General features: G+C 38.8%; 1 protein-coding gene and 2 long non-coding RNA genes across 4 annotated transcripts in view; all 3 read right to left on the bottom strand.

Moving 5' to 3' along the window:
• Positions 1-17,158: 17,158 nt before the first annotated feature.
• LOC127105251 (uncharacterized) lies at positions 17,159-17,949 on the bottom strand. Its single transcript, XR_007794974.1, has 2 exons — positions 17,736-17,949; positions 17,159-17,591 (listed from the first exon to the last, which is right to left on the bottom strand). It is a non-coding gene; the product is annotated as an uncharacterized LOC127105251 (long non-coding RNA).
• A 5,526-nt stretch (positions 17,950-23,475) lies between these two features.
• On the bottom strand, positions 23,476-25,246 carry LOC127106443 (uncharacterized). The gene is made up of 4 exons (XR_007795393.1): positions 24,488-25,246; positions 24,219-24,345; positions 23,945-24,031; positions 23,476-23,851 (listed from the first exon to the last, which is right to left on the bottom strand). It is a non-coding gene; the product is annotated as an uncharacterized LOC127106443 (long non-coding RNA).
• A 42,466-nt stretch (positions 25,247-67,712) lies between these two features.
• The window catches only part of LOC127108062 (calcium-dependent protein kinase SK5), a 4,419-nt gene continuing 42 nt past the window's right edge, over positions 67,713-72,089 (bottom strand). Inside the window, exons 1-7 of one of the 2 annotated variants that reach the window (XM_051045425.1) lie at positions 71,366-72,089; positions 69,856-69,999; positions 69,589-69,741; positions 69,348-69,463; positions 68,659-68,826; positions 68,112-68,336; positions 67,713-67,945 (exon numbers count right to left, since the gene is read on the bottom strand). The exon at positions 71,366-72,089 is cut by the window's right edge and continues 42 nt beyond it. In XM_051045425.1, the coding sequence (XP_050901382.1) occupies positions 67,793-67,945; positions 68,112-68,336; positions 68,659-68,826; positions 69,348-69,463; positions 69,589-69,741; positions 69,856-69,999; positions 71,366-71,912 (1,506 nt within the window). In that variant the 5' untranslated portion in view covers positions 71,913-72,089 and the 3' untranslated portion in view covers positions 67,713-67,792. Of the gene's footprint in view, positions 67,946-68,111; positions 68,337-68,658; positions 68,827-69,347; positions 69,464-69,588; positions 69,742-69,855; positions 70,000-70,542; positions 70,686-71,365 lie in introns of those variants that run through there. The other variant, XM_051045426.1, reaches the window with a different exon arrangement.

Consider the following 72,089-nt stretch of genomic DNA (forward strand, 5'->3'; position numbering starts at 1 on the left):
TTGCACTGAATCCTGATCTCTGAACCGATCACAACCATCTGAGGTACCGGTTAATCATAAATCCAACTCAAGGATTCCGAAATAAACGGAACTGAAAGGTACATCATCATCATCACCAGACAAACTCTGAGCAGATAACCACAACAAACTCTGAATCGGCCCGGGGAATCCTGAAATAAACGGATCCCCACTGATAAATAACACGGACAACACTCCGGCGTCTCAGAAATAAATGCCCATAAATCCGACTTATAAATAGGACTCTGATCAACGGAGCCAATAGTCACCATCAAAGTCACCATCTGAACATGCATCTGTAGGAATTACCCTTCCCTCACAGGTAAATTCTAGTCAGGTTATCCTAAGGCGGATAACGGTCTCGACAATCGGGCAAAGATACTCAACGGGTTTGCCCTTTCGGGTGTGCCATTGTAGCTCTCTTAAGATCGTCTAAACCAAATATCCGGGAAAGAACGGTCACCGAAGTCAATAGCTCAAAAGAGGTAACCCAACCAAAGTGGAAACCCCACTGAGGGAGAGCTCTCAGATGAACCTCGTCCGGCTTGTGGTATGTCACGTTGCAACAATATGCTGATAAAGCAAATGAGGAACGTGAGACCACACTAATCCTAGGTGTATACTCGGGCCTGGGTTTTAGCCCCACTCAGAACACCCTCCCCAAAACAGAGGAATCACCTGTACAGAGGACATCAACATGATAGTATGATGCATGCAAATATTTATGCAAATATATACACAACAGAATAATAATAAATGCAATAAATGAAGCGGCACAAGCAACCTAAACTATCCTAGAACGCTAGGAGAGACTCGCTTAGGGAAGATGGACCAGCAAGAGGTCAACTTCTTTATTTCCCCAGCAGAGTCGCCAGCTGTCGCATCTGCGAAAAACAACCGGCGAGCTAAAACAAAAACAAACAGAGCCGCCACCGTGCGTTATTTATCCCAAAGAGGGAAAGGAAACGCTCGAAGTAAACCTGGAAAAGACATGGTCTCGCGACCAAAGAGAACGGGATCGGGAGTCGGTTATGCGAAGGGAAGGTATTAGCACCCCTACGCATCCGTCGTACTCGACGGGATCCACGCTCAAAAGATAGAAAAAAGGTTGCTAAAACTGCTCACAAACATCACACACACACACTGGAAACAACACAGGTGGAAAAGAGGGGAGAGGGCTCGCTAGGATATCGCATCCTATGCCTACGTATCTCATCTGGAATGAGAATCAGAGCTACCGTAGTTCGGCTCACGCACGCCGAAACAAACACACGCACAGACGCTGAGACGTCCAAACAAACATACAAACATGCAAACATGGAAACCGAATGCCAATCGCTGGACTTACATCAGCTTCCGAACCAAACAAACCCACACTGGAAACCAGATGCCACTTGATGGACTTATACCGGACTCCAAGCACACAACAATAGGATATGGAATGCCAATGGCTGGGCTTACATCCGTCTCATAACACACAGAAGAAGAAACAAGCAACAAGTAACTAAGGAGTCGGGAACTCGAGCCTAGCAACTGTCAAGCAAACGCACACAAAAGAAAAAAGGGTGCCCGGAGAGATCTCGTACGACCTCCTGCCTACGTACCTCATCTGGTATGAGGATCAGGGCAACGTAGTTCCCCTTAACAGGGGAGAAACTTTCTCCTAACCAGATACAGAGGGAGACACAACTAGAGAGACTATGACTCGAGCCTAGATGTTATCATGCATATCATCCCTAAGTTAAGGTTGCTATCTAACTTGCACAGGCAGCAAGCTAATCCTAACCAGGAAAAGCAAAGCATGCAAGCATAATCAAAACAAAGCAAACATACACATTTAGCACACACTATATCCAGACAAAGTGGGCTCACACAAGGGTTAGGCTGCAAAAGCAAGCCAACTGTATCAGGTGATGTTAGCTCTTAACCCTAACATTGAGAGTTAGGGTGAAGCAGATAAAATAGGAAGTGAGCGGTGTGCCTCACAGCTCTTATCCCTGGCCAGGGAGAGCTTTAGACAAAAGAAGTGTGGGTTCAGAAAGTGGGAACCCTTCTACACTTATGATACTGACTCAACTGTACAACTGTACAAGGATCTCGGGTTACTATCCACAGTGCATCAACACCAGTTGTGTGAGCAAAGGGATGACTCAACTGAATAGCAGGAGATGGATTGCACATCTCTTGTATCTGCCAATTGCCTTAACAAAGGTCTTTTCCTGCTTGGGGACAAAGATAAACAATCACAAGCATTGCCTCTTAAGGAGGACTTCAGACAGGTGCCTGGCCAAGTAACAGGCCAGGTCTTCCAGACTACATGAAGTTAGTGATGCTATACCTCAATTGGTTAAGCAACCAAGCAACAGCACAAGCAAGTTCACAATGAACTATAGCAACTAAGGTACCTGAAAACAATCCAACATAATCAGTACTCAACTCACACAAAAAGCAAACAGACAATTACAAGCCCACAACACAAACAGATAACAAGCATCAATGCACAAAGGTGCAAGCCACAAGGCCTAAGCATAAGTCTCAATGCCTACAAAACAAACTCAAGGTTAGTCATAAACAAGCAATGGACCAACTCCAATTGAGTGCACATCATCAAGTATAAGCAATTGTGCTTTTTGACCTGAAACAAAGCTCAAACATTAAGCACTAACCACTAGGACAAGGCCTAGGGCCAAAATGGGAGCAATAAACCAAAACAGAACATGAAACTTATCAAAAATCAAAATTAATCAAATAAGAATCAAATCCAAGTGGTCTCACATTCATATCATCAACCAATTTCATTTCATGAAGCACTTAGTGCAAAGCATGCAATTTCAAAGCTCATTGGACCAAACAGAATGAATAAATCCAAACTCAATCAAAAACAAATCAATAAATCCCCAGAAAAATCATGGTCAAACATAATTCATAACATGATCTACACACCAAATTTCAAGCCATTTGGACAATTGTAAGTAAGTAAAATAAAATCCATAAGTCAAGGTATGCATATACAAGCTCACATAACGCACAAAATCATGCATCCACTTCAAGCAAGCATAAAACAGAATTGGCACAAGATAAATGCATCAAACCAAAGCCATGGCAAACTTCAATGTGTCTAGAATCACTCCACAAAATTTCAAGTTCATGTGATACATATCAAGAATTTCACAAAACATTTAAGATCATGACTTACAAAAGGTCCACATTTGGTCAAACATAAAGGAAATTCTCAAAAAAATTGGAAATGCATCCAAAAATTCCACAAAAATTCACAAGTGAACCTAACATCCAGAAGAATCAACATGCAAAAATTCACATCAATTCAAGTTCATATGGCATGGTAATGAAAATCCACAAGTTGGACAAGAAATGGTGTGACACAAATTGTCACACCTAGATTCAACAGCTCATATCTCATCAATCAGGAAAGCAAAAATCACAAACTCTATTCCAAAATGTTCATTGAGATGTCTATTTTACACATGCAAAATTTCAAGAATTTTGGATCAAGCATCATCATTTCATGATCAAAATATCAAGCAAGGTGCAAGTAACCACATGTATGAGCAAACCCTAACCAAAACAAAAATCCACACGTGCACAATTTTTGCAAAAATCACCATAAAATAGTAGAGATTACAAGGATCATGGCACAAAAAAACTCACATCAATTGGATTAATATTCAAGAAGTTATGGATTTTTTAATGAAGGAGAAAAATAAAAAAATGTGAAATGACATGGTGAAACAAGGCATGGCATAACATGAAAAATGCAAAAGTTCCTTAAGAATATGTGCACGCCAGGATTCGAAGGGAGTATGGATTTGAATAGAGGCGCGCGCTCACTCTAGTGGAATTACACGTGGCCCAATCGCGTGGCCAGAAACACCAAAAGCATGCATGCAAGCGAAGAAGTGGATCAAAACGCGTTTTCTGGAAAATTTCTAGGGTTCTTCACATTGTTCATCCACATTCATAGCTCAAGAACAAATCCTCACCAAAATTAACAAAACGCATATCATTGGAATCCTCTTTCCACGTACATTAACAAACTAACACTAATTTAACCTAATTCATCCTGGATAAAGAGATTCGAAGAGAAACATAATCATGCATGAAACTTCTAATTCACATAACTTGCTCATTTCAGCATGAAAATCAATGATTCCAATTGCAGTTCACTCTACTAAGAAAGATCTATCAAACACATATGTCAATTTCAAGAATCATCATGCTCGAAAACTAACCTCCAAGAATCTGCAGAAGTGAAAACGCTTGTTTCAGGCCATGGAAGATCCAAACAGATGCTCAATGATGATAAGGGAGATGAATGAATGCAAGGCTTTAGCTCAACAGTGCTTGAACACGATGAAAACTCGAACTGCCATGGATGAGTTCACTTGCAACAGTCCACGATTCTTCAAGATTTCTCCAAGATTTTGCTTCAATCCACTTCAAGTATGCATGTAGATGATGAATAGATCGAAGGCAAGGCAAAAAGAATGAAGAAAATTGATGAAGAAAGTTGAGAAAAAAATGAAAAAGTTTTGGATCTAGATCTCAATTTCCAAATTCTGTTATGATTAGCAATGAAACAGTTATGATTTAGCTTTTATATGTGATGTTAAACATGTTGCTAATCATGATTAGTGTAATTGCAAAGGTTTAAGTGAAAATCAAGTTTTATGCTAAATGGCAAATTGGCCAATTCACCCTCACTTGTGAAAATCAATGTAACAGTGAAATTTTCTGGTTTGGACCAATTGCAAATGATGTTTAGAGGCCAAGGCAATTGGAAAAACATGAAAACAATGCATATTTCTCAAATCCACTTTTTCCCTCCACTTTTCAAATTAAGTTCACATGAAAAATGCACTTTTTGTGTGATGAGTTTTAATGAAATGTGATGCATGAATTGAATAGAGGAGATCAAAAGAAATTTGCTCCAAAAATTCCCACTCCATTTGGCCATTTGGTGTGAAAGTTATCCAAGCTTGAAGTTCAAAATATCTTGACAATGATTTGATCATAACTTGCCAACCACAAATGAGAAATTCATGTTCCGTGACTTTTTGGAAAGGTGAGAGCAAGATCTACAACTTTCATGTTGGACAAAATTTCATTTGAAGCATTTTTGTACATGTAATTTTAAGGAGAAAACCTTTCCATTTTTGGCAATTTTGAATTACAAGTCACTTTCTATTTTTGGAAAGTTTTCATCTGACTTTATTTTCTTCATTCTTGATGTTTGAAATGTCAAATGAAACTTGTTTGGACATGAATGAAGTGTCTCTAACCCTCTCCCACCTCCAAATCCATCAGTTGACTTGTGGTTGACTGATAGATGAATTGGCTATGCATAGATGAACTTGAGCCTCAAACTCCTGGTGAAATGGCTCAAACATGAAACCCTAGCTTCCATAAGCTCAACATAATCATATAATGATCCCTCATCTCAATGAAGACCTCATCTCCTTGACAAGCCCTGATTGGCACAATGCAGATGATTAGGATTGACCAGAGGTCAAAACCCTAATCTCAAGGAATCTGATCAAGCACAATGAATCTCTTGGTGATGACAAGACCATGATGATGATGATGTACCATTCCAACCAAGATGATGATCAATCTCCTTAAGGAACCATGAAACCCTAACTTGAATCACAAACCCTCAGATGGCTAGTGATCAATTCAATGAGACCCCTAACTTGAATCTTAACCTCTTTATCTTCTGATCAAGACCTAGGAGGATGACTTGCTTGTTATGGCCATATGATGTGCAAATATGCAATGCCTAATGACCTAAAAATGAAATGCAACATGCTAAAGCTAGTCCCAAAAGAGGAGGGCAAATTTTGAGGTGTTACAGCGACGATTGTAGTTTTGCTAGAAAAGCGCATGTAGTTCTTTGGCAGTTATGTAAACCACCACTTGAACTGTCGTTATTATTTGCGATGGGTAGTGAACTGCTTTAAATAGTTATTTGCGACGGTTTCAAACGATCATAAATTTTATCTGGAATTCCGTTTTCAATGCTGATTGTGACGGTTTCTAATTGTCGTGAGTGTGAAATTGTGATAGTTAAAACCCTTGTAATTTATTTTACAAATATTTAATATAATTTATTTGATAACAGTTTAAAGTGATACTAATTATTTAATTTTTTATTTTAGCAACATTTTAAACTATAATTAATTAACATCTCAATTTTTTTTATTGTAGTAATATTTGTTTTCCTTAACTTTTTATTTTTATTTTTGGTAATAATTTTTTTCTTTTAAATTATAATTTTTGTTTTGGTAATATTTTTTAAAACTTTTTTTCTTTAAATTATTATTTTTGTTTTTGGTAATTCTAACTTTTTATTTTATTTTCTATAATTTTTTAACATAATATATTTTCAATTACAAAATTCTAATATCAAATAAACATCATAATACCAAAAAAAAGTGTGAGTTCCATTATCATAATGTCATAAAAATACAATAAATCTAAAAAACATATCAAATCTTAATCTTATAATAATAAGCATCATAATGAAAAAAAAATGTAAGATACATAGTCATAATCTCATTTAATACACATGAAAGTTCATAATCTAATTAATTCGTAGCAAATTCTAATTAGTCATTCTTGATGATTTATTATCTTCTATTCAATAGCTAGACTAGAAGAATGATCTTTGAAAAAAAAAGTATTAAAATTAATATACTCTTTAAAATAATACTCACTTTCTTTAAATTTTTAAGCATGATTTATACTATTTAAAAATTCACATGAAATTATATGCATAAAAAATAATATATTTGTCTTCCACTAAAATTTTGTATTTGTATCAAGAGTGTAATTTCCTCTTTCCTAGAATTGTCCCTTAGCTTTAAGAGTGTGATTTCGTGAATCAATTCATTAATTTTTAAATTCTTTTCTTTAAGTGCAACAATTTCTTCTTGAATTTCCTTCATTCTTTCATTTGTTTTAGAAGAAGACATCGATCTCGTCGATCTATTAATCTAAGACGGCGTTACTCCAAGTCCCATACAACAAACATATTTAGAATAATCTTTTCAAAAAACTTTCTCAAAATGGTTTTGAATTCTACTTATTTTTGTAATAGTTTATCGTGTGACTCTTTGAAAGATTCTCACTCCTATGCAAAAGTCATTTCACAACGATTAGAAAAAGGGATACCGTCATGCCTGACCAATCGTTATGAGGTAAGAGATGGTTGTATGTATGATACTTTCAACCACGATTGTGCGATCATGATTATAAACTATCTAGCGCACTACCTATCAAAACAATTACTTCAACTTCTTATAGATGCTGTTGTTGGAAGTGACAACAAGGGAACACTTTTGCTGCTACATGAATAGATGCTGTTTGAACTTATTCTTAACAGACATTCCATTTTCTTAGCAGTCAGTCATATTGTTGTTCTTTCTTTATCTATATTGTGTTTTATATTAAACTTTGTTTTCTACGTATTCTTAGCAGCCATTTCATCTTTTGATTTGGCTTACTTTCATGTCACTCTTGGTACATCACTCATTTTTGTTTTTACAAATTAAACATTTCATCTCTCTTACTACAGAAGCAGTAGGGGTAGGAGTTTCTCCATACCCACAATATTCAAGTAGCATATACAGTCTAAAATGGCCATTATGGCTTTAAAATGAAATGATAAAATATAAGACGATCATCAAGAGAAAATCTTCGTGGGTAAGTAATGCCTAAGGAAGACAATATCATCTACTTCCTATCTAAAATACCACCTAAGGTTGAAATTGCACATGTTGTTTTTTGTTTGGAATTAACTCCTACACCATGACACATAACTTATAGGAAACAACATTCATTTATTTTCTTAATAAACTACCTGCTATATATTTAGTGTGTAGTAAAGGGGTATTGTGTCGTGTAGCCTGATTTTCAACATAGGTCGTCTAATAATTAGTTCAGTTCCTTAAAATATTTGGTTATCAAGCACTAATAGAATTTAGATGGGACTCCAATTTCATGTATGGTATTGTATAGCATGTAGGCTAACCTTCAACTTAAAGTATAAGAGTATAAAGGGCCTTAAAGTTTAAAACCAAACACAACACAACAACCTCACACACATCAACTATACAATTTATTAGTATTTGAGGTACTTTTAGTGATGAGAGAAAGAGAGAATAAGAAGTGTTTGGAGAATTTTTTACAAGGGAGCATTGAATATTGTTGAACTTCTTTTTTTAGAGCAACACCTTTGTGAGAGATACACCACATATTCACCCAAAGTCTTAAGGTGATAGGTGGATGAATTCTCTCACTTATAAATGCTCAAGTATCCATATTTCCAACCAATATGAGACTATTACTCGCACTTGCTACATTCTCAACACTCCCCCTCAAGTGTGAGTCCACAATTCTCCCCCTCAAGTGGAAACTCTTCTTACTTTCACAAACTCTTGTACCTCACGAAACTTTTCTTACTCTTCAACTAAATGTTTCTTACTCACCATATTTGTGGCACCGTTGACTTTCGATACAAGTAAGCTGATCCTTTTCTCGAACCAAAGGCACATGATACCATGTGTTATGGGAGTTTGGTAAATTTCCGTTACCATTCATCTTTGCAACGATTGATCAACAACAACCCATGATCCCGAAAATACGATCTCTGACGTGTGATTCTTGAAAGCACGATCAAGAATCTAACCAGAACTATAAATACCAATTTGTTAGTGCTTGAGGCACTTTTAGTGAGGAGAGAAAGAAAGAATAAGAAAATAAGGATTGTATTATTGAATTGAATAATAATACTGAATTACAAATTGTCTATTTATATACACCTAAGTGACTTGAATACTAAGTAAAATAACAAACTAAGTAACAAACCCTAAATCCTAATTAGCTTTGGGCATGAGTCACACATCTTAACTTGAATTATATCTAATATCTCAAAAAAATTAAACAAAAATAATTAGATAAAGTGACAACAAGTGAGGCAAGACGAAACCGTGTAACTCGACTCAAGAAGCAGTGTTTCCCCTACATGACGCCAAACTATAGTGAACTAACTTCATGATGATGAAGTCTTGTCAAAACAAACACAGAAATAGAACCAGCGAGTGAAGTAAAGGACCTCTACATCGCACAAGTTCCCAACCCACTACACTACATAGACATCACCATTAACACTACCAACCAAAATCACTCAGTCCTAGGGTAATATCCACCCATAATATACATTTAGAAAATATATTACATATAGTAGAAATTGGTATCTATACACATAAGTGCCCAGCAACATCGTTATATATTCATGTCCAAAAAGAATAATATACAATATGGAACATGATATGCAAAGGTGCCTAAATAAAACAAAGATCTATGTACAATATCTACATATGTAAAATATCCACAACGGAAGATCATGCTATCAAAAGTCTCTAAAACATCATCAGGAAAGCTTATCCTTGTCCTTCACCTGCAAAGAACCACCTAAAAACAATAATAATAGTGGGGTGAGATAATAATCTCAGTGGGTTTCCTATGTTATGGGTCCATTTGAATCTAAATGAGATATTATCTAAACCTCAATTTAAGCTTCTCGATAAAATAATACATGTGTGCACTTACACACTAGAGAAATAATTAAGCATATAAGGGATATTCACATTATGTGGAAACATGTAACCTGAGTTCACATAATTCAATAAATCACTATTCGGAAAGCAACAAAGCATATTTCACTGGCCGAACCTACAACTAGGGAAAGGACTCGAGTCACGGATGTTTGTATGATTCAATTTTCTTGTGGGTTCGAGTTCTATACGGGACTCGAACCTACTTCAAGAATCGTCACTCGTATGAGACTTGAACCCACTTAGAGTATTTTTCCTCGTACGTGACTCTATGGGATTTAAAACCATTTATGAGGCACAAATCATTGGTGCCTACATCCCAATTCTACTTTACATAAGCATTTCAATTGGAATATGCACGATCAAGGGTTATTTTCGAATACATGATTAGCTTTCAACATTCAATGTGATTGCACTTACCAATCACTAGATGATCACATTCACCAATTCTCATATCATCATAACCTGTTCCTACAAAGCCTATTGATTCCTAATTCAAGCGACTACTCGTCCATGATACACACTGAGGTACCTTCGCGTCCAAGCATCAAACCTAAGTCATATTCATTACCTAACTTGTTATTACTAGTTCATTCACCAAGCTATTAACCTAGTTTCACTTCAATCATCATCATAAGTTAATTCAATTATTATGCATTCAATACAAACAATAATTCATAATATAGCCCACAACATAAACATAATAATATATAAAAAACTTATGAGATACATGCATGATTTACTTCTCAACAGATAAGATATTGCACTATCTTTCCAACATATTCAACCTAACGACAATCGGAGTTACGGTTCCCGTTTTATGGTGGAAACATGAACACAAAACATGTTTCCCAATATCAGAACCCTCGCTTATCGAGCTCAGGGAAAGCTCTAAGCGAGGCAAGGTAGAATGCTCAAGCCTATGGATTTTCCCCTGTCTATCTTAGTGATACCCAACGAGGCCTCCAAGCGAGCTCCCAACGAGGCCTTCAAGCGAGCTCCCAACGAGGCTTTGGTGAGACAAGTCAGAATGTCACATTTTCTGAAACATACCCTGCTTGCTCAGCGAGCCCAACCCTCGCTTAGAGAGGCTAGTAGAAAATCTGCTACTTCCAGCTACTGATATGCTCGCTCAACAAGTTGTTCACTTGCCTAGAGAGGATGACAAAACTCAGTCGGTGGAAAAACGTGACATGATGAAGGAAAAGCATCAACAACCTCATAAAACACTGTATTATACCAAAACAACATATAAGGGTCTTGGAGTAACACATAGGAACATGTAAAACAACAAGATCACCATGTATTAGCAACAATTTCATGATTAAGCAGCCACACATAAACCTCAACCCCATTCCCATGAAATTTTCCCAATTGCTAATACTAACTAGAACCCACGTTAGAAGATGAAGATGAATAAAGATTTGAGATGAAAATATGATGATCCAAGTTGTTGATTTCCTCCTCTAATATTTTCCTCTTCCTTTCTCCTTTCTCTTCTCTTCTCTTCTTTCTCTTTTTCTTCTTTTAGTTACTAATAAATGGCAAGGTTGAAACAAAAGAGAGATGTAAGAAAATATTTTAAGAGAGATATCTCTCTTAGAGAGTAATTGACCTTTCATTATGTTATCAAAATGTCATTTTCTTTTAGTAATTAATAAATGTCAATTAAATTGAATATGAATTAAGCTCATTTGAGATTACTAATTACTCTATTTGTCCCAACAGACAAGAATTAGAGATATAGGAACTCAGTTGATCTCAACTGCCTATGAATGGAGTATTTAAGAGGATATGAGATATTACACCTAGTTTTACTCAATGAACATTTCAATTAAAAGTAATCATGAATTTTAAATATAACATACAATCAACCAAAATTAAGGATGAAATCATATCATAAAGACACACTCAAAGTTAAGGATGAAATCATACCTCAAATACACACTAGCGTTTGTAGAGAAGTTGAAGAACGCAAACAAGGAGTAACGAAGCAACTATAGAGAAAAAGTTGTCTGAACAGAAACCAAAGTAGCATATCAACAATTGATAGAAATCATGAGATGCATAATGTGAAAATATTTAAATTTGTAGCAGTATGAATTATGACAATGGAAAACACTTGTTGCCTTATGATTCAATCACGATGCAAATGGTCAATCTAATAACTAAGTTATAACAATAGTGTAGCAAATTTGTTATCCGTGAAAGAATGTACAATAACATATTTATAATATTGGTATGAGACCGAAGATTCAGGTATTCTGGTGATGGACGACTGTTGTAGCGGTAAATTCATGATCATCAAGCTATGGATAAGCCAGAGATCAAATAACAAGAGTCGTCACCATGATTTTATTGTTTCCAAGGGAAAAGGGAAAAAGTACGAACAAAACCCAAAAGTAAGAAGTTTTCAAATCAAAACTAATAAAATGTCAGAGATTACAGGTAAGGGGGTTGGTTACACAAAGGGAAGGTGTTAGCACCCAAAGTGTCCTAGGTACTCCTAGGGAGCCCTTTTTTGTGTGCATATGTATTTGGTACAAAAATGATGTTTTCAAACAAATAGAATGGGGGGATGAAAAAAGAATTCATTAATTATATTTTTGTGTTTGACAAGCCCTTCGGACTTGTGCCTACGTACCAATATAAAAATGAGGGATCAAAACCTCGTAGTTCGTGATACAAATTTCAAAGTGGATACATTGCTTTTAACAAAAATTAAGTTTGAAAGGCACAAAGGCCTAAAAATGGTTTGAATGAGTTAGTTATTTTTGGCTTTTTGAAAGTTTAAGTCAAGTATAGTTAAGTTTATTTACAAATTTGATTTAAGAAAAGAAGTTTGAAAATGCAATGGCATAAGGCCAAAGTTTCTATCTTTTGCAAAGTGGTCAAGGTTTAGAATAAAATAAGTTCAATCAAATAAGATTTTAAAAAGGGAGGAAGAGATTTTGAAATTAAAGAAATGTGGAGAAGATGAAGAGACTAATCCTATGCACAAAATTAAAAGTTGAGAGTTGAAAAGATTTGACCAAATGGGAAGCAATCCAATAGACAAAAATGTCAATAGAAATCCAGAATTCCCTTGGACATTTAGAATCAAGCAACACACAAATGCACAATTATATTATCTTGAAGAGCAAAGGCATCAAATAAAGATAGCCACATCCAAGCTTTAGCCACTCCATGATCTTCTTCAAAATTATCCCATGTGACAGATGAATTCCACAAGTCACAGGTTCAAAATAACAGCTTCACAATGATCATGTTGCAGATGAACTCAGAGGGATCTTGAATGATGTATCAGGTGAAGTTCCAAATTGCAAGCACTTGGTTTCTTAATAAGTTGGCATTGGCCAAGTCCTTTAGCATAGGAATGTTGCCTAAGTTCTAAGTCTATTTGTTCAAGATCAAGCCAACAATCCACACAAAAGTTTTTTAGGGTTTTTTGTTGTTATTATGTACATTAATGGTCAAAGACTACACAAACAAGCAAAGTATATACAAACAAGATATATTACACAATATGGTCCAAGTGGACAAAGTGAAAATTGCATTAACATAAACAATTAAAATGATATGAACAATGGCAAATGAATAAAGGCTAGAATTAAATGACATTAAAGTAAATGGCTTGAAATTAAAAGTTAGTTGTTAATGAATTAGAAGTTAGTATTGTTTTGCTTTTGCTTTTCATTTTAAGACATTCTTTGGAGAACACTCAACCCGCTTATCACAAGCATGGATCCTTGAGCCAAGACATCTTCCAAAGGAAGGAAAAAAGGCCAAGTTTCCACACAATACCATGAAAGAGGGGAGACTTACAGTCTCACTAACTAGAATGCTATGCCTTTTATGTCACAAATTTAACGTTATGTTAAGCAATTGTAATTGGACTTATGTAGAAGTCACAACTATTTGAGGTCGGGCAATAGAACTTTGGTGTTAATGCATGTTTGAGACATAGTATAATGGACTATGCTGATGAAACATACCACACACAAAAAGAATATGCAAAAGAGGTGGCATAATCTCATCCATACTTATGTTGATTTTTCAATCAACTAGCCTTAAGACTTTGAGATATCATAGACCAAATGAGATGGATGCATAAAGAAGGGGAATAAGATGAAGAGGGGGGAGAATGGATCAAAACTCAAATTGGTCAAAGGAGGACTTTTACCAAATTAATATCATCCATTCATTTTGGGAGATGGAATGTACATTCCATCAATCCCCTAAATCCAATGATATTAATTTGGCAAAGTCAAATCTACCTTGACCAAGGCCCAACAACAAGAGTCAAACTCAAACAAGTCATCACAATTGGTCAACAAAATTATTTGGCATTTATTCAAATTAAAAATACTAAAATAAGGCATTTAAATTAAATATAGTTTGTCAAATTCCTAAAACCTTATCAAAACATCAAATAAATGACCATGAGATTTATCAGAGGTCAAACAAGGTCAAAGAACCTTGGAGAAAAAATTTCGGAATTTTTAAAGACTTAAAAGTATTTTTAAACAATTAAAAATAAATACAAAATCAATTAAATCATGAAAAATATTAATAATGATCCAAAAAATAATTTTAATTCAGAATATGAAAGAGGAAATTATTTGAAATTTTTTGGTGAAACTCTCATATTTTTTGGATCAATATTAAAATTAATATGAATTAATGAAAATAAAAGGAATAAAAGAAAACAAGAAAATAACAAAAAAAACGTGGACCACTTGATCTCCCTCATTAATTGAGGTGGCAGATCAAGTGGTCCTCAACGCGCTTTCCACCGTGGACTTAAGTCAATGCGCCACAGGGATGATAATCAGAACCAACGCGTGAGATTAAAACAATTTGAACCAGATCAATGGCTCTGAACACTTCCAGCGCATCGTCAAAGTCCAAAGGCCGATCATCTTCTCCGGTGACCCTGGTCGGACTGGTTCACTCATCACCATCAAGAAAATGAAAAAGGAGGACATGATCTGAAAGAAAAAATGGCGTAGAGCACGAATCTGACCTCAATTGTAACTAACTCCACATATATAGAAAGATATGAGGAGTTGAATTTTGAGGTGTGTCAACTGAGTTGCTTCGATTTGACCTCTAAGTAACTCAATCTTCTTGCCTACATTGGTAGGACTTCCGACAACCAAAGATCCAAGAGAATTGAATGGAATTGAGAGAGAATCGAAGAGATGAAATTTTCTGGAAAATACCTTCAATACAGGTCTGGATTCACTCGTTCTTGCTTTGGCTCGTGCTTGATCTTGCTTAGGATGCTTGCAGAAGTAGATTAGAATGCACAAAAGGTCTTGGATCCCTGGAGTTTTGAATCTAAAAACAGTGAGATTCAAACTCAATTTCCAAAGGAAATTCTCAGGATTATCCTCTCAAATGGAAGGGTTTGGTGTTTGGGATCAAAGCTGGCGCGAAGGAGTCCTCAATTCTGAGCATATGGTGCTCTATTTATAGCTGAATCACATGATATCTGTACCTTACAATTGAGTTTCCAAAATTGGCAATAAGTGATGCATGTGTGCATGAGCGTGTACAGGCCCATGAGATTATTCCATTTGATCCATAATTGAGTGTGAACAAGTCTGAAATCAAATTGGAGTGCTAGGCAATTGTACATGGAAGCTTGAAGTTTGATTTTTGCCAAATGATGATGCAATGTTCAAGCTATGTGCAGCCCATTCAAATCTTGTCAAAAATGGATGAAATTGGACTTTTTGGAAAGGTTAGATCAAGAGGAACAACTTTGATGTTTAACACTTTTTTGTTTGGAGCTTGGAACATGAAGAATTTTGAGGTGGAAGTTTGGAAATTTCAACATGTTGAAATTTTTTCTAAGTGTCAAGCCATATATCTCAATATTCCACCTTGCTTAAATTTTTATGTGAGCTTCAAATGAGAAAAGTGTCTTCATCAAAGTTATATCTATTTCAAAGAACTTAAAAATGGTCACCAATTTCATGTCATTTAGATTTAGAATGATAGAGTTATGCATTTTTGAAGTTTGGAAAAACCACTTGTTCAATGGTATAGGTCACAAATGACCTATAATGTAACCTCATATCACATGCTCATAAAAGTTGAATTTGCTCTCACTCCAAACTCCAAAGTTGAAGTAGACACCTTGAATTTGATTGTGCAACTTGGAAATATTTCATCTCATAAAAATTGAGCAAGTTATGGCCTTGGGAAGTTGACTTTCAAATTAGGGTTTAGACAAAATGACCTATAATGTTTCAACATAGAAAATGATTTTCCAAGAACAACTAGCTCTAGGTCTCAACATGAAAGTTGTTTGGAATGTCATTTAGAGTAACTTTTCTCTTGGAATAATTTTCATATGGTTAAAATTGTAGGAGATAGGGTCTAGGGGAACCCAATTTTGATTAGATGAATTCATTTGGCCAACCACCATCAACCAACTTGCTAACCTTCAATTATTTTGTCTTTCTTGGCTCATGGTAGATCATATATGCATAAGATGATGAATTTTGAAGTGTCCCTTGAGAAATTTGATCAATTGGTGAGATATCTTGATGGAGAAGTTACTCAAGATACCCAGTCAAACTAGGGTTTCCAAGGCAAATCACCTTCAAACTCTTGAAGAAAAATTGATCAATATAATATGTAGGAATAAATGGAACTCATATATGATGCTCATAACCATTCTTAGATTAATTCATGGTTGTGCTCTTTGTCATGAGGGTCTCAAACCCTAGATATGAACTTGATGACTCAATGATGATCATGCCCTTCCTACAAAAGAGTTAGGCAAATGCAAAAACATATTTTTGGTATTTTGGTTAGTAAAATGATAATATACAAGTATGATACAATCACATAGTGCTTGGTGATCTCTCCCAAAACAAACCCAATGAAAGATGGGTAAGGAGGATGCCAAGGTATGATCCCAATGCTAATGCTTATGATGAAATTGCATGAGGGATCTTAGGGTCAAAATTAGGGTCTTACAACTGTCACTGACTGAATGTTCTGTGTTAACATTAAATTGGTTCAACGATCATGATGGCTGAATCCCTAAAACAAAACAGATGGAGCAAACTAGAGAGCTCTGGTACCAACTTAAATTTGATACTTTTTACAAGAGAATTACAAATAATCTACCAAGGAATATTGAATCCTACATAATAGTCAAATAATAAATACAAAATGTAGTTACAATCAACAATAAAATGCTCATCTCTTTTTTTAAAGTATGTATTCGTTGAGATAAAAAACCGACATAAAATATAGTATGGACCTCTTGGTTCGCTACTTACATGCCCATTTAGATCCCTTCCATGATTATTTTTTTCCTTGAAGTATTTCCTAAATTAAGTCTTATAAATACTCCCAAAACTTTACTTTTACATATGTTATACTGTAATTTGAAATCCATAACTTGTATAATAGTTAGTATCATGTATTCAATATTTTTTTTGAATCTCTTCATCAAAATAAATGCATTTGATGAACTGAACTCAAGGGACAAATTGCACTTTGATAATCATGTTGATCCTGTAACTCTTTGACAAACTTTTTTTCTAGAACAATCAGTTATTTTCATACTGAAATTTTACATTAACAAGCTTTGTCTGTCTTATTGGTGTAACCTTAAATTTTTTAGAAAACTGGAACTAAATCTCCCTATGGTAGAGTAAAGAACCTATAACATGACAACATGTAACACAATAAGCATTCCTCTTTTGATGCTCACTCTACTCATATGCAAAGCAAGTGCGTCCTTTATCCTCAGCGCACTCCCATAGAAACAATAAAATCCCCTTCTTTTTCCATATAACTCACCCCTTTATCTCTCAACAAAGGATCATGACATTTCAGAATCGTAAACCAACAGAGCTCAAAACAACAGAGCTCAAAACCCTAAATAACAGAGCTCAAAATCCTAAAATACTAAACCAAAAAAATGAAAAAAAATCAGAATCATTCATAGTAAAAAAGAATGAATGAAAACCCTAATTGCAGCAACTAGGAAATTCAACTATGGAGATAAAAGCATCAATAGAAAGGGAAATGGAAAAGGAATTGAACACTTACAAATTAATTGTTCAATTGATGCGAGTTAGGGTACAAACTAATCGTTTATTATGACATTTGTGGGTGGGTGAAGAAAGAACGAGAGAGATAACCGAAAAAGAAGAGAAAGAAGAATAACATAAAAAGTGAAATAACTTAATATTTCACTATGTTTTCGCACGGGTGAGGGATTTAGGGGGGACGGCGGGTGAAGTCATTGTCGCGACTTTTAATATTTTTCAATTATTTATGTGCGTGAGTGATTAGGGGGAGGCGGTTGATGTAACCTCCTTAGCGTAAGATTTAGAGCGGTGTGGGGACCAACCGTCACCACCTTTTACTATCTTTTTAAAAATAAAATGGTTGTTGCCCAAAATCGTCGTGGCAACCATCACAGTTGGAGAAAGAGGGCGATTACCAACTAACCGTCGCGACCTATGTGTCGTAAAACTCTAATTTTTTTGTAGTGTAACAAGAAGTAAGCCGAGGAATCTTAACTCCGGTGATCGGAAAATGCCTCGCCAAAGCATCAAACAAAGCAATTTGACGAGCCCAGAATCAGAGGTTGCCCTCAAGCTATACTCCATAGAGCAGCCGGCCTCCCAAACATGTGTCAATAAACAAATTGTTTGCTTATTTGTCTCTTTCTTCTAGAATGCCTGGAGCAAGGGAACAACGATAAAATGCATGAGTGTGTATCCAATACAGACTTAACGCATCTATGTTATTTTGATGTTCGTCAAGTCTATATCGGATACACAATTGTACATGGAATGTGCTTAAGCTCTTTCAAAATCAATATAAGGGCGTCTAATGACCCGGAAGAAGAAGTTTCTTCCTCAAAGAAAGTCTCAGATAGAACTTCTGACTTTGGAGCGTCAAATATGGATATAATTTCTGGTCATACATGATTGCTATTAAGGGAAGGATGAGGAGAATTATAGGACGGTCCAGATGAAGTTTTCACTAAAGAATCACTCACCAAATTAATATTATTATCGCTCATGTTGACTAAAAAGTAGGAAATGCTGAAGGAAAAACTCGAGTTAGAAGAGTACTTGATTATGAGAGATTGATGAAGTAAGAGGAGTGGAAAGGGAAAACGCTTTAAGTGAAGCTCTGAATCACTCTAGTGATATTCTTAGGGAAGAAGGAACACAAGCGTCTCTTTTGAAAGTAATTGTAAGCTTGAAAGGTAAAAGGTTGCTAAAAACTTCAAAATATTCAACTCACTTTATTTGTAAGCAGCGACAACTGAAAGATTCAAACCAACTATGAACACGGATCACAAGATCACGACTAGATTTCCATTCATGGACACATACAAACTTGAGTGCACTCGAGTACTCTGTAAAATATGCCATACCCTAGATGGTCACGTCATTGCATGTATCAGGAATGGGTAATGAAGCATTTCAATGATGGAACCACATTAAATGCGTCTGTTCCCCGTTATTTTTCAAAAAATTATCCCAAGCGATTCAATTCTATCTCATCTCGGATCACGGCGTGGAGGCCGACCAATGAAATTTAAGACTTCCCCCGACTCCTCCAGTGCCCGACAAAGCCTTGAAAGCAATTGTTCTGGACCGGCCAAAGGCCTAAATTGTTGGTGCAAAGGTAGAATGAATGGAAATATTCTATTAAGAATGACGGCTACAAAACATGATAAAAGTTACAATGATTGTCACCCTATTTATAAGCTAAAACTAGGGTTACTAGAATAGGATAAAATACTAAAATACCCTCTAACAAACTTAGGGGCTAAGAAAATAGTACAACTAATAAATATGAATTACTTCTAATACCATCCCTTAATTCATATTTCATCAAAACTTGTAACACCAATTCCATCCCTTAATCTGAGAAATTGATCAGTCTTGATAGCTTTCGTCAGAACATCTGCCAACTGTTTCTGAGTGCTGCAGTGTACAACTTCTAACACTCCCCTCTGAACTTGATGTCTCAGAAAATGATACTTGGTCTCAATGTGCTTGCTTCTCCCATGCAACACTGGGTTTCTGGCAAGATTGATTGCAGACTTGTTGTCAATCATCAGCTTCAGAGGTTTGTTTACTTTAATCTTCAGATCCTGCAGTATATTCAGAATCCACACAACTTGGCATGCAGTAACAGCACCTGCAATGTATTCAGCTTCACAAGTTGACAACGCCACAACAGGTTGCTTCTTGGAACACCAAGAAATAGGACCTCCCAGAAATTTGAATAAGTACCCATACGTACTTCTTCTGTCTACTCTGTCTCCACACCAATCAGAATCTGAATAACTCAGAAGTTCTGACTCATCCTTTCTTCCAGAAGGAAATAATACTCCATACTTCAGAGTTCCCTTGATATACCTCAGAATCCTGACAGCAGCTTGGTAATGGGACCACTTAGGTTTACTCATGAACCTACTAACCATCCCAACTGAATAGAAAATATCAGGTCTGGTATTGCACAAATACCTCAGAGAACCAACCAACTGTTTGAAGGTTGTAGCGTCCACATCCTTTCCATCAGAGTCAGAATCTAGTTTCTGATTTGTATCAGAAGGTGTGACAACAATCTTACAATTCTTCAGATTAAATCTCTTCAGAAGTTCTAATTCATACTTGAGCTGATGCAAAATAATACCTTTCTCAGAGTATCTGAACTCCATCCCTAGAAAGTATGTCATTTTGCCTAGATCAGTCATTTCGAATTCATTCATCAGAACTTTCTTGAACTTGGCTATCTCCTATTCAGAACTTCCAGTCAGCAGTATATCATTAACATATAAACATACCAGAGTCATATTTCCTTCAGAAGTATGCTGAACATAGACACCGTACTCCATCTCACATTTCTGAAAGCCTTGCTTCTTGAAAAATGAATCAATCTTCTGATTCCAAGCTCTGGGCGCTTGTTTCAATCCATATAGAGCTTTGTATAATCTGTACACCATCCCTTCCTGATTCTTTTTCACAAATCCAGGAGGTTGTGACATGTAAACTTCTTCTTCTAATGGACCGTTCAGAAATGCAGATTTTACATCTAAATGCATCAGAGGCCAATTCCTGTTAGCAGCTATTGCAATCACCATTCTGATTGTTTCATGTCTTGCTACAGGTGCAAACACTTCAGAGTAATCCAGCCCAGGTTTCTGTAGAAATCCTCTGGCTACCAACCTTGCTTTATGTTTGTCAATTGAACCATCTAGCTTTAACTTCTGCTTGAAAACCCATCTGACGCTGATGGCTTTCTTGTCTTTTGGAAGTTCTGTCAGCTTCTAAGTCTTGTTTCTCTCTATAGCATCAAGTTCTTCTTTCATGGCCTTCAGCCAGAGCTTCTGCTTAAGAGCCTCTTCTGTACTTATGGGTTCAGAGTCTACTAACATGGCACATTGAATAACTTTTCCTTCAGAGTCTACTTCAGTGTCTTGCAGCATGTCAAATTATGCATATCTTCTGGGGATGTTTCTGATTCTTTGTGGTCTCTGAACTTGTTCAGAGTCTTGAGCTTCAGAGTTTCTAGCTTCAGATGGTTAACTTCCTCCAGAGCTTTGACCATCTTCAGGGGCTGGCATATTTCCAGAGTCTGAATTGCCACCAGAATCTGGATTACCATCAGAGTCTGGGTCATCCGAGTCTGGATCATCAGAGTCACCTTCATCTTCTGAGTCTTCTCCAGAGTCAGAATCACTATCAGAATCAGAATCAACGTCAGAGTTTACTCCAACTTCAGAAATTCTTAACTCTGACCTTTCTTCAGAAGTTCTAACATCAGAATCAGATTGAGACTTATTCCAATTCCAAGATTCTGATTCCTTCACAATCACATCTCTGCTGAATTCAATTTTGTTGGTTTCTAGACAATAGAGCTTGTATGCACTTGTACTATGGTACCCTATCAGAATCATCACTTTGCTTCTATCATCCAGCTTCTGTCTTCTGGCTTCTGGAACATGTTTATAGCAAACAGAACCAAACACCTTCAGATGACTAACACTTTGCTTATCTCCAGTCCACTTCTGTATTGGAACTATTTCCTTTAACTTCTTCGTAGGACATCGGTTGAGTACATACGTTGCAGTGGCAACAGCTTCTCCCCAGAGCTTCTGAGGAAGTTTCTTCTCCTTTAACATGCTTCTCACCATATCAAGCAAAGTGCGGTTTCTTCTTTCAGCAAGACCATTGTGTTGAGGGGTATAAGTGTCATACCCCAATTTTATCCGGGCATATTTAAAATTTCATACAATTGATTTCATTTTGATTTGCATCGTATGTTCAACATGACATGCATATCATTCGGCCGTACAAGTTTTAAAACCTAGTGTGATTAAATTCAAGTATTGATTGTGCTTGTTTGATTCAGAATTGGTGATTCATTCAAAAAATATGGCATGGTTCATTAGCCATGATCATGTGGTCAGTCAAGTCATGTTCAATCATACAGTTATGCTTAAGACACAGTCTAACAAAATCCAAATCCAATTATTTTTGCTTCCATTTTTTTTAAAATACATTTTTTTATCAATCCATCCTACATCCATAACAATCATACCTCTTAACAAAGAAAAAAAACATTCCATTTAAACATACTTCAAAGTCCACATTTAATGGCCCAAATCCATAACATTGGCTTTAAGCAAGGCAAAAACAAAAAGTTACAGCGTGATCATAATAAGCATGATGACGGATGGACGATCTAAACAAGTGACAAAATGGTACTTATCCATTTAGCATAGCCTAGTATGCCTAAGCTGAGTTTCTACAAATGACAGAAATCACAATGTGACGAAGCAGCTGCCATATTACAAAAGCATGGTACTCCAAACCGCCAATTCGAAAATGGATACCAATGACATCAAACTTGCGGTCCGGCCATTTTCCAAGTGTGTGAATCACCTTGTAATCATCTTCTCATTTGCGCAATATCACGAACGTTTGACCGGCAACCTGACAAAGTTCACACAGGCAAAGCAATGAGCAAGGTAAGAGCAAATATGGAACGGTTATGTCGAGATACATGAAGATAAGATCCTAACTGCAATGCATTCTAATCCATAAGCTACACAAATCACTACTGCCACAATAAGTATAACAACTTACACATAAGCTAAATGTCCAAGCAGAACCTGAGCAATGGATCTAGCTGCAGCCTCATACAATTTCTATTTTATTCCATCAAGAAAGACCGACAAATGGAAGCGTTGGCGGGAAAGATACGCAACAGGTCGAAACAGGTGGTAACCGCTGATGTAAACTAGCAGGACACTCATTCTTTGGAAACTCCAAAGGATACATTTCTGGCCAAGACTGGAACTGGATCTTTCCACGGTTAATCCTCTGATTTTGGTCTCCTGGTATTAAAACAGGGAAGCCAACATATGCATGCCACAGCGTGAACCTGCATCAGGATATGTACATCCCGTAATACCTGCAACAAGAACAGCTTTTGACAAGTCCAATTACCGCAGACCAAATACCAAGTACAGATGGAGCATGTCCAAAATTAAACCAAACAGCCGACAAAAATTCACGGTCAAAACAACCTGTTGATCAATCACAAGAGTCCCATGCTTTCTCTTGGTTTAAGACATTCCAGGGAACACTGAGGTTTGGTCTGTTGAGAAGAAGCTTGCCGGACCTGAAATAAACAGAAGTCATACTAAAGAGAATATAGTCAAACTCTGCAAGAAAGCCGAAGGTGATACAACAAATAATATGAAGAAGAAAGGGTTGAAGCCTCGTGATTACCCAGTCAAGATTTGGTCTTTAGGAAATTTTCCAACGCTTTCTGTTCCACTTCAAAATCACTTGGTGCCGAAAAAACTGGAGACGATAAGAACTCGCAGGTTGAAGGATGATGATAAGACTTGTACCCAAGGCCCCTACCAAACAACAGAAAATAACCCAGTCACGTTACAAAGAATTTAAAAGTTCAACAAAATCGACTGTGATAAGAAGAATGGTCTTAAAACAGAACCTGGTGTCCAAGTTTTGATCATTGTGGCGGATGTTGAGGTTTTAGTAAACTGAAAAAAAAGAACATTTCGTGCCTTCAAAAGGAATTGGTCTAAAGATGATAACAGGTATGAAGGTTACGTGCCCTGCGTCAAGACAATGATCCTAATAGCATTAACTGCAAGTTACCTACAACCGGAAGAAAACACAACATGACATGGCTAAATGAATACATCCGCAATCCAGAATAAACCAGTCCGTTGCAAGTGTAATATAACCTACCATGTTGTCAGTCTACAAGCCACCTTTACCATGCCGTGAGACCTGTAGTTCTGTGGAATACATAACCTCGCAAGCATCATCCATGTCCTGCAGTGCAATAGCATCACGTCACAAACATAACCAAAGGAAATACCTCACAAGACCAAGCATAGCATCACGTTACCAGTGCAATTCAGATCAGTAATAATTTCACATTGTGTTAAGCCAAGTAAACTGCTATAAATTAGTGCCATAAACGCATTTTGAGATTTAGCCTAAAGTACAAGATAGTTACCCAACAATCTGTAACGTTTGAAAGGGAAGCTTTAAGGTTGGCTCAACCTACTTTCTCGCCTTCTTATGAAATCATGACAGAGCTGTCCATAAGTTCTATCAACCACCCTGTACCAAAAGGAGCAAAACTGCAAAATTCATAACAGTAAAGGAGGTCAATCACAAAGAGTCAATAAGCCAGTAAAATAGGACAATTACTGCAGTGAAAAGTGAAAATAGGTGGTTACTGTAAGATTCGCTACAGACAAAACGGGGAAGTGACTCACATACCTTTGGTCCCCACAAAATCCAGCGAAAAATTCCTCTCTAACGGAATGATTTTGGATAGATTTGACAGCTCATGATTTAAGGATCCTAGGAGAAGGCTCTATAAATAGATGGTGAGAGTCATCGGAAAGGGAACCTAATCCTTGCACCGTTACTCTGCTGAGATTTCCCTCACACCCATTCACCAAAGCTCAATACTCCCAAAGTTCGCTGAAAGTTCATCATTAGAACTTTGAGAAAACTGAGCTGAAGCCACTACAAAGCCAAGATACCCCGAAGTCAGTGAAGGAAAACGAAGAAAGGCGAGAAAAGAAACAGAACGGAGCTTACCGGGGACTTGGAGAGATTTTCGCTCGAAGAGTCAGCGGAGTTCAAGAAGTCGAAAGCTTCAGATTTCCTTCCGTCGGTATTTCTTCTTCCACATTTACTCATTTCATGCTGAAATCTCTGACATGTTTGTTATTCACTCAGTATTGAATCGGTGTTTCGACTTTTACCGTAATGCATAAATAACTTGATATTTGTTGAATGAGTAAGCTTGTTGCGATTCCTGCTTTGAATATACCATCAGATTGAATGTTAGGTTTCAATTTGGGAATTTGGGATTTAGGTTAGGATCGGTGTTCATGTGTGTTAGTGTTAGATTTGTGATGCTCATCAAGTTCGGTTTAGATTCTTTGCGAAATTTGACGCAGAAATGCGTTTTGTTTATTTTGATAAATGAAAACAGGGAGATAAGATGAGAGGCTCGTTTGTTTCTGATATGAGTATTGATTCTAGGTTCAAAAGGAATTTTTTTTTTAACAAGGACTTATAATGTAATTAATAAATTGGGTTTATTTGGTTTTAATATATATGAATAGTCATTAGTTAGCTAGCTGGCGAATTCAATTGGTTTTCTACCGTTGGGAAGGCCAAGAGGCTTTAACTACTACACGTCTCAAGCGGCTGTACAGCTGCCTTCCATTTGGCATTAAGCGAATAATTTCCGGATTTAAAGTCTATTCATATTCCACCTTCTAGATTGCTATAACTTATTTATTTTTATTTTTAGAAAGTAAAAGAATTTCTATTGGGCCTTAGGGCCCATTGCAAAACTACTTGCTGTTGAGGTCTCCTGTTGGGCTCTTATGGTCCACTATTTTTAGAATTTCACCTCCTTCTCATTTCCCGCACATTAATATTTATTTTACTAAATATGTGCATCATTTCCCAAATATCTCAACTAAAATAATTATGACTAAATAAGGATATTCATTCGTTTGCTTTCGTTTTATTTTTATTTTTATTAATTTCATTAGGATATTATAACTAATCGAATGGTGGATTAAAGGTTAATATCAACAAATAATTTACTTTATTTTCTAAAATAAATTTGATTTTGGTCCAATACCAAATGATCTTTCTCAAAACATATTACTCCTAATTCAACATATTCAATTAATATACTCTCCCAAATTATTTAAATTAATTTTGAATGAAAAGGAGAATAGTAAGCTTCCGCTTTACTATCTCTCGACTATTCGAATAATTGGCGTACGCCATATTGCTCGGATTTTCGTCATTAAATTAAAACCCTAAAAAACTCTATAAAATTAATATATTCCCCAAATTGATTAATTAAATTCTAAAAGTTTTTTAATAATTAATATTTAAATGAAAAGGAGATTAATAAGCTTCCGCTTTATTATCTCTCGATTATTCGAATAATTGGCGTACGCCATATTGCTCGAATGTTTGTCATTTAATTAACACCTTAAAAACTCTATAAAATTAAAATTACTTTCTCAAATTAATTACAAATCCTAAAAGCATTATTTAAATTAATTTTGAATGAAAAGAAGAATAGTAAGCTTCCGCTTTATTATCTCTTGATTATTCGAATAATTGGCGTACGCCATATTGCTCGAATTTTCGTCATTTAATTAAAAAACCTTTAAAAAAAACTTTTAAAATTAAAGTCATTTCCCCAATTTAATTATTCTAAAAGTCCCTATTTTAAATAATTAATCTTTAAATGAAAAGAAGATTAATGAGCATCCGCTCCATTATCTCTCGATTATTCGAATAATTGGCGTACGCCACATTGCTCGAATCTTCGTCATCAAATTAAAATATGATCGAATAAACTCGAATCACTTCTTATATCAAATCCAATTTTATAAAATAAACTATATAACTTAAACCTCAATTAGAGAATGAGAGGCGTACGCCTCACCATTCCTTGATTATTTGAATAATTGGCGTACGCCACATTGCTCAAATCATCGACTCTTCAAAACATCTCAAAACAAATCAAACTAATTTCTCGCCCCCGCGCGATCGAAACCAAACAAAACACCCAACACACATCAATTCAACTTGTCACCCCCGTGTGACCGAAACCCTTTTCAAAAAGAACACTGTCAATCCTTTCTAATGCGTATAACAAACTAATGCTTAAGCCTCCGCCGAGAGTAGACAAGCCAACGTTTAGCCTTTAGAACGCGATCTACACAGTCGTTCATAAAAGACACCAACAAAAACCGTAGTTGCCTGAACTACGATTGCTCTGATTTCCTTATTACACCATAAGGATACGTAGGCAGGAGATTGCTGTATCTTCGCGAGCACACTAATAAAAAACCTCCCTTTTCCCCTCTTGAGGTCTTCATCCATATTTATCATCAACTCTAATTACTCGAAGAAAGCGAATAACATTCAATTAACATTCAAGTATCAAATTGGACTAAAAGGTTCCCGTTGAGTACAACGGACGTGAGGGGTGCTAATACCTTCCCCTTACGTAATCGACTCCCGAACCCGAATATGGTTGCGACGACCATTATTCTATTTTTCAAAGGTTTTATCGATATTTTCCTATTTCTTCATTGGGATAAATAAAGTTTGGTGGCGACTCTGTTCGAACAACAATTTTTCCGCGACCATCGCGAGGAATCGTATTTTTCGAGATGCGACAGATGATGACTCTGCTGGGGACAAGCTCCAAGCAAGAGAGAGTCAAGCCTAACTTAGTCAATTTGCTATGAATGTTAAAATACCGCTTTTTATTTGCTTATGTATATCTTGATGTATTATTTATGCTATGTGATTTATTCTGCTATTATGTTGGGTGATCTATGGTGTTTGATACATGTTGTGAGATAAGCTCCGTACCCGAGCTTTGAGAAGAACTTAGAACCCAGAGTTGTGTAGTATTGAATCCGGGGGTGTACACCTCATTGGGACAATACGAGAACTCCACCTAGAGTAGATCTGTTCAGAGTTTCCATCATAATATGGCTAGCCCATCATTGCGAGGAAACGTTGAACATGGTCCATGACTCTGGGAACCTCATCTTAAACTGAAGTCCGTCTTCATGATTGGCGATCGTGTAGTATTGAACCGAAGGGTGTACACCCTGTTCGAACAATACGAGGATCCCACAGAGAGTAGACCGATTCAGAACTTCCATTTCAATGTGGCTAGCCCATTATTGTGATGGAAGACTGAACTTGGTCCATGACTCTAAGTTCTTATCATGAAAATGGATAACCTTAGGAGCAATCCTTGATGTGTGGGGTAAAAGACATAGAACCGCCGTTAAGTTGAACCTTGTGATATGTGTGAAACCTGGATCCCTGTCGTTGCATAAACATCATGTTGCATTCATTATGAGCATAGCAAAATCATTTACACACTTTTTATTTTCAGGGAATTTCAAAAAATTCAGTTAATTAAGCATTCAAGAACAAATGGAGTCCGGAAAGAAAAAAACATTCCAAATCAAAGCTAAGGTACCGTGTGTGAAGAAGTTCATTGCATTCAGAGATGGGTTGACTAATATCCGTCGAGACGCATTCACACTCAAATATGGGAAGATTCTACACTTGTTGTCTGTACCAGTACAAAAGGATGTTATTACCGCACTAGCCCAGTTTTATGATCCACCACTCAGAAGTTTCCTCTTTAGAGATTTCCAGTTGGCCCCGACTTTGGAAGAATTCGGAAGAATATTGGACTCTCCTAAGCAGAAGAAGGGACCATACAGGGGGCTAGGTCAAATCCCTAAACCCGAAGAGTTGGCAGAAGTACTAGACATCCCAGTCAAAGATCTAACCCCTAACATCAAAATTTGGGGGAAGGTGTAAGGAATTCCACAAGAGTACCTGGAGAAAACTGCTCAAAGCTTTGCCAAAGCCCAGAAGTGGGAAGCCCATGATACTATTATGGCTTTACTTATTTTTGGATTGGTGTTATTTCCTAACATGGAGAAGTTAATTGATGTAGCAGCTATTAGCGTGTTTTGGGCCGTCAAGGTTAAGAATGAAGATCCAGTGCCCGCACTCCTAGCAGATGTTTATCACACCTTGCACTTACGCTTTGAGAAGGAGGGAGGACTGATGTTATGTTGCATACCACTCCTTTACCAATGGCTTGTCTCTCATGTGTTCAAAGAGGTTGATACAATTGAAAGTATGGATGGATATGAGTGGTCTCAAAAGCTAGTAGGACTCACTGAAAATACCATTATTTGGTATCCTCATGGCTTGAATGTGGGAGATACAATTACTAGTTGTGGAGAATTTCCGAATGTACCATTGATAGGGTCAAAAGGATGCATTAACTACAATTCTATTTTAGCGATGAGGCAGTTGGGTTATCCTATCACCTATAAGCCGGACGACCAGTTGTTAGAAGGTTTTGTGTTCCATGATATGGACGATCCCGTTATGCTGAGAAGGGTTATCCGAGCCTGGGAGAAAGTTCGCTTCAGAGGACAAGACAAAGGAAAGGGTGTCATAGGGGATAGAGAACCATATCATCAATGGGTTACCAGAAGAAGTCTAGAGATCAAGCTGCCATTCATCCTCGATCCTCCAACTGAACCTTCACCACCAGAACCCATCCCTGTCTCCATGGAAGAAGTGGAAGCGTTGAGAGCTACTATAGCAAGACTTGGACGAGAAAATGAAGAGCTACAAACCAGTTTCCAGCAAGTTTCAAATGAAAGAAATGAAATAAAGTGGGAACTAGAGAGGAAGAAGGCCCAGCTTGAAGCGACTGAGGAAAAGGTCAACAAGGAAGAACATAAGAGAAAGAAAGTGAAGGTAGGCATGGAACAAGCTGATCACTGCCTAGAAACCATTAAAGAGCAGTTGAGACAAGTTGAGAAAGAATGCCAGAAGAATAGGCGATGGTGGCTACGAGCTACAGAAGAGAAAAAAGAAGTTAGAGAGATATTGGAGGCTAAAATACAAGATCTCACTATCTCTCTCCATAATGCTGAGACCCAAGCCGAGCACAAGCGCCGACTTAAGGAAAGAGCCCTTGAAGCTTCTCGAGTCACACCTACAACTTGGGCCGAGAAATGTCAAGAAGCAAAAGATGCTAGAGAAGTTGCTCAACGTTGGAAAGATAGATTCGAGGCATTCCATCAAGACAGTGTGATATGGCTAAGGGAAAGAGAGCAAGTCATTGAGGATTACGATACCTTTAGGAGAACTATCAATTTCTTGCAAGCGGACAAAGATGGGTACCGTGCAAAGCTCAACGGTTTGGTACAATTCTGCAACTGGACGACCCAAGAAATGCCTTGGAGGTTGAGAGAGGCAGTGGAAGGATTGGACCAACATGGCACACATCCCACTGTAATCCATTTTGTTATGATGTGTCAGGGGATGGTGAAGAGGTTCAAGCTTGAATTAGAAGAACTCGTAACTCGAAAGACTGCTGTGTGATTCTGTTGTTTTTCTTATATTCAGTTTAGTATTTGAGCTGTATCGATTTGGGCGGTTATGCCTTTGTACTCCGTACTTTAAACAGTTGAATGGAGGAGGATGATCCTCATTTTTATTTCCTGACTTTATGTTTTCTTCGAATGCTTAATATAACTACAACTGTGATGAAAATTCCCTGAAAATAAAATATGCATAACATTCGCATCCTCATGCATCACGCTTCATAAAAACAAAAAACCAAAAAAACTTACCCAACCTTTTGCCCTCTATCCAGCAACTCTGACTAATCAACACCGGTACGAGACGCGAAGCAACTACAAGACGACGTTAGAGCAAGTGGAGGCTAACCAAGCTACCATGAGGTCAGACATCAATACGATCCAAGAGAAGATGGATCAACTGCTGGAAACAATGCTCGCCATCGCCCAGAGAGAGAGGGTTGCTGATGCAGAAGATGAGGCTAGAAGGAATGATAACCCATCAAGTTTGGTCCACCTAGATGAGAGCTTCGTCCACGCCAAGAAGAGTCTGGTTCATATACCAGTAGGAAGCAAAGGAGAGGGGGATCGTGTAGAGCCTTCTGAGGCGCCTGCTCATTATGGGTCCGAAATGGGAGATGACCCATACGAAGCTTTCTATGTGCCTGATCATCCGAAGCCAAAGATACTTCCTGACCCTGCTGCAGATAGGCTTCGCGCCTTGGAAAAGAAGATCAAAGCTATCGAAGGGAATAATATCTTCGGTGCCTCTGCCATGAACATGCGCTTGGTATCAAATTTGGTCATTCCGGCTAAATTTAAAACTCCTGATTTCGAGAAATGCAAAGGCCAGACTTGCCCAAGAAGTCACCTAGTGATGTATTTCAGGAAAATGGCTGCTCATACCGAAAACGACAAACTGCTCATACACTGTTTCCAAGATAGTTTGAGTGGAGCGTCTCTAAGATGGTACATGAGCTTAGAGCAAGGGCGGATTCAAAGCTGGGAAGATTTGGCTGACGCATTTCTCCGTCAGTACAAATATAATTTGGATATGGCACCCGACCGAATGCAGTTGCAAGGGATGGCAATGAAAGAAAAGGAGTCCTTTAAAGAATACGCCCAGCGATGGAGAGAGTTGGCTGCTCAGGTAGAGCCACCATTGTCTGAAAAGGAAATGACTGGATTATTTGTGGACACGTTGAAGGACCCATTTTTTGATAGATTAGTGAGTAGCGCAGCATCCGATTTTGCACATCTGGTCACAATCGGAGACCGCATAGAAAAGGGTCTGAGGGATGGAAAGATTTCAGGAGCCGTGGCAACCTCTAGCGCACCGAAAAAGTATTCTGGAGGCTTTCAGAAGAAAAGAGAGGGTGAAACGAACGCTGTATCTAGAGGCTACAAGGGGAAGCAACATGCTTCATATGGCCAAGTCGCTGTCGTGGTACCCATACCCTATCAACAACCCATACAACAAGAACCAATGTATCAACCACATCATCAACAACCTCGTCAACAACAAAATACAGCACCACCAAGACAATTCAAGCCAAGGCCTCCAAGAAGGAAACTTGACCCTCTACCAGTACCTTATAGCCAAATATTCCCATATTTGCAAAAGGAGGGCCTTCTGACATTGAGGGAGCTGAAACCGGCGGTTTTTCCATATCCACCAGGATATGATGCTAACGCCCATTGTGAATTTCACATGGGAGCGCCCGGCCATACTCTGGAGAATTGTTTTGCATTCCAAAATAGGGTACAAGACCTGATTGAAGCAAAAGTTGTTACTTTCACTCCAAGACGCCCAAACGTGAACACTAATCCCATGCCAACACATGGAGATGCTTCCGTCAGTGCCATTGAGGAGAGTGATCAGGGAGAACTGATTCTTAAGGTTGAAGAGATTCAAACCCCTATCACCATGATAGGGGCATAACTGCTAAAAAGTGGTCTAGTCCTAGAGGAGCTAGTCAATGATGAGAATGATAAAGGGTTGAGGAATTTTATACAACAAATGCTGGATCGAGGCGAATTACAGATAAATCGCCGTGTTAAGAACAAGGGAGAGGAGGAGATATCCGTCGTGGTGGACATCCTCTATGATGAGGTTAACGTGGACATCCCTTTTGATGAGGTTAACGTGGACATCCCTTTTGATGAGGTTAATGTGGCCATCCCTTATGATGAGGTTAATGTGGAAATCCCCATAAACCCATTGGTGATAGAGTTTCCAGCACCGTTCGCGTATAAGGATGAGAAGGCGGTACCGTGGATATATCAGCCCAGAGCTTTTAAGCAAGGGCAGGAAGACCGACCCGTAGTAATCAATGAACCAAACGTTACCTTAATTGTGGGGCCAGCCGGAATGACGCGCAGTCGCCGAGTGTTCGCGCCAAGGGCTTTTGATGCTTCTACAAAAGCCAAAGGGAAAGAAGTTGCTACTCTTGTCCAAATCCCTGTCCCTAGTCGAGAAATGCAAGAAATGCATCTGTCGCCTAAAGTTGCGGTCACTCGTGAGGAGGCTGAGGAATTTCTAAGGATAATCAAGAAAAGTGATTATAAAGTGGTGGACCAACTGAATCAAACACCTTCAAAAATCTCCATGTTATCTCTGTTGCTCAACTCAGAAGCACACAGGAATTCGTTATTGAAAGTGTTAAGCGCAGCACATATCACGAAAGACATAACGATAGAACAGTTTGATGATGTGATAGCGTGTGTAACCACTGGAAAATTTTTGGGGTTTAACGATGATGAACTGCCAGTTGAGGGAAAGAACCATAACAAGGCCCTACATATCTCCTTGAAATGCATAGAGACTATACTATCAAGGGTATTAGTAGACACGGGTTCCTCACTGAATGTCATGCCAAAAACCACTTTGATAAAGCTGCCGATGGAGGGGATGAATATGAAGCCCAATACCCTAATTGTAAAAGCATTTGATGGCTCAAGACGAGCAGTGATAGGAGAGGTTGACCTACCAATCAAAATAGGCCCAACCTTTTTCAATATCACATTCCAGGTTATGGACATACATCCCGGTTATAGTTGCTTACTTGGAAGACCATGGATCCACTCTGCAGGTGCTGTCACCTCCACTTTACACCAAAAGCTAAAATTCATTACCAATGACAAGATGATTGTGATTGGAGGGGAGGAGGACATTTTGGTTAGCCACTTAACATCTTTCCGATATATCGAAGTGGATGGCGAGATAACCGAGACACCATTCCAGTCCTTGGAAGTGGTAAATATGATGGCTGTCCAAAAGACATTGGAGACTCCGAAGTCAGGACCGTCCATGGCCTTGTGGCAAGGAGCTAAGGCTGTGATGGAAAGTGAAAGTGCTCAAGACTGGGGCAAAGTGGTGGAAGTGAACCAGAAGCGAGACAAGTTTGGGTTAGGGTATGACCCATCGTCAATTGAAGCCGGTAACCAACATGATAAGGAGCATATCCCTCCTGTAGAGGAAACGTTCACCAGCGCTGGCCACATTTTTGGCAACCAGGTGGCAATGATCAATGTTGAAGATCATGAGGAGGAGGTGTCTAGCTGGATACGACAAGCCGCGCCCAATGAAGAACTGACAAACTGGAAGGCTGTGGAAGTTCCTCAATTTTTTCAAAAGTAATTTTATTATTTTAGACAAAACCCTGTGCTCTGCCCAAGGCACAGTGGCGTGTTGTAGGGCCTCCTTTATCTTTTTAAGAGTTTTTATATCAATAATAAATGGAGATTTGCATTCAAATTTTTGTTCCTTTCCTTTCGTTTTTCTATTACAAAAAAATGGCATCAATTTTTATGCACGCACTTTCTAAATAAACTGCATAAATCATAACATGCAGAGACACCACCGAGACCATTGATAACGACACTGCTAGGGTCTGGCATGACTTTGATTGTCCGATCTACCAAGCTGAAGATGAAGTGGGGGAAGAGTGCGAACTCCCTAAAGAGTTGGCCAGATTGCTCAGACAAGAAGAGAAGGTCATTCAACCACACCAGGAGGACGTTGAAGTTATCAACCTAGGATCAGAAAAAGACAAAAGAGAAGTAAGGGTAGGCGCCACGCTTCAAGATGCAGTGAAGACTAGATTGATAGAGCTCCTCCATGAATATAACGATGTGTTTGCATGGTCATATCAAGATATGCCCGAATTAGACACTGATATCGTAACCCACAAGCTTCCCCTTAAAGAAGAATGCTCTGCCGTCAAACAAAAACTAAGAAGAACTCGACCGGACATGGCTCTCAAGATCAGAGAAGAGGTGAGAAAACAGTTTGACGCTGGTTTCCTGGAAGTCGCTAAGTACCCACAATGGGTTGCCAACATTGTACCGGTACCAAAGAAAGATGGGAAGGTCCGCATGTGCGTAGATTACCGAGACTTGAATAAAGCTAGTCCCAAAGACGATTTCCCATTACCTCACATCGATGTATTGGTAGATAACACAGCCCAGTTCTCTGTATTTTCCTTCATGGATGGCTTCTTTGGATACAACCAAATTAAAATGGATCCCGAGGACATGGAGAAGACCACGTTCATTACCCCTTGGGGCACCTTTTGTTACAAGGTAATGCCGTTTGGGTTAAAGAACGTTGGGGCAACATATCAACGCGCTATGGTGACCCTCTTTCATGACATGATTCATAAAGAGATCGAAGTGTATGTTGACGACATGATTGCCAAATCCCAGACAGAAGAGGAACATATCACTAATCTGGAAAAACTGTTTGCTCGTTTGAGGAAGTTTAGGTTGAGACTCAATCCTAACAAATGCACATTTGGGGTTCGATCTGGGAAGCTTTTAGGCTTTATTGTAAGCCAAAAGGGAATCGAGGTAGATCCTGACAAAGTTCGAGCCATTCAGAACATGCCTGCACCAAGGACTGAGAAGGAAGTCCGTGGTTTCTTGGGAAGACTGAATTACATCGCCCGGTTTATCTCTCATCTTACTGCCACGTGTAAACCGATATTCAAGCTTCTAAGGAAGAATCAAGGCGTGGAGTGGAATGATGACTGCCAAATAGCCTTCGACAAAATCAAAGAATACTTACAAGAGCCACCGATTCTGATGCCCCCTGCAGAAGGGAGACCCCTCATTATGTACTTAACAGTGCTCGACGAGTCCATGGGTTGTGTATTAGGACAACAAGATGAGACTGGTAGAAAAGAGCATGCCATATATTATCTGAGCAAGAAGTTTAATGATTGCGAGACCAGATATTCCTTACTCGAGAAGACTTATTGTGCACTCGCATGGGCCGCTAAACGTCTCAGACAGTACATGCTAACTCACACGACTTGGTTGGTATCTAAAATGGATCCCATCAAGTACATATTCGAGAAGCCAGCTCTTACCGGTAGGATTGCCCGATGGCAGATGTTGTTATCAGAGTACGATATTCAATACGTTGCACAAAAGGCAATCAAAGGAAGCGTACTAGCAGACCATCTTGCCCACCAACCGTTAGAGGATTACCAACCTTTAAAGTTTGACTTCCCAGATGAGGACATCATGGTTGTCAAGGATGCTGAGGACTCCGAACAAGAAGAAAATCTCGAACCAAAAGCAGGTTGGACTCTCATGTTCGACGGCGCCTCAAATGCAATAGGCCATGGAATTGGGGCAGTGCTGATGTCTCCCAAGAATTTTCATCTACCGTTCACTGCAAAGCTCTGTTTTACCTGCACAAATAACATGGCTGAGTATGAAGCTTGTATACTAGGGTTGGAAGAAGCTATTGAGTTGAAGATCAAGGTGCTAGAAGTATTTGGGGATTCCACCCTAGTGATACATCATATCAGAGGTGATTGGGAAACAAGACATGCCAACCTAATTCCATATCGGGATTACGTGTTAAAGTTACTCCCGAAATTTGACAAAATCACTTTTTCTCATATTCCTCGAGAAGAGAATCAAATGGCAGATGCTTTAGCAACCTTGGCTTCCATGTACAAGTTAATATGGCCCAACCATCAGCCTCACATTGAAATCAGGCGTTTTGATGAACCCGCGCATTGCCTAACGACAGCAGAAGAGCCAGATGGTAAACCCTGGTTTTTTGACATCAAACGGTATCTAGAGAAGCAGGAATACCCGGCAGAGGCCTCCAGCCTTGACAAAAGGACCCTCCGGAGGCTAGCATCGAAGTTCCTCTTGAATGGGGAGCTATTGTACAAGCAGAATTATGACATGGTTTTGTTGAGGTGTGTGGACAAACACGAAGCTAATTAGCTTATGAAGGACATACATGAAGGGTCTTTCGGCACACATGCAAATGGGCACTCCATGGCGAAGAAAATCCTGAGGGCAGGTTACTACTGGTTAAGGATGGAAGCCGACTGTTATCATTACACCAGAGCCTGCTACAAATGCCAGATCTATGCTGACAAAATACATGTACCGCCTACCCCACTGAATGTTATAGCATCACCTTGGCCTTTCTCCATGTGGGGCATTGACATGATCGGGATGATAGAACCCAAAGCATCTAATGGGCATAGGTTTATCTTGGTGGCCATAGACTACTTTACCAAATGGGTGGAAGCCGCATCTTATGCGAATGTCACAAAGCACGTAGTCGCCCGTTTCTTAAAGAACAACATCATATGCCGATATGGGGTTCCCAACAAAATCATCACTGATAATGGGTCCAATCTCAACAACAAAACCATGGAGGAGTTATGCAGAACGTTCAAGATCGAGCATCATAACTCGTCACCATATCGACCTAAGATGAATGGGGCTGTTGAAGCTGCGAACAAAAATATCAAGAAGATCATCCAAAAGATGGTAGTCACGTATAAGGATTGGCATGAGATGCTACCTTTTGCGTTACATGGTTATCGTACGTCAGTACGAACTTCAACAGGGGCAACCCCGTACTCCTTAGTATATGGCATGGAAGCAGTTCTCCCCATAGAAGTGGAGATTCCCTCGATGAGAGTCTTAATGGAGGCTAAGTTAGACGAGGCAGAATGGGTTCAATCAAGGTACGACGAGCTCAACCTTATTGAGGAGAAACACTTGAAAGCGTTAAGTCACGGTCAACTTTATCAAAGGCGGCTTAAGAAAGCATTCGACAAGAAAGTTCGTCCCAGGGTGTTTCAAGAGGGTGATTTGGTGCTGAAGAAAATCTTGCCCATTCACAAAGACTCTAGGGGGAAGTGGACACCAAATTATGAAGGTCCATTTGTGGTGGTTAGAGCCTTTTCCGGAGGCACTCTAATCCTGGCAACTATGGATGGTGATGAATTGCCACTTCCTACCAATGCTGATGCTGTTAAAAAGTACTTTGCCTAGAAAAGTGGAATGATAAAAAGCCGCTAAATCGAAAACCTGAAAAGGCGATTTAGGCAAAAAAAAGGCTATCCCGGTGGATCGAAAACCTGAAAGGGCGATCCAGGCAAAAATTAGGGATAAAAAATAAAAAAAATCTGACCCGCTGAGTTGAAAACCCGAAAGGGCGGCTTAGGCAAAAATGGGTATCCCGGTGGATCGAAAACCCGAAAGGGCGATCCAGGCAAAAGTTAGGGAGTAATTCCAAGGCAAAGAAATGTACTTTCAGGCATCTAGCATATCCCTCGAAGACAAAAGAATCAATCTACCCGACTTTTTTCAAAGGCAAGGTGCTCGGATCATCAAAGATATAAGGATCATAGCAGTGTGGAGACTCAATAGGAACTCAGTTTTATTGCCACTTTGTTTCTATACACAGCAATTACCTCATTAAGGAATTGCATCTTTATGTACAATTGCCCAATTCAAGGGTCAAATCAATAAAAGAGAAATTTTCTCGAAGTTGTGCCCAAATTATTTTGCATTTTATCTGTTTGTTTGCAAAGCACCTTTATTTTTGATAAACATCACTCTTAAAGATTTTGGAGAAAATAAAAAAAACACATAATTGAACGAAGTAATAAAATTGCTTTTGAAAAAATAAAAGGATAAACCTCTTAGTTTCCAAGTTTGCTCTTGTTGTTCATAGAGGTATAGGACTGTGTGCAGGCACCTATGTCTATTCCAATTGCTAATCAACACCTCTCAAAGATATACTCATGATATAGCCAAACCGGGGCAAGTCTCTAATGCATTTCCAGCAGAAACATTAAATCGTAGTTGGAGTATCGCGTGTTGAGAAGTCTGAACCCTTCAGTGGTTTGGGGCATCCCGGATATATTCCCAAAATCACCCCGTGGGGCATCAAATTTTGATCTCCATCATAACAAAAGTCCACACCACTGGCATCATCACCCAAAGCAAAAACACCCTAACCAGGGCAAATCCCAATTATCCATTCGCGTACCCGCATGCACCACATGCGCCATGTGCATCAATTACATACATAAATTTCCTACCAAATAGGAAGATTCACCATTAAGAAATCATATCAGTCATTGGCATCCATATGCATAGCCTTATACGATTCGCATTCCTATATGCGTAGTTAAATATCCCCAGCAAATGCATAATGCATACACCTCAGGCATCCTCCCATGCATGGCATTTCCACCCAAAGTGGAACATCATACAAAAATCAAACATAATATGATAAGGATCTAAGGTCATTCATGTCTATCCTAGATTTTCCTCATTTCCCAAATAAAAGTTATTACCCTATGTACGCTCATGGAATCATTTCCTGGCCAGTCATTTCTCTCAACTTCGTGGTTGATAGTGATATTCCCAGCATTTTCTTTGCTACCACTGCTCCCCAAGCAGAAGTTACCATAAAGGTCCCTTGTGAGCTTCTTCCCTGCAGAGCTTCTTCAACAGGTTCCCTCCAAAAGGAATCTTTTCTAAAAATATCTCCCCAACAAACATTCATTCTTTGAGATATTACTTCATTTATATGAAGAATCTCATTTTCGCTGTTTGAGATGCTGTCTCATCAATATGAGGAGTCTCATTCCAGTTTTTCTTTTGAGATACTGCTCTAGTATCCTCGGAGAGTCTCAGATTCAATTAAGGTATCATTCCCTTGTTCGGAATATCTTAATTCTATCATATGAGATGCTGCTTCGACTCGATACAGAGAATCTCACCTTTCGCTGTTTGAGATGCTGTCTCATCAATATGAGGAGTCTCATTCCAGTTTTTCTTTTGAGATACTGCTCTAGTATCCTCGGAGAGTCTCAGATTCAATTAAGGTATCATTCCCTTATTCGGAATATCTTAATTCTATCATATGAGATGCTGCTTCGACTCGATACAGAGAATCTCACCTTTCGCTGTTTGAGATGCTGTCTCATCAATATGAGGAGTCTCATTCCAATTTTTCTTTTGAGATACTGCTCTAGTATCCTCGAAGAGTCTTAGATTCAATTAAGGTATTATTCCCTTGTTCGGAATATCTTAATTTTATCATATGAGATGCTGCTTCGACTCGATACAGAGAATTTCATCTTTTGCTGTTTGAGATGTTGTCTCATCAATATGAGGAGTCTCATTCCAGTTTTTCTTTTGAGATACTGCTCTAGTATCCTCGAAGAGTCTTAGATTCAATTAAGGTATTATTCCCTTATTCGGAATATCTTAATTCTATCATATGAGATGCTGCTTCGACTCGATACAGAGAATCTCATCTTTTGCTGTTTGAGATGATGTCTCATCAATATGAGGAGTCTCATTCCAGTTTTTCTTTTGAGATACTGCTCTAGTATCCTTGGAGAGTCCCAGATTCAATTAAGGTATCATTCCCTTATTCGGAATATCTTAATTCTATCGTATGAGATGCTGCTTCGACTCGATACAGAGAATCTCATCTTTCGCTGTTTGAGATGCTGTCTCATTAATATGAGGAGTCTCATTCTAGTTTTTTCTTTTGAGATACTGCTCTAGTATCCTCGGAGAGTCTCAGATTCAATTAAGGTATCATTCCCTTATTCGGAATATCTTAATTCTATCATATGAGATGCTGCTTCGACTCGATACAGAGAATCTCATCTTTCGCTGTTTGAGATGCTGTCTCATTAATATGAGGAGTCTCATTCTAGTTTTTTCTTTTGAGATGATGCTCTAGTATCCTCGAAGAGTCTCAGATTCAATTAAGGTATCATTCCCGTATTCGGAATATCTTAATTCTATCATATGAGATGCTGCTTCGACTCGATACAGAGAATTTCATCTTTCGCTGTTTGAGATGCTGTCTCATTAATATGAGGAGTCTCATTCTAGTTTTTTCTTTTGAGATACTGCTCTAGTATCCTCGGAGAGCCTCAGATTCAATTAAGGTATCATTCCCTTATTCGGAATATATTAATTCTATCATATGAGATGCTGCTTCGACTCGATACAGAGAATCTCATTTTTTTTCCTTTACTGGTTGAGATGCTGCTTCATCAACATGAAGAGTCTCATTTAGTTTTAGAAACATTGTTCTACTTATTACCAGAAGGTCTTGGATACAGTTGGGACATCATTCCTTTAATGGGATACCTCGATTGTAATTATCCAAGATATTGTGCTGACGATTCCTTCTCATACTGTATTTCTCACTACATTTTTTCTTTATGAATTTTTTTTCCTTCCATTTCAAAGGACAAAATTCGGGTCTTCTTGTATTTAATTACCCTTCACTATGAATGCATGAAGACTACTGTCATTTCTGCTTTCTAGTTCACTGTAATTAAATAGGGGCATCTGTCATACCCCAATTTTGTCCGGGCATATTTAAAATTTCATACAATTGATTTCATTTTGATTTGCATCGTATGTTCAACATGACATGCATATCATTCGGCCGTACAAGTTTTAAAACCTAGTGTGATTAAATTCAAGTATTGATTGTGCTTGTTTGATTCAGAATTGGTGATTCATTCAAAAAATATGGCATGGTTCATTAGCCATGATCATGTGGTCAGTCAAGTCATGTTCAATCATACAGTTATGCTTAAGACACAGTCTAACAAAATCCAAATCCAATTATTTTTGCTTCCATTTTTTTTAAAATACATTTTTTTATCAATCCATCCTACATCCATAACAATCATACCTCTTAACAAAGAAAAAAAACATTCCATTTAAACATACTTCAAAGTCCACATTTAATGGCCCAAATCCATAACATTGGCTTTAAGCAAGGCAAAAACAGAAAGTTACAGCGTGATCATAATAAGCATGATGACGGATGGACGATCTAAACAAGTGACAAAATGGTACTTATCCATTTACCATAGCCTAGTATGCCTAAGCTGAGTTTCTACAAATGACAGAAATCACAATGTGACGAAGCAGCTGCCATATTACAAAAGCATGGTACTCCAAACCGCCAATTCGAAAATGGATACCAATGACATCAAACTTGCGGTCCGGCCATTTCCCAAGTGTGTGAATCACCTTGTAATCATCTTCTCATTTGCGCAATATCACGAACGTTTGACCGACAACCTGACAAAGTTCACACAGGCAAAGCAATGAGCAAGGTAAGAGCAAATATGGAACGGTTATGTCGGGATACATGAAGATAAGATCCTAACTGCAATGCATTCTAATCCATAAGCTACACAAATCACTACTGCCACAATAAGTATAACAACTTACACATAAGCTAAATGTCCAAGCAGAACCTGAGCAATCGATCTAGCTGCAGCCTCATACAATTTCTATTTTATTCCATCAAGAAAGACCGACAAATGGAAGCGTTGGCGGGAAAGATACGCAACAGGTCGAAACAGGTGGTAACCGCTGATGTAAACTAGCAGGACACTCATTCTTTGGAAACTCCAAAGGATAAATTTCTGGCCAAGACTGGAACTGGATCTTTCCACGGTTAATCCTCTGATTTTGGTCTCCTGGTATTAAAACAGGGAAGCCAACATATGCATGCCACAGCGTGAACCTGCATCAGGATATGTACATCCCGTAATACCTGCAACAAGAACAACATTTGACAAGTCCAATTACCGCAGACCAAATACCAAGTACAGATGGAGCATGTCCAAAATTAAACCAAACAGCCGACAAAAATTCACGGTCAAAACAACCTGTTGATCAATCACAAGAGTCCCATGCTTTCTCTTGGTTTAAGACATTCCAGGGAACACTGAGGTTTGGTCTGTTGAGAAGAAGCTTGCCGGACCTGAAATAAACAGAAGTCATACTAAAGAGAATATAGTCAAAATCTGCAAGAAATCCGAAGGTGATACAACAAATAATATGAAGAAGAAAGGGTTGAAGCCTCGTGATTACCCAGTCAAGACTTGTACCCAAGGCCCCTACCAAACAACAGAAAATAACCCAGTCACGTTACAAAGAATTTAAAAGTTCAACAAAATCGACTGTGATAAGAAGAATGGTCTTAAAACAGAACCTGGTGTCCAAGTTTTGATCATTGTGGCGGATGTTGAGGTTTTGGTAAACTGAAAAAAAAGAACATTTCGTGCCTTCAAAAGGAATTGGTCTGAAGATGATAACAGGTATGAAGGTTACGTGCCCTGCGTCAAGACAATGATCCTAATAGCATTAACTGCAAGTTGTCGCATCACGCGAAAAACCGGCGGGAAAACAAAGAAACAACAGAGCCGCCACCGTGCGTTATTTATCCCAAAAGAGGGAAAGGAAACGCTCAGAGTAAACCTGGGAAAGAACATGGTCTCGCGACCAAAGAGAATGGGTTCGGGAGTCGGTTATGCGAAGGGAAGGTATTAGCACCCCTACGCATCCGTAGTACTCTACGGGATCCACGCACAAAAGAAAGGAAAATTGGTTGCTAAACACTGCTCAAATACTCACACACACTGGCTGAAAGAAACGCAAGAAACTGACTGAAACTGACTCGGCAGGATGTCGCATCCTGGGCCTACTTAGTCTATCAGGCATAGACATCAGAGTCGAAGTAGTTCGGACTGGGGAAACGACACATGCTCGCTAGGACATCGCATCCTATGCATACGTATCTTCTCGGACGAGAGAAGAATCAGAGCATTCGTAGCTCGGCTGACACGCACACAGACAAACAAGACACAGGCAAACATGGAGCCCGAATGCCAATCACTGGACTTACATCAGCATCCGAACCAAACACACGCACACTGGAACCCAAATGCCACTCGATGGACTTACATCAGCTTCCAAGCACACAACAGCACAACAAGTTAATAGGGAGTCGGGGACTCAGCCTATAACTGTCAAACACACACAAAAAAGAAAAAGGGCGCCCGGAGAGATCAGCTCAATCTCCTGCCTACATACTTCATCTGGTATGAAGATCAGGGCGATGTAGTTCCCCTACAGAGGGATACAGGACTAGCCTAACCAGATAACAGAGGGAGACACAACTAGGGAGACTACGACTCGAGCCTAGATGTTATCATGCAAATTCATCCCTAAGTTAAGGTTTCTAGCTAACTGGCACAGGGAGCCAGCCTATCCTAGACATGACTTGCACAGGAAGCAAGCCACACACACGCTTAACTTGCACAGGAAGCAAGCCAAGCAAAACCTAACTTGCACAGGAAGCAAGTCTAAACTAACCCTAACTCGCACAGGAAGCAAGTCAAACAAACATACAAGCACAGATAGCACACACTATACACAAGCAAGTGGCTCAAACAAGGGTTAGGTTTTAGTCGAGGGGTCATATCAACCTCAACAAACAAACCTCTGGAACTGGGTAAATGTTGCTCTTAACCTTGCCATTGAGAGACTAAGGTGAAGCAGATGAAAGGTGAGTGAAGATAAGACTTCACAGCTCTTATCCCTGGCCTGGGAGAGCTCAAGACAAGAATGTGTGGGTTCAGAAAGTGGGAACCCTTCTACACATTTAAAACTGACTCAACTGTACAATTGTACAAGATCTTGGGTTTTTATCTGTAATGCATCAACACAGTGGTGTGAGCAAAACAGAAGACACACTGAATAGCAGGGGATAGGTTGCATATCCCTTGGGTTCTGCCAATTGCCTCTTCACTTAGGAGGTCTTTGACTCTATGCAAGGACAAAATTAAACAATCACAAACATTGCCTCTTAAGGAGGACTTCAGACAGTTGCCTGGCCAAGTAACAGGCCAGGTCTTCCAGACTACATGAAGAAAAAGAGATATACCTCAATGCAAATTGCTTATACAAGCAAAGCAAAGCAAAAAAAAGTTCACAAGGAACTAAGCAGCTAAAAGCACCTGAAATAGTCAAGCAGATGTTAGTATGCAACTTCAAAACAAAGCAAAAAGAAACAGACATCAACAGTTAATTGGGGGCCAATGGATGTGCAAGGCACAAGGCTCAAGGCATGTGAGCCAAGCCACCTACAAAACAAACAAGTTAGACAAGGATATTTAAGCAAGCTCAATCAAAAAGAAATGGTCTCATTGGTCACTTGTTGGTCAACCTGAAAACACAAGCTCAAAAGTGAGTAACAGGACCACTAGGACAAGCCTAGGGTCAAAAAGGAATGGAAAAGTCAAAACAGCAAAGGGCAAGCATCCAAAATCATGTTCAAACCATTAAGAAACACAACCAATTGGGTTCACATTCATATCAATCATCATCATCATTTCATGAACAAATTAGGTCAAAACATGGCATTTAGAAGCTCATAGAAGTCAACAGCAAGACTTGCATCAAAAGTAATCTTAAACATTTCCAAAAATCACCAAATAAATCATGATCAATCACAACCCACAGCATGGTAAGCATGTCAAATTTCATCTCATTTGGACAAGTGGAAGGCAGTCAATGAAAATCAGAAAGTCAAAGCAATTTTGAACATGCTCAATGAAGTCAACCAAACATGCATCAACTTAGAAAAATCATAAATCAGAAATGGTGTATGATAAATGAATGGGACTAAAACCATGGCAAAGATGAGGATGTCTAGTTATCTCATGTGAAATTTCATGTCCATCCAATAAAGTATGAGAATTTCACAAATGGAATGGGAACAAGTGTCACAAAAAGTCAACATATGACTAAACAGGGGAGAAAATCTTAAACAATTAGGAAATGCCACAAATAATTCCAAGAAAATTCACATGTAAACTAGACATACAAAAGTAGGTTCATGCAAAAAATAAGATCAATTGGAGGTCAAGAAGCATGGTATCAAAAATCATCAAGTTGGACATCAATGGTGTGACACAAATTGTCACACCCTAATTCAAAAACTCATATCTCACAAACCAGCAATGATAAATTCACAAACTCTACACCAAAATCACCATGAGTGTGTCTAGTTTAAGCAAAAAAAATTTGGGAGCCATTGGATAAAGTATCATCATTTCACAAATGTTTTGGCAAAGTGTACAAAAATTGGTCACATGTCACAAACCCTAATAACAATTAAAATCCATTGATCCAAAAATTCTGGAAAAAATATGATTAAAAACTAGAGATTGTGATGAACACAACACAAAAATTCCCATGAAATTTGAGTTAAAATTGAGAGCTCTATGATTTTTTGAAGATAGCCCTGCCAAGTGAAATAAAAATTGCAAAAGAAATTAGATTAATTGGTAATTAAATCCGGCAGTGGCATATGCGTAATTCCTGGGACATTTAAATGAAACGGTGTGCTGCATTTGGGGACGTGGCACGCTGTGATTTGCGCATGGCCATGAAATAGTGCTCCTCTTTAATATATATTTTATAGAAGGCGTTTAAATAACTGAATTGGCATTGCGCCCCAGTGGTAAAACACTTGGTATTTGAAGCTTTGAGCCAAAGGTCTGGGGTTCGAATCCCCCTCGCCCCAGGCCTTTTGGCATTTATTTAATGGCTTGGCTACAGTAAAAAGAAATGCCCAGTATTCATATTGCAGAAAAACATTTACAGTAGCAACGTGTTCAAAACCCAGGTCGAATTTTTTTTCTCCAAATTCAAAAACAGGTATACCAATACGTGCATCTTCCATCACATGTTCACAATCCAACAATAGTTTTCAATGATTTATGCTAACATGAGAGAAACAAACCAAAACACATTCACGTATGAAACTTTGAGACAACATAACTCCACAAATACTCAACCGTTTTCAGTGACTCAAAGCTCATAATGATCAGGATAAAGAGATCTACGCATTACACACCATGATTTTGGAAAAAAGAGGATTCGAAATCTTACTTATTTTTGAAGCAGTTTGTGAAACAGCAATGGTTTGAAGGCTTTGGCTTGAAACAGATGCTTTAACAACTCCCAGGAGGTGAATGGTGAAGCTGTTTTGGCTCAATGATGCTTGAAACACAACAAATCGGAACCTGCCATTGATGAGGCTCTTGAATGCAACAGTCGTGTGTTGGCCTTCCAGCTGGAGAATGGTGGTGAAAATAGGTTCACAATGTTGTAGGAATGTTGTTTTAGGCAAGGCAAGGCTTAGTCTCTTTAGAGTTTTTGACAGGTTTTGATAAATGCAAAAAAAATGAAGTTTTTAGAATGAATGAGTTCTGTTCAGACCAAGTGGTTTTGTGTGGCTGCTAGTGATTTCATTTGACAGAAAATCCATCATAAAATCTGCTGCTTTATGTTGTACAAATCATAGTCCATGGATATGTGGGATAGAGTTGGTAAAAGTTGTACTTTTGGCCACATTTCAAGCAACTAGGTGATGGGTTACATGTACTGCATAAAAATGACTTTGTAACATGTCACAAATGCATTTTCAGATCAATTCCCAATGGCCAAAATGATGGAAAAGGTTTATTTTAAAAAGTCAAAATTTCTCTTCATTTGAAATTAATTCAAGTAAGTCAAAAAATGCCATTTTGATTGGTGAAGTTTTGGTACACGAAAGTTACATTTTTGGAAAGAGGGGATCAAATGTGACTTGTAGGAAAAAACCCCACCCAAATTGGCCAAATGGTTTGAGAGATATGGCCTTTTGAAGTTCAAGATTTTGTGAAAATGATTCGATCATAACTTGCCAACCATACATGGGAATTGAGAGTTCTTGGACTTTTTGGAAATGGGAGAACAAGATCTTCAACTTTCATGTTGGGCAAAAATTCATTTGGAGCTTGTATCATGATGTAAGTTTGAGGATCAAGACTTCCCATTTTTGGTAAGTTTCAGTTACAGGTCCAGTTTCCATTTTTGGAAATTTCTGATCTGGCTTCAAATTCTTCCATGATGGTGTTTGACATGATATATGAGGACTATTTGGACATGAATGAGACCTCTCAAACCAATTTCCATCATCAAATCACTGATTAAATGGACAGTTGACCAATAGTTGACTTTTAGGGTTTCTGACTGACTGTGCATTGACTGATGACTTCTGAACATCCAATCCTTGACCAAAACACTTCAAATGGATCCTCAAGTCATGTGAACATGTTGGACCAACCCTAAGGCCTTGGCTCAATGGAATTTGTGCTTGCTTGCTTGACTGACTGATCTCTTGACCAGTTTGACCTAATTTCTTGATTTGCTTGCACTTGAGGCAAATGGGACAATGCAATGCTATGCAGTGGACCATGATATGCTATGACCTAATATGAAAATGTATGTACAATGATAGGTGCAAATTTGAGGTGCTACAGCTGCCCCTATTCAATCAGCTGGGAACCCGAATGGATGAGAGCAACGGCTGTCAGACTTTCAGGGTAAACAGGGATTGAATACCAAGAACCGTAGAATTTGCACAATACAGGGATCCACCAATGGAAACGTCCACTGGGATTTGATATTTATTGCTGGGTATTTTTTTGGTTTTGTTTTCAAAGGGTACAGCCACATCCAGACGCCACAACGATGGTGAATGGGAACAACAATCACGACTAGATGCCAACGGACAACTAGGAAAAACTCAACGTTTATCGGGACCAACGGAGAGGTAACCAGACGTTATTGAACGACTGGAAAAGATACAGCCATACGTCAACGGACGAAATGGGAAAAACTCAACGTTTATCAAGACCAACGGAGAGGTAAATCCACATGGGGACAGGTACAACTAGACGTCATAGGACGAATAGGAAAAACTCGACGTTTATCGACACCAACGGAGAGGAGGAAACTCTACTGGGGAGAGTGAACACAACCAAATCATCAACGGATGATTGGGAAAAACTCGACGTTTATCGACACCAACGGAGAGGAGAAAAACTTCTTCGATTCGAAAAATCGGAAATTGGCCTGAACGCCACCTCGGTCTGAATACCGGAAAATTGGCCTGAGTGCCATGAGTACATCGACCTGATTGTCGGAAACTTCTTCGGTCTGAATACCGGAAAAAACATAAGTACATCGACCTGATCGTCAGAAACTTCTTCGGTCTGAATACCGGGAGATTGGCCTGAGTGCCATGAGTACATCGACCTGATCGTCGGAAACTCCTTCGGTCTGAATACCGGAAAAAACATAAGTACATCGACCTGATCGTCGGAAACTTCTTCGGTCTGAATACCGGGAGATTGGCCTGAGTGCCATGAGTACATCGACCTGATTGTCGGAAACTCCTTCGGTCTGAATACCGGAAAAACATAAGACATATTATCTATAGCCGTCAAAACGTAGATAATACACTCGCATGGAAGATTATCCATAACCGGGTTGTAGGTTGTTAAATGAATAATCGACCGAAAAGAAAGGCATCTGGGTACCAGACTAGGTATGCAGCAGATGACCAATCAAAAGAGGATAAAGTTGCTTATTCGGAGCAAGTATCCAAAAAAGAAGGGGAAGACCCAATGGGGACAATACTGCTTGATCAAGGCAAGTATCCAGAGGGGAAAGAATATCAATATCACAAACCGGATACTAATAACTGCAAAGAGGGGATTACATCTACCGGTTAGTAGGCGGGAAAACCACGGAAAAGTAACCAGTCATCCATAGGATGAACACACAGGGTTAACTCCACCAGGGGGATGAAAGTGGGATTTTACAACTACCAGCTAGTAGGTAGAAAACCACAAAGATAGGACTTACAACTACCGGGTTGTAGGTAGAGGCCAACAAATTCCGCTGAGGATGAAATGAATGAGTGCCGGTTAGTGAGCGACTATTCATTTATGCCCCAGGGCAGCACAAGAGATAGTCAACAAGAAGCCAATTTAGGATCGATCCAAAAAGGCAGACTGAATCAAGACCCATCCTAATGAGGAAAGAACTCAATAGGGAAAACCCATCCCATTAGGGAGGGAACGGAAGCAACCGTCATCCACGAGGATGTATCTCAGTGGGGAAATGGCAGGAAAAGATTGACACTTTCTGCTTAAGGGGTAGACTCTACATGGAGAGATCAGACACACCCATATCTGCTTAAGGAAAAAAGACCCAAGCTGGCAAGACGCTAACAATTGGGGAGTAACACTGCTGGGGATACCCACTCGACTGAGGAATCACTTGTTGGGAAAACACCAACCTCTCAACCATGCTGATGAACCCAATCCTGAAGCCGATCCAATGGCGCGATGCTAAACTCTTTCCAACAACCCAACCTCGGCTGGTCACCACGGCCTAGGGCTAATGGATATGCTTGCAACGTTGATGCATGAGTTTTTTCTTGCTTTACACAATGCCCCATGATCATGGAAATGCTATGCACTAATGATGCGATATGCTATGCTTATCTAAATGCTGAATGCATAAACACACGTCTCCTTCAGAGACAACACCGGGGAACTCCAGGAACTGTGCTGGGGATCCTATAACCATGTCAACTTCCATCCTGCTGGGGAAAGACAAACCTTGCTGGGGAAAAACCATCAACACAACCTCTGCTGGGAAGACAGCTTCAGACTTGGAAAACAGTCACAACTCCGCTGGGGATACGGCCACCTTTAGGCTTGCTGAGGAGACACTGATCTCGAATCTGTTATGGAGGTAACGCTCTCACACCTACTGGGGAAATACAGCTTATTAGACACGGAACACCTATCGAGTCGCCGAACAGCGGCATCCATCGTCCGCCCATAGTGTAGGCTTTCCTCTTTTACGAACTCCCAGACGCTTCTGGACTTTTCTGCTCCATCATCTTGTATTCCCAATCTCGTCCGTACTCCACGGGGATCGAACTCCTGATATTCATACAAACTTTCCAATCATCAGACTTTGAAGATTCTTCTTGATTAACTTTCCAGGACCGTCGTCGTAATCCTTCACTGTCTTTTCACCGTTCAATTATCCCTTGCCCCTGATTTGGCTCTGCAGGGATCTCTTGTCATAAAGGCTTCACATCACCACTGACAAGTGAATGAATATATCCAACAGTACTTGCACAAGAGATTGTTAGATAAAAACGTGCCCCAGGTATGACCCAGGTGTTCTGATATTTCAATACTTAGGTTACTCAAACTTCCGAGTAATATTTCCAGATTTCAATCTCACAAGCATGCATCAGAAGGGACCTCTATGTTTCAAAAATGCAAATATTCTTATCAAAATGAATAGATGTTTTCGTAATCAAAACAGTAATGACACAAAAACAAAATTTATTTGACCGAACACACGCTTTATTGACTGAAACAAAAGATGGCTCAGAATTGAGCAACACACAAGAAGCAAACCCTGGAAAGAGGTGATTGCGCACAAAGGAAAAATTCTACCCTATTGGCAATGCGGAACCGTGATCTCATCGGGTTCCAACTCGGTTACACCTCATATGTCCTCAAGACTTCCCGCACTTTCTGTCTTCTGAACGAGACGCTTCCGATCGGTCTCTGTCGGAGATTAGCCAAGTCATCAAGAGCACAAACGATCATGCTGGACGCAGTTGTTCGTTTCATTCCCTCTTTTGCCTGGACCGCCCTTTCGGGTTTCAGTCCACCGGGATACCCTTTTTTGCCCAAGTCGCCCTTGCGGGTTTTCAACTTTCCGGGTGTACAGTTCTTTTCTTTTATCTTTATCCCTAACTTTTGCCCGAACCTTTCTCTTTTTCTTGGTTCGTCGGGATGCCCATTTTTTGCCTGGACTCTTTATTTTATTTTTTTTGTCCAGCGGGTTTCTTTCACGAAGTATTTTCTAACTGCGTCCGCACTCACAGGGAATGGAAAATCGTCGTCATCCGTGGTCATAAACAACAAGGTTCTGTCAGATGGGACCCTCTTGACCACGAATGGACATTCATAACTGTTTGTCCATTTGCCCCACAATCGTTTTGAGGAGGAAGGATCCTTTTCAACCAATTCTTCCGCGTGGTACGCGCGAGGTCACACTTCTTGGTTAACAACATGCTTCGTTCACTGGGTACAACCGCCCCATGCCAGGTAACTGTCAACGCTTTTTCCTCAATTGGACTTGACATGTCATTCCGAGTCCTTATCCATTCAGTCTTCTCTGATTTCTCATATATCTGTGAGGAAGTCACTGCCCCAAGTAGATGCACATCCCAAGGTTCAATATCCAGGATACAGACTTTATGTTCAGCCACCATTGTTGGTGTAACCAACTGTGATCCGGGAAGCACTAACTTATTCACCTCATCTCATTCCCCCTCAGACATCGGAATCCGTTCGGATTCGGGGTCAGACCCCTCCTCCGGGATCGGTCACTCTCAATCTTTCGATTTGAGTACCTCGAGATGTCCTCATCAGGGACCTCAAACTTCCTTGGTTGATAACCTTTCCATGGGTCGCTACTAGCTTCTCAAACACATATCTGATCAGATCCATTTTGGACATCCACAAAGTGGTATGAATCAACATACACTGTCTCAGTCGGCGAGCAGCCTATGCCAAAGTACATCAAGTTTTTTGAACAGTGAGTGTATTGTTTCACTGTCGATAAACTTTTTGCTTAGGTAAATTGCATACTCTTTTCGACAAGACTAGTCATGCTGACTCAATGCGCACCTCGTAGACCCCTCGAGGGTTATCAAGTACCGGATTAACAGTTATTTCTTTCGTTGAGGTATCGGAATCAGAGGTTCCTACAACTTACCCCCTTTTTTTTTTTTAGCAGGATCGACCTCGATTCCTCTGATTCGCTCACAACAAGCCTCGGTAGCTTGATGGACAACACTCCATAAGTGCACTGGTTCGGACTCAAAAGTATGAGTTATCTCAACCGGTCGAACAACTTGCCCCAAGTCTACCGGATGCCCCTGTTCTGCTTGGGACTTTGCCATCATGTCATCAACATGGCTTTTGTTTTCACGATGAATCATATCATGAAACAAAGTCACCGTAGACCTCTGATACGTGGCACCGGCCTAATGTGACGGAACGACATCAACTTAGAACAAGAAGGTGCCCCTTGCGCGATGGACCTGGTTTACTTCATATCATCTGGCAACAATTCAATCTGGTCTTGGCCAAGAAGCCATCCACGAAGATAAACACTGAGACCTGAGCCATATGATCAACCAATACCTCATTGTGATGTACCGGGAATCCATCTTTCAGATTAGCTCTGCTCGCATCTTGATAGTCTATTCACACCTTCTCTCTTTCTCATCCTTTGTCAGCCTCAGCTTTTGTACAGTCTCCTCCTGATGGTAGTTTATGCCCTAAAACACTGGTATCCCACCTTGGTGTATCTAGATACAACCAGACACATGTATCAACCTTCTCTTTCAAAAGGGGCTACCATTCTGCTCTTGACTTGCCTCTGGAACGACCTCAACCTTTCGCTTTCTAACCTCGGCGGTACCTGGGATGACATTTGACTCGCTTCTCGTGCGGTTGAATCACCTTCTTCTCTCGTTTTAACAACCTGGCTAATTCCAGCTGATCACAATCTTCTGCGCCTTCTTCTTCGGCATGATAGCTTGGATTGTCGAAGTCATATAGAGGTGTAACCAAATTGTTATCGATGAGCTCAAGAGAATCACTTTTAAGGTCGGAACCAAATGAATCAAAAGGAAAGAGAATAAAAACATTGCCATTTTTATTTATTTATTTTTTTTTAAAAAAAAACTGCAAAAAGTGAAAAACAGGGAACGCCGCTTTTAATTACAAAAAACATCCATTTATTACTGATGCAAAATGTTGCAAAATGAAACACATGAGGTGGCCCTTACAATGGACCAGTACGCTTCGGGCAAAACGTACGGCTTTCATGCAAACAAGATTAAAACACAGAAATACTACACTCCTGGATGAGTGACAGTGATGCTTTTGGAGGCCTTCCAGTTGCCTGGTACGCATGACTTTATCCACGCCTCAAGCTCGCGGTCGTTGTCAACATCTTCACCCACTGAACGGGCATGACCAGGATCCAACATTCCTGCACTGACGAAGGTGTACGGTGGACGACATCCTCTACTTGGTCTAGACGACTCTTGATCCGGCTGATAACCGACCCCAAACATGTCTGCTTTTATCACGATGTCAATGATCCTTCCCCAGCCTTGTGCCTCTTTGTTTTTCACCACTTCCAGAGCTTGTTTATAAGAAGAAATGGACAACTTCTTCTCTTTCTCAGCAACAAGGGCCTTCTCTACCTGGACGGTTTCAACTGCCAGACGGGGTGCTCCACACCTTACATCGTCCATTTCTACTTCCTTCATCTTCTGGGTCGTGTCTTTCATCAATACACTTCCTTCCATGGTGACGATCGCACAAGAATTATCACTAACAGGGAAAACTTCATCCTGCTCCAGAGGTTTTGGGACCACGGCCATTGGAACCTTTAGCTGATCCTCCTCAGTCATCTCCAATCCTTTCTTGACCTTCTTAACCATCTTGACTTTTACAGGACCCCTTCTGGGCGCAGGGCTGACATCCCCCTCCATAATCTGGGCCAAGTTAATGGTCTCGGAGTCCACCATGTCCTGGACGACATGCTTAAAAGCTCTACAGCCCTCAATGTTGTGTCCGGGTGCCCCAGAGTGAAACTCGCACTTGGCATTCTCATCATAGTTTGGTGGCCTCTTCTGCTGTTCTATGGGAATCAATATCCTTGGCCGTACTAAAGCAAGATCCATCAACCTTTGGAACAGAAGGGCGTAAGTCACGGGTGGTTCCTCAAACTGACGGTCCTCTTTCTTCTTCTTCACCTGGCTTTCAGCTCTCGGTGTCTCCTGTTGAGGTGGCAGTTGTTGCTGTTGAACAGGTGATTTGCTGACAGGAGTGGATACGGTGGTAGCGTAACGGTGATAACGATCTTTACCACGTTCTTTCTTTGCGGGCACACCAACTGGCTCAAACTTCTTCTTGGACGGACCACTGTCGGAGGGTTTCCTTGCTACAGTACCGGAAGGTTTGTTCACTTCGGAGGACGGAGCCTTCTCCTGAACTTTCTCCACTATCAGCCATTTCTCAATTCTTTCCAATCTCTCAGACATGGCTTTCTGTCCCAAGGCAAGTCCTTGCATAACACTGAACAACTCCCTCATCATTTCTTTCAGTTCAAGGATGTCGGCGTTGGGAAGATCCATCGGCTTGAATTTGTTGACCCCCAGCAGGTTATCTGAACAGACAAGCTATGCGCATCGGTTGAATACTGAAACCTACAAAACAGCAAACGGGTTAGTATGACTCACACATGCAATGTTTGTCCGTACTAGGAATATTCAGTCCTCTTTTTTTTCTGGTTTCATTGAGACAGATAAAATTTAATCAACAACATTTTGACATCTGGATGTCTCTCAACCGGGGTTTTTAATTTAAAAATAACGGGCCCTGAGTGCGGACAGACATGAGTTGAATGCAGATGAATGCGAGATGATATGATGCAAATGCATGAATGCAGGCCCTTGTGCCACCAAGTCAACTGTAGACCCTCTGCTTTTCTGAACCAGTCAATTTTCGGGACCAAGTCACCATAAATCCAACTTGGGGAGTTCCGAAATAAACGGAACCGGAGATTACATCACCATCCTCACAGGAACAACCACTGAACGGGTGACAAACGGATCCTCTGAACAAGTACTCTCAGCTCAGCCCGGGGATCCGAAATAAACGGAACCCGCTGATAAACCATGGACAAGAACTCTGGCGTCCCAGAAATAAATGCCCATAACTCACAGTCACCACCAGTATCAAGAGTCACCAACAAGTCACCAACAATCAGCAACTGTACCTGTAATGATCAAACCCTCCCCACTCACGGGTGTCATCTAGGTCAGGGTAAAAGTCGAAGAGAAACGCAGCATAAATAACCTTTCGCAGAATACCATCATATACACACCTGAAGTATGTAACGACAATATCCCACCAGGGTCTGAACTGCTCGTGATATCAATGTTCCACTAAGTGGCGCAATACCACCCGCTTCCCACGAATCACTCTATTCCTAAGTATCCTAGATTTCACTCATGGCCTGGGTATTGGGCCTTTTACCTCATATAACTCCCACCCCAACAGAGAGAAACAGACAACCAGCCAGGTGAACAGATGAATATGAATGGAAACATAATTACAAATATAAATGCAAACAATAGACAATGAATGCGAACAGTAAATAATGAATGCAATAAATAAACACAGCACAAAGCAACCAAACCCTAACCTAGAGAGCGCTAGGAGAGACTCGCTTAGGGAAGATGGACCAGCACAGGTCAACTTCTCTATATCCCCAGCAGAGTCGCCAGCTGTCGCATCACGCGAAAAACCGGCGGGAAAACAAAGAAACAACAGAGCCGCCACCGTGCGTTATTTATCCCAAAAGAGGGAAAGGAAACGCTCAGAGTAAACCTGGGAAAGAACATGGTCTCGCGACCAAAGAGAATGGGTTCGGGAGTCGGTTATGCGAAGGGAAGGTATTAGCACCCCTACGCATCCGTAGTACTCTACGGGATCCACGCACAAAAGAAAGGAAAATTGGTTGCTAAACACTGCTCAAATACTCACACACACTGGCTGAAAGAAACGCAAGAAACTGACTGAAACTGACTCGGCAGGATGTCGCATCCTGGGCCTACTTAGTCTATCAGGCATAGACATCAGAGTCGAAGTAGTTCGGACTGGGGAAACGACACATGCTCGCTAGGACATCGCATCCTATGCATACGTATCTTCTCGGACGAGAGAAGAATCAGAGCATTCGTAGCTCGGCTGACACGCACACAGACAAACAAGACACAGGCAAACGTGGAGCCCGAATGCCAATCACTGGACTTACATCAGCATCCGAACCAAACACACGCACACTGGAACCCAAATGCCACTCGATGGACTTACATCAGCTTCCAAGCACACAACAGCACAACAAGTTAATAGGGAGTCGGGGACTCAGCCTATAACTGTCAAACACACACAAAAAAGAAAAAGGGCGCCCGGAGAGATCAGCTCAATCTCCTGCCTACATACTTCATCTGGTATGAAGATCAGGGCGATGTAGTTCCCCTACAGAGGGATACAGGACTAGCCTAACCAGATAACAGAGGGAGACACAACTAGGGAGACTACGACTCGAGCCTAGATGTTATCATGCAAATTCATCCCTAAGTTAAGGTTTCTAGCTAACTGGCACAGGGAGCCAGCCTATCCTAGACATGACTTGCACAGGAAGCAAGCCACACACACGCTTAACTTGCACAGGAAGCAAGCCAAGCAAAACCTAACTTGCACAGGAAGCAAGTCTAAACTAACCCTAACTCGCACAGGAAGCAAGTCAAACAAACATACAAGCACAGATAGCACACACTATACACAAGCAAGTGGCTCAAACAAGGGTTAGGTTTTAGTCGAGGGGTCATATCAACCTCAACAAACAAACCTCTGGAACTGGGTAAATGTTGCTCTTAACCTTGCCATTGAGAGACTAAGGTGAAGCAGATGAAAGGTGAGTGAAGATAAGACTTCACAGCTCTTATCCCTGGCCTGGGAGAGCTCAAGACAAGAATGTGTGGGTTCAGAAAGTGGGAACCCTTCTACACATTTAAAACTGACTCAACTGTACAATTGTACAAGATCTTGGGTTTTTATCTGTAATGCATCAACACAGTGGTGTGAGCAAAACAGAAGACACACTGAATAGCAGGGGATAGGTTGCATATCCCTTGGGTTCTGCCAATTGCCTCTTCACTTAGGAGGTCTTTGACTCTATGCAAGGACAAAATTAAACAATCACAAACATTGCCTCTTAAGGAGGACTTCAGACAGTTGCCTGGCCAAGTAACAGGCCAGGTCTTCCAGACTACATGAAGAAAAAGAGATATACCTCAATGCAAATTGCTTATACAAGCAAAGCAAAGCAAAAAAAAGTTCACAAGGAACTAAGCAGCTAAAAGCACCTGAAATAGTCAAGCAGATGTTAGTATGCAACTTCAAAACAAAGCAAAAAGAAACAGACATCAACAGTTAATTGGGGGCCAATGGATGTGCAAGGCACAAGGCTCAAGGCATGTGAGCCAAGCCACCTACAAAACAAACAAGTTAGACAAGGATATTTAAGCAAGCTCAATCAAAAAGAAATGGTCTCATTGGTCACTTGTTGGTCAACCTGAAAACACAAGCTCAAAAGTGAGTAACAGGACCACTAGGACAAGCCTAGGGTCAAAAAGGAATGGAAAAGTCAAAACAGCAAAGGGCAAGCATCCAAAATCATGTTCAAACCATTAAGAAACACAACCAATTGGGTTCACATTCATATCAATCATCATCATCATTTCATGAACAAATTAGGTCAAAACATGGCATTTAGAAGCTCATAGAAGTCAACAGCAAGACTTGCATCAAAAGTAATCTTAAACATTTCCAAAAATCACCAAATAAATCATGATCAATCACAACCCACAGCATGGTAAGCATGTCAAATTTCATCTCATTTGGACAAGTGGAAGGCAGTCAATGAAAATCAGAAAGTCAAAGCAATTTTGAACATGCTCAATGAAGTCAACCAAACATGCATCAACTTAGAAAAATCATAAATCAGAAATGGTGTATGATAAATGAATGGGACTAAAACCATGGCAAAGATGAGGATGTCTAGTTATCTCATGTGAAATTTCATGTCCATCCAATAAAGTATGAGAATTTCACAAATGGAATGGGAACAAGTGTCACAAAAAGTCAACATATGACTAAACAGGGGAGAAAATCTTAAACAATTAGGAAATGCCACAAATAATTCCAAGAAAATTCACATGTAAACTAGACATACAAAAGTAGGTTCATGCAAAAAATAAGATCAATTGGAGGTCAAGAAGCATGGTATCAAAAATCATCAAGTTGGACATCAATGGTGTGACACAAATTGTCACACCCTAATTCAAAAACTCATATCTCACAAACCAGCAATGATAAATTCACAAACTCTACACCAAAATCACCATGAGTGTGTCTAGTTTAAGCAAAAAAAATTTGGGAGCCATTGGATAAAGTATCATCATTTCACAAATGTTTTGGCAAAGTGTACAAAAATTGGTCACATGTCACAAACCCTAATAACAATTAAAATCCATTGATCCAAAAATTCTGGAAAAAATATGATTAAAAACTAGAGATTGTGATGAACACAACACAAAAATTCCCATGAAATTTGAGTTAAAATTGAGAGCTCTATGATTTTTTGAAGATAGCCCTGCCAAGTGAAATAAAAATTGCAAAAGAAATTAGATTAATTGGTAATTAAATCCGGCAGTGGCATATGCGTAATTCCTGGGACATTTAAATGAAACGGTGTGCTGCATTTGGGGACGTGGCACGCTGTGATTTGCGCATGGCCATGAAATAGTGCTCCTCTTTAATATATATTTTATAGAAGGCGTTTAAATAACTGAATTGGCATTGCGCCCCAGTGGTAAAACACTTGGTATTTGAAGCTTTGAGCCAAAGGTCTGGGGTTCGAATCCCCCTCGCCCCAGGCCTTTTGGCATTTATTTAATGGCTTGGCTACAGTAAAAAGAAATGCCCAGTATTCATATTGCAGAAAAACATTTACAGTAGCAACGTGTTCAAAACCCAGGTCGAATTTTTTTTCTCCAAATTCAAAAACAGGTATACCAATACGTGCATCTTCCATCACATGTTCACAATCCAACAATAGTTTTCAATGATTTATGCTAACATGAGAGAAACAAACCAAAACACATTCACGTATGAAACTTTGAGACAACATAACTCCACAAATACTCAACCGTTTTCAGTGACTCAAAGCTCATAATGATCAGGATAAAGAGATCTACGCATTACACACCATGATTTTGGAAAAAAGAGGATTCAAAATCTTACTTATTTTTGAAGCAGTTTGTGAAACAGCAATGGTTTGAAGGCTTTGGCTTGAAACAGATGCTTTAACAACTCCCAGGAGGTGAATGGTGAAGCTGTTTTGGCTCAATGATGCTTGAAACACAACAAATCGGAACCTGCCATTGATGAGGCTCTTGAATGCAACAGTCGTGTGTTGGCCTTCCAGCTGGAGAATGGTGGTGAAAATAGGTTCACAATATTGTAGGAATGTTGTTTTAGGCAAGGCAAGGCTTAGTCTCTTTAGAGTTTTTGACAGGTTTTGATAAATGCAAAAAAAATGAAGTTTTTAGAATGAATGAGTTCTGTTCAGACCAAGTGGTTTTGTGTGGCTGCTAGTGATTTCATTTGACAGAAAATCCATCATAAAATCTGCTGCTTTATGTTGTACAAATCATAGTCCATGGATATGTGGGATAGAGTTGGTAAAAGTTGTACTTTTGGCCACATTTCAAGCAACTAGGTGATGGGTTACATGTACTGCATAAAAATGACTTTGTAACATGTCACAAATGCATTTTCAGATCAATTCCCAATGGCCAAAATGATGGAAAAGGTTTATTTTAAAAAGTCAAAATTTCTCTTCATTTGAAATTAATTCAAGTAAGTCAAAAAATGCCATTTTGATTCGTGAAGTTTTGGTACACGAAAGTTACATTTTTGGAAAGAGGGGATCAAATGTGACTTGTAGGAAAAAACCCCACCCAAATTGGCCAAATGGTTTGAGAGATATGGCCTTTTGAAGTTCAAGATTTTGTGAAAATGATTCGATCATAACTTGCCAACCATACATGGGAATTGAGAGTTCTTGGACTTTTTGGAAATGGGAGAACAAGATCTTCAACTTTCATGTTGGGCAAAAATTCATTTGGAGCTTGTATCATGATGTAAGTTTGAGGATCAAGACTTTCCATTTTTGGTAAGTTTCAGTTACAGGTCCAGTTTCCATTTTTGGAAATTTCTGATCTGGCTTCAAATTCTTCCATGATGGTGTTTGACATGATATATGAGGACTATTTGGACATGAATGAGACCTCTCAAACCAATTTCCATCATCAAATCACTGATTAAATGGACAGTTGACCAACAGTTGACTTTTAGGGTTTCTGACTGACTGTGCATTGACTGATGACTTCTGAACATCCAATCCTTGACCAAAACACTTCAAATGGATCCTCAAGTCATGTGAACATGTTGGACCAACCCTAAGGCCTTGGCTCAATGGAATTTGTGCTTGCTTGCTTGACTGACTGATCTCTTGACCAGTTTGACCTAATTTCTTGATTTGCTTGCACTTGAGGCAAATGGGACAATGCAATGCTATGCAGTGGACCATGATATGCTATGACCTAATATGAAAATGTATGTACAATGATAGGTGCAAATTTGAGGTGCTACACAAGTTACCTACAACCGGAAGAAAACACAACATGACATGGCTAAATGAATACATCCGCAATCCAGAATAAACCAGTCCGTTGCAAGTGTAATATAACCTACCATGTTGTCAGTCTACAAGCCACCTTTACCATGCCGTGAGACCTGTAGTTCTGTGGAATACATAACCTCGCAAGCATCATCCATGTCCTGCAGTGCAATAGCATCACGTCACAAACATAACCAAAGGAAATACCTCACAAGACCAAGCATAGCATCACGTTACCAGTGCAATTCAGATCAGCAATAATTTCACATTGTGTTAAGCCAAGTAAACTGCTATAAATTAGTGCCATAAACGCATTTTGAGATTTAGCCTAAAGTACAAGATAGTTACCCAACAATCTGTAACGTTTGAAAGGGAAGCTTTAAGGTTGGATCAGCCTACTTTCTCGCCTTCTTTTGAAATCATGACAGAGCTGTCCATAAGTTCTATCAACCACCCTGTACCAAAAGGAGCAAAACTGCAAAATTCATAACAGTAAAGGAGGTCAATCACAAAGAGTCAATAAGCCAGTAAAACAGGACAATTACTGCAGTGAAAAGTGAAAATAGGTGGTTACTGTAAGATTCGCTACAGACAAAACGGGGAAGTGACTCACATACCTTTGGTCCCCACAAAATCCAGCGAAAAATTCCTCTCTAACGGAATGATTTTGGATAGATTTGACAGCTCATGATTTAAGGATCCTAGGAGAAGGCTCTATAAATAGATGGTGAGAGTCATCGGAAAGGGAACCTAATCCTTGCACCGTTACTCTGCTGAGATTTCCCTCACACCCATTCACCAAAGCTCAATACTCCCAAAGTTCGCTGAAAGTTCATCATTAGAACTTTGAGAAAACTGAGCTGAAGCCACTACAAAGCCAAGATACCCCGAAGTCAGTGAAGGAAAACGAAGAAAGGCGAGAAAAGAAACAGAACGGAGCTTACCGGGGACTTGGAGAGATTTTCGCTCGAAGAGTCAGCGGAGTTCAAGAAGTCGAAAGCTTCAGATTTCCTTCCGTCGGTATTTCTTCTTCCACATTTACTCATTTCATGCTGAAATCTCTGACATGTTTGTTATTCACTCAGTATTGAATCGGTGTTTCGACTTTTACCGTAATGCATAAATAACTTGATATTTGTTGAATGAGTAAGCTTGTTGCGATTCCTGCTTTGAATATACCATCAGATTGAATGTTAGGTTTCAATTTGGGAATTTGGGATTTAGGTTAGGATCGGTGTTCATGTGTGTTAGTGTTAGATTTGTGATGCTCATTAAGTTCGGTTTAGATTCTTTGCGAAATTTGACGCAGAAATGCGTTTTGTTTATTTTGATAAATGGAAACAGGGAGATAAGATGAGAGGCTCGTTTGTTTCTGATATGAGTATTGATTCTAGGTTCAAAAGGATTTTTTTTTTTAACAAGGACTTATAATGTAATTAATAAATTGGGTTTATTTGGTTTTAATATATATATGAATAGTCATTAGTTAGCTAGCTGGCGAATTCAATTGGTTTTCTACCGTTGGGAAGGCCAAGAGGCTTTAACTACTACACGTCTCAAGCGGCTGTACAGCTGCCTTCCATTTGGCATTAAGCGAATAATTTCCGGATTTAAAGTCTATTCATATTCCACCTTCTAGATTGCTATAACTTATTTATTTTTATTTTTAGAAAGTAAAAGAATTTCTATTGGGCCTTAGGGCCCATTGCAAAACTACTTGCTGTTGAGGTCTCCTGTTGGGCTCTTATTGTCCACTATTTTTAGAATTTCACCTCCTTCTCATTTCCCGCACATTAATATTTATTTTACTTAATATGTGCATCATTTCCCAAATATCTCAACTAAAATAATTATGACTAAATAAGGATATTCATTCTTTTGCTTTCGTTTTATTTTTATTTTTATTTATTTCATTAGGATATTATAACTAATCGAATGGTGGATTAAAGGTTAATATCAACAAATAATTTACTTTATTTTCTAAAATAAATTTGATTTTGGTCCAATACCAAATGATCTTTCTCAAAACATATTACTCCTAATTCAACATATTCAATTAATATACTCTCCCAAATTATTTAAATTAATTTTGAATGAAAAGGAGAATAGTAAGCTTCCGCTTTACTATCTCTCGACTATTCGAATAATTGGCGTACGCCATATTGCTCGGATTTTCGTCATTCAATTAAAACCCTAAAAAACTCTATAAAATTAATATATTCCCCAAATTGATTAATTAAATTCTAAAAGTTTTTTAATAATTAATATTTAAATGAAAAGGAGATTAATAAGCTTCCACTTTATTATCTCTCGATTATTCGAATAATTGGCGTACGCCACATTGCTCGAATGTTTGTCATTTAATTAACACCTTAAAAACTCTATAAAATTAAAATTACTTTCTCAAATTAATTATAAATCCTAAAAGCATTATTTAAATTAATTTTGAATGAAAAGGAGAATAGTAAGCTTCCGCTTTATTATCTCTCGATTATTCGAATAATTGGCGTACGCCATATTGCTCGAATTTTCGTCATTTAATTAAAAAACCTTAAAAAAAACTTTTAAAATTAAAGTCATTTCCCCAATTTAATTATTCTAAAAGTCCCTATTTTAAATAATTAATCTTTAAATGAAAAGGAGATTAATGAGCATCCGCTCCATTATCTCTCGATTATTCGAATAATTGGCGTACGCCACATTGCTCGAATCTTCGTCATCAAATTAAAATGTGATCGAATAAACTCGAATCACTTCTTATATCAAATCCAATTTTACAAAATAAACTATATAACTTAAACCTCAATTAGAGAATGAGAGGCGTACGCCTCACCATTCCTTGATTATTTGAATAATTGGCGTACGCCACATTGCTCAAATCATCGACTCTTCAAAACATCTCAAAACAAATCAAACTAATTTCTCGCCCCCGCGCGATCGAAACCAAACAAAACACCCAACACACATCAATTCAACTTGTCACCCCCGTGTGACCGAAACCCTTTTCAAAAAGAACACTGTCAATCCTTTCTAATGTGTATAACAAACTAATGCTTAAGCCTCCGCCGAGAGTAGACAAGCCAACGTTTAGCCTTTAGAACGCGATCTACACAGTCGTTCATAAAAGACACCAACAAAAACCGTAGTTGCCCGAACTACGATTGCTCTGATTTCCTTATTACACCATAAGGATACGTAGGCAGAAGATTGCTGTATCTTCGCGAGCACACTAATAAAAAACCTCCCTTTTCCCCTCTTGAGGTCTTCATCCATATTTATCATCAACTCTAATTACTCGAAGAAAGCGAATAACATTCAATTAACATTCAAGTAGCAAATTGGACTAAAAGGTTCCCGTTGAGTACAACGGACGTGAGGGGTGCTAATACCTTCCCCTTACGTAATCGACTCCCGAACCCGAATATGGTTGCGACGACCATTATTCTATTTTTCAAAGGTTTTATCGATATTTTCCTATTCTTTCATTGGGATAAATAAAGTTCGGTGGCGACTCTGTTCGAACAACAATTTTTCCACGACCATCGCGAGGAATCGTATTTTTCGAGATGCGACAATAAGGAGCAGTAACCTCGTGCTCAATTCCATTCTCCTCACAGAACTTATGGAACTCTTTGGAGTTATACTCACCTCCACCGTCAGTTCTAAGAATCTTCAGCTTCTGACCACTCTGATTCTCAGCCTTCATTCTGAACTTCTTGAATTCATCAAACACCTCGTGTTTAAACTTAATAAGGGATACCCATGTCATTCTTGTGAATTCATCAACAAATAACACAAAGTATTTATTCCCTCCAATCGATGCTACTGGAAATGGACCACACACATCAGAATGTACAACTCCCAATGCATGTTTTGCTCTTGGAGCAGTTTCTGACGCAAATGGCAATCGTGGTTGTTTTCCTTCCATGCAAACTTTGCATGACTTTTCAGGCTTCTTAATTGCAGGAATTCCATGTACCAACTTCTTTGAATTCAGATGTTTTAAGCTTCTGAAATTCAAATGTCCAAATCTTCTGTGCCACAACTCACTCTCCTTCTCAGCACTTGTTGCACTAAGACATTATGAGTCTGCAGTTCTGACATTCACCTTGAATGTTCTATTCCTTCCCTGTTCTGACTCCATAATCAACTTCTGATTGCAGTCATACAGCTTCAGAAGATTGTCCTTCATGGTAACTGAAAAACCTTTCTCAATTAATTGTCTCACACTCATCAGATTGCTTCTGATGCCAGGTACACACCACACGTTCTGAATCAATGTTGTTTTGCCATTGTTCATAATCACTCTGACATTTCCCATACCTTCTGCATTAAGATATTTGTCATCAGCACATCTGATCTTTGTCCTCTTTTCAGAGTCAAAGTCAACCAGCCATTTCTTATTTCCAGTAAGATGATTTGAACAGCCAGTGTCCATATACCACCAGTCTATCAGATCCATATCATCAGATTCAGAGGCCATCAATAGCACAGATTCGTCATCAGAACTTCTGGCTATATTTGCTTCTTCTGATTTTCTCTCCTTGTTTGACCAACAGTCTCTAGCAAAGTGACCAAACTTCTTACAACAGTAACATTGGATCTTCTTCTTGTCATACTTCTCTTTTCCCTTCTGAGCATTCTTTTGTCTATCAGAGGTTGAGCTTTATGACTTCTGACCACCATCAGATCTTCTCCTGGCTTCTGACTGCTTCTGATACCTCCTATCAGAAGTTGCTTTCAGAGTCTGCTGCTCTACTTCCCTTGCAGAAGTTCTCTCAGTCAAACGTAACTCTTGCACTTCTAGACTGCTCTGCAGCTCTTCAATTCTCATGGTGCTCAGATCTTTGGAATGTTTTATTGCTACCACAATGTAATCAAATTGAGAGGTAAGGGATCTCAATACCTTCTCCATGATTGTTTCTTCAGAAAGAGTTTCTCCACACGCTTTCATCTCATTAGTGATCAGAATCACTCTGGAGATGTATTCAGAAACTTTCTCATTATTCTTCATGTTGAGATTCTCATATTGCTTTCTCAAGGACTGAAGCTTCACCTTCTTCACTGATGCGTCACCACCATAACATCTAACCAATGTGTCCCACGCAGCCTTTGCTGTCGTTGAATCTGCAATCTTCTCAAACACATTTACATCAACACATTGATGAATGAAGAACAATGCTTTCTGATCCTTCTTCCTTACTTCCTTCTGCGCGTTTTTCTGTTCATCCGTCGCATCTGCTGCTACCGGAACATAACCATCAGTGACAAGATCTAGAACATCTTGAGCACCGAACAGTACACGCATTTGGATCATCCAACGATTCCAGTTTTTACCGTCAAATACTGGAAGTTTGGTGTTCATGTTGCCGTTTCCGTTCATCTTTCTACCTTGCACAGTACACTCAGATTTCTCACACAGTGTTTCTCAACCCACAGAATTAAAATTCTGATCAGATTTTGTTCAAGATTCAACACGAATCTAAGAATCAAAATCAAACACACAAGACCTCACGTTCACTCGTGTTTCCCGTGTTTCCCAATGAATCCGAACCGAAGCTCTAGATACCAATTGTTGGTGCAAAGGTAAAATGAATGGAAATATTCTATTAAGAATGACGGCTACAAAACATGATAAAAGTTACAATGATTGTCACCCTATTTATAAGCTAAAACTAGGGTTACTAGAATAGGATAAAATACTAAAATACCCTCTAACAAACTTAGTGGCTAAGAAAATAGTACAACTAATAAATATGAATTACTTCTAATATAAATGACCAAGGTCAAATCCATCTCAAATCTACTATATTCGACCCAATGTATAAAACAATTCACATGTGAAGAGAAAAGTACACAATCACGGATCACCAATTTCACTACACTCATCTTGAATCTTGAACCAACTTGGATGTGAGAATGCTAACCATGCAGATCCATTCTGCGCCACCGTAAAGAAGATCGAAGCCACTTTCAAGATCAACCGTTATCCAACTCTCTTCATTTCGGATTCCTTCGTGGAACTAGAGCATCAATTTTTGATTCCCAAAGAAAACGCCGTTGATTTTCAATTATGAATAATTACATCATTATATAGGATAGTAATCATGCATCCATCTACGTATTAGTAAGAACTAGTCCCAACCAACTCTAATATCATGCATGCACAAGTTTGATACAGCATACCTTAATTTGATTCTAATTGACTTTAATCCTATGTGAGGGTGCCTAAGTTAGTTTTAACAATAGGTTTAAGATTTCTTTCTTTTGGTCCCTTACTTAACATCAAGGTTCATTTTGATCTTTTTAATTATAAAAAAAAAATCATATTGATTTCTTAACTCTTTAAAAAGTATCATATTAATCCTTTTAGTTTAAATAGCGACAAAAAAGTTCAAAAATCAATTACTAAATTCATCGCTAACTTTACAAAAATAACTAATATGTTATGTTTTGAAGAGTTAATGGACCAACTATTTCAACCAGTATGTCATTGTTTTCCTCAACAACTTATTTGACAAAACATATATAAACTTAATAAGACTTGCGATTGTAGATTGACAAAAGCAATTAAACTTTCTGCATACATCATCAGTTGTGATTTATTCAAATCTAAAAGTCTTCCTTTGATAGACTTCATAAATTTTATAGTAAATCATCCTTTTCGCTACATCAAAACAAGCATAAAAAGAAATTTCACAAATGGATTTCCAACTATGATTGAACACAAGACTCTTCATTTCTCAAGGACTTCCTTTATGAAAGAGATAGAAACAAATGTGACATATGAGACCAATCTTGATTCTATCATCATTTTGCTTTGTAGCAATTGCCTTTTTATAAGGGTTAAAGTGAAATGGGTAAAAGAACAGGATATACACTATGACAACCTAGCATAGATCATAGATCTTGATTAAGATTCTACAATTTTAATGTGTGGGCCATTTCAATTTTCATGCAAATAAATACCAGAACAAATTATGCATGCACCAAGCTTGGTCTACCCCACATGGACCACATGATGAACAAGGTAAAGAATATCTTTTTTTGGAATGATGAATCTAATAAATAGATATGCAAAGTTTGGTCAATCTCAAGATAATATTAAAATTTATCAAATTTAATTATCTGTTCTCAATTTTTGTCTCTCAGTGATTGATTACTAAAGATAACCATCAATAACTTGGTTAGATGCATTGCCTACAAATCCCAAAGCATCTCTTAAATTTAGTGTGTTTCTCATTGTTCTCCTTCCTATCCCTCCATTGCCCTTTCTCATCATGGCAGCAAATTCTCCATAATCTATTTGTCCATCCTGCACATCACAAAATTTCCACATTGATAAACAAGTCGCCGCCGCAATTTAAGGAACTAGTGTTCATTTTAAGAGAAAACTATTGCTTAAATACCTCATTAATGATGATTTATCATGTTATCAATAAATGAGATATTTCTGTGATGAGGACAAAAAAAATACTTACATTATCTTGATCAATCTCCTTGATCATTTCATCGATATGGATATCATCTAAACCGAAGTCCTTACAAGCTTGTGAAATCTCGTCGATGGTTATGTAACCACTAGCATCTTTGTCAAAATAGGAGAAGGCTGTTAACAAGTTCTCCTCTCTCTCCAGCTTATTTAAATGAACAGTTGCAGCAATGAATTCGCCATAGTCAATTGTTCCGTTGTTATCAATATCCGCCTGTCACATGCCAAAAACAATATTCGATTTTGTAAACAATGAAATGAAAGAAGTTAAGGGATTAAAAAAACCAAATATTGAATCATCCGTTAACCCAAACCAAATTATGAAGGATAATTCATGAACTAACAAAACTAGTTTAATTCAGTTCGTGTGAACTGCAAGTCACAGTTTGATTTTTTCCGATGCGGTTCGATTTTTTATTTATTTTTCTAAATGTTCCTATTTGCGGACCTAGCACGCTTTCACTAGGGCAACCCCATTGGATTAAATTTAACTCTTGTATAAAAAGATGAATTAGCCTCCCACAAAAACTACTTACAGCGTCCATAAGATCCTGGATTTCAGACTCCATAAGTTCTGATCCTACCCGCTTTAAGCCATCTTTTAACTCATCAAATGTTATGGTTCCACTGCTGTCTGTGTCAATCATCTTGAATAACTCTTTCAGGCCACCAATTTCTTCCTCGGATAGCCGCTCCGCAATAACCTAGGATTAAGTGAGCAAAAAACTATAAATCCTGTTGTATTAAGATTTGCCATGTAGAAAAGTTTAAAATAGATCACTAATAATTTACAAAGTATAGATAAATAATGATCCATGAGGTTCAGGCCAGGGATGTGAGCAAAGCAACATTTCATCACTTTTGCTGATTTATGCTAATTTATTAGCAAACTTAGCATAGCAACAGCCACACAAAAATTCACAACTTTAATAAGAGAAAGTAAAGAATTCTTTCAATTTTATTCACATTTTTTCCGACTTTGGTATTCCTTGTTTGAGCAACAAAAATAACAGTTCCAGTTCCTTTAAAACTGAACCTGTGCAATTTCCATTTGCAAAAACTAGAATTGAACCTGTGCGAACCTTGTCTTTCAATTAATTTAAAATGGAGGAAGTAACAGGAAGACACACAGCTTAATATCAGGAGAAAAAACTAATTCACTTCATGCCAAGTGCACCAGCTCAAAGAATTCTAGCCATAGCAGAAAGGGCTACAGAAACCTTACACGCAAAGCCATCTTTTTCAGTTTATTCATAGCAGAGAATTGCTTCAGACGTGATAAAACTGCAGAGTCAATAGGTTTATCAGGTGCGATGTTGTCATCAACAATCCATGGGTGGCCTGACACAGAAACACACTTTAGTGCCATAACCATGCAAAAATCTTACACATGTTAAATCTGATTTAAGTACTGATCAGTAAATTCAATTAAGCTACTTGCTCAGAATAAAATCTAAGAGGCTTACGGAGTACTTCATGTGCCGTAAGCCTTGTTCTCGGATTTTGATCAAGCATTTTCCGGATTAGATCCTTTGCGCTGTCTGAAATGCTAGGCCAAGGCTCAGACTGAAAATCAAGTTTTCCTAATAAAATCTGTCGGAAGATCCCCGGTTCAGTTTCTGAAAGTGACAATTTTTCGTATCAGTACCAATAACGAACAATGAGCATAAATAAAACAGTGATATGCTTTCATCCTCAATTGATAATTTAACATATGAATAACAAATAGCTACCTGCCCAAAATGGTGGCACCCCACTTAATAAGATGTACAAAATAACCCCGGCACTCCACACATCCGATTCAGGGCCATATAGTTTGCGCAAGACCTCCGGTGCAACATAGTATGGGCTCCCAACAACATCAGAAAAAGATTCACCTGAAAATTATATCACTGGGTTAGGCACACTGGCAAACACAGCATGAAATCAGCGAATGAAAGTTAGAACGAGAACAGGACTGCATGAGTTCTACTCAAACTTTTAATACCTGTGAATATTTTTGCTAAACAATATCCATAATTTTCACCAAGATAAATCACTTTTTTTTATAAAGCATAGTATCTCCCATGCGCAATTGCGAAGACTTATCCTCGAGGTAGGTGAGATCTATTTAAAGGGTTGACCTCTCTTAACATATGTTTTTCCCATACGAATCGACCAGGGATCGAACCCCAGACACCCGTATCAACTTTCAACCACAGTCCACAATGATGCAACCATAACACTCAATTTTAACAAAGACATCAACTTTTTCAACTATTCTACAAGTTTTTCAAACAAAACAAACATAAATATCACATAGTAGTTTCAACACTATACTTAGTAGCAATCAGAATGCAAAAAAGTTAATGCATTAAGCGACCAAAATAGCTGGAGCAGAAAGTGACTAAGTGCTCTTATCCCATTTGAGCACCCTTTACCATTTTGCCCCCTTAATAGCACATCGCTTTCCAGCATCATCACCTCTGGCCTCCAATATAAAAGAAAATCATTTTATTCTCATCACTCAGACAAGGCAATTGCTTTTCAATAACGAAATACATATATAACTAAAAACCTTATCCATCTACATGACACAAAATTCCAACACTGAATGACTTGGATTCCAATTTACAACCTAACAAAAATATACTAGATTCTATTTTTGGAACAATTACACCCGCTTAATGAAATTCCATTTTCAATAAATTAACCTGAAAACACATCCATAAACTTAATGAAATTCCATTTTCAGTATATACTCCAACCAAAACACCAATTATTGCTTTTAATTTTATCATTACGCAAACAAAAGACAAACTAGTTCCATTCCAGGACGGGAAGAAACAAACAATACAGCTTCACATGAAAAGATGCAATCAAGCGCTACAAACAAGCAAGTCATGGATCCAGAGTAAAACAACACTAACACCTCATGATCAAACAAACAAATCCAAAACAAACATTACAGACTTAGTTTAAGGCACCAAATAATCCCTAAATTCCATCAAGTAATCAAGGACCAAAATCTAAAACCAATTCAAAAGAGCATAGATTCTAACCAATAACTTAAGCAAATGAAGCAATTACTCACAACCAATAACATAATAAGCAGATCCTTTTGATGAAAAACAAAATCAAAACCAGTAAACCCTAATCATCCAAACTCAGCACAAAAAAAAACAAAGAATCCAGCTCCAATTAGATCAACAAACATTCAAATCACAACACATACTAAATCTAGAACAAAAAAAAATCACCCACCAGGTTTATAAAAAACAGACAAACCAAAATCAGTAGCTTTAAGCTTAGCATCTTCATCAACAGTATCAAAGAGAAAATTCTCCGGTTTAAGATCCCTATGCATAACACCAAGTGAGTGACAAGCCTCAACAACCTCAACAATTGTCTTAATCAAAGTCGCAGCTTGTCTCTCACTATAATGGCCCTTCTGAACAATCCTATCAAAGAGTTCACCTCCTTCACAAAGCTCCATAACAATATGAACAGCAGTGGAATCCTCATAAGTCCCTTCGATTCTAACAACATGTGAATGCTCAGATAAATGATGCATTATCTGAATCTCTCTCCAAACATCTTCGTAATCCTCTTTGCAAAACAGCTTCCGTTTAGGGATTGACTTGCACGCGTACCTTCTGTTTGATGATTTGTGTGTGCAGAGATAGGTTGTACCGAATTGACCTTGACCGAGTTTTCTACCCATTCGGTATATCTCTGTTATCTTCTCGGTTCTGTAGGGTAAAACCCATGCTACTGGTTTCAATGTTATGGTTGGATTCTCTTTCGCCATTTCAAAGATGAAGAGAGAAGAAAAAAAGTGAAATGATGAATAATTGAAGTTGTGTTTGTGTTTTGGAGTTATTATTGTTGTTGTTGTTACAGAATGGTAAGCACGTTACTATGTTGAGGAGAAAAAGTGAGTGATTAAATTAAGGTGGTCGTGTTTTTCGGCATCCTATATTTTCTG

This window comes from Lathyrus oleraceus, chromosome 7 (genome assembly GCF_024323335.1).
Source record: "Lathyrus oleraceus cultivar Zhongwan6 chromosome 7, CAAS_Psat_ZW6_1.0, whole genome shotgun sequence".
NCBI classification, from domain to species: Eukaryota; Viridiplantae; Streptophyta; class Magnoliopsida; order Fabales; family Fabaceae; genus Lathyrus; species Lathyrus oleraceus.